Genomic DNA, 72,089 nt, shown 5'->3' with positions numbered 1-72,089 from the left:
CCCACCAGGGGGAGGTCATCACAGCAGACTCACACAGCAGGGACAGAGCGAGGTCTTACTTTTGGGGGATGCCATATAATTAGAACTTCAGCAAGACCTCTACTAGGTCTTATTTTCAGGGGGTGCCCTTGCATCACAATATTGTAGAAAATACCACTAATTTGTACAGTATTTGTTTAATGATATCGATCATGTGTGTAATATGGAATAGGGTAATAAAATTCAGTCGGTGCCTATATCACAGAAACTAGAGCTGATAGGGGAAAATGGATGGCATATTTGAAATCAGCACATGAAATATACCTTATATCAGCTATCAAACGCTCTGCACCAAAATACGTGTTGGTCAGTGTTATCTGTGCTAGGGCTAATACCCACGTACAGAATTACGGTGTGACACACGGCGGAAATCCATGGTGTTATCCCGCAGCTATTAGGTTCTATTGAACCTAATAGCTTTCTACATTTCAACGTTCACGGTGCGGAATTCCACAGCGTGAAAAAAATCACTGCATGCTCTAATTGTCGTGGGAAAACGCGCGTCCGCTTCCACTGTAGTCAATGGAAGCCGTCCATCACGCGATACTTCCGCTGTGAGCACAGTGGAAGTATTGCGTGATTACGCATCACCACCCACCGCTAGCCGCGTCATCGCCCACTGCCCGCGTGTCATGCGCTGTACTGCACATGCTCACCGGCTCGCCAGATGGGACTCGTGTGGCGGTTCCGGAGAGGTGAGTATGGGGTCTTTGGGGGGGCCATATCTGACTCCGCTGCGATATTCCGCTGGCGGAGTCCAACACGGCCGTGGGCATGAGACCTAAGGGCTTATTCACAGATGGAGAATCTCGCCTGAATTTTGTGTGTCGCGACACACAAAACTTGCATGAAAATAAACTCTATTCTTTTGATTGGACCTTGAAGTTTTTTCCTTTGCAGCATTGCTGCGCGTTCTGTCTTTGGGTGTTCCAGTGCAACGCCTCCCCCATTGTTTTCAATGGGACCTTTAAAGATATTGCATAGTACTCGCATACCGTGGGATGTGCATGGGAGTACAATGTGATGTTCCCCATTGAAATAAACTGAAGTTTTGCGAGGCGTTCTTAAATAAAATAAGCGCCTCGCATCAGTGTGAAAAACGCACGTTGGCAGGCGCGATATCGGGCTGTGTTTGGAATCGCAGTCACATGGTACTGTTAAGGACCGTTACACATGACCGGTCACATTAACCTTTCAAGCCTTGGGTTCCAAATTAGTTCATACCTGGATGCATCAGAGAGGCCAAAAACTATGATGTATAGTAATTAGCTCTCACAGATATGTCGAGATGAGCCGCGGCAAGTATATACTGCTTAAGGCGCGTACACACTGAAAAGTTTATTGACTGACTATAGTTCTAATACAGAAAATGAATACGTCATTAGTCACGGGGGTTAATCTCATTGGGTTAGAAAAAACATTGGAATCATGCACTGTTTAGTGAGAATATATTTATGTTCTCAAGCTTCAGCGTTATCTCGTCCTCCCTGGTCCTCCCTTTGTTATTCAGCTCGCTGTAGTACAGTCAGTTCCCTTGTCCAAGTTTTTCTGAAAGTGTGGGAGGACTTTTTCCTGATAAGAACTGTTGTCCAGACTTGGTTCTCATGAAAAAGAACAGAGAGAGACACATCATTACGCATTGCACCGAATCTCCTGCTGTAAAGTTATTTCTGCTTGAATAATTGTTTCACTACACACAAGCTTATTTACATCTTATAATGCTCCATTTTGTATCTAGCGACCATTTTGAGACAGATTCTTCCATTTTATGAGCCTGTACTTTCTCAATTCCCCCTAGAAACTGTCTCAAAATAAACGATACTTTATAACTTCTACTGGGCGGGGTAAGGTTTGCTTTCCCTATCTCTAGCTTATGATCTATGCCCTACCTATCATTGTTGGTCAGCTGTCCAAGGGCTAATCCCTTCCCCGACAACTAATCCTAACTAACTAAACGCGAAGACCTGATGGACACAGAAGGGATCTACAACATACATACTACTCTATTCTAATGGCTGGGAGACTAGAGTGGTCACCCCTGTTTCTGCTGAGACAGATCCATAAGGGGACAAATCGCTCTGTTGTATTATAGGCATATAGCCATCGCCTGGGGTCTCTATATCTACGTATACGGGGGCGATAGGTACTATCTGATCTGTAAGCTTAGCACAAGAGCGTCTCATGCAGGGCACAATACAGACAGAAAGTAGCGGGAGTATGATAAGAGTAACCAGAATCCCTATTCCTATCTGCATTAAGAATTGTTTCCATTGTCCGGTCCATACAAACCACTCATCCCAGGAGTTAGTTATCCCAGAATTACGCTTCAGCTCTTCTGACAATGTGGCCAATTTCTTTATTGCGATAGTCACTTTACCTGTAGGGCCCTGTGTTATCTGGAATATATGTACAGCAAGTTTTCACCAATCATTTTACAAACACCACCTTTCTCGGCTAGCATCATATCCAGAGCCACTCGGTTCCGGAAAGCCATGGTGGCCGTGGGGCCCAACTGATCAGCAAGCCCCTAAAGTGCATCTCTTGTATAGCTCACAAACCTTTGTTAGTTGTAATATATATACAAACATTCTTATTGATGGTTACTATTCCAAACAGGGACTCAAATCCGGCTTTAACTTGATCCCTGGCTTTAAACTCATCTGGCACCCCCCCTTGGCAATCTGATTGCATCTATATATATATACACATGTGGATCAAACCTGCCACCTGGTTTCAGATTGTGACGCTCGTCTGTAGGACCTGAGAGAGAAACAGAGACCACAGAATGCGTTATTGACAATTCCTTGGAGAGACCTATGACAACATTAACAAGAGAATAATTTCCCAAACTTGGCTACTGTGGCATGTATCCTCCGGAGAAAAAGAAAAACTAATGGAAGATACTCAATTCAAGATTTACCCGTTTCCTTCATTGCCCATGGATCTACTTTCCCACTACTCCGTGGACGGTAGGGTGTGTGAAAAGCCTGGAATATACCCAAAGCAGACATGATTTGTTGCATTATTTCACCTGTGAAGTGTGTACCTTTGTTTGACTCAATCACTTCCGGTACCCTGTATCTGCGGATTACCTCATTCATGAGCTTCTGTACAGTTACCTGCTTATTTACTTTGGTAACAGGGTAGGTCTCCAACCTGAAAAGAAATCAACAACAAGCACATATTCATGCTTCCCAACAAGTGGGAGCTGAGTGTAGCCAATTTGCAATCTCTGAAATGGGTAGAGTGGTCTAGGCAAGTGTTATGTGGCAAATTTACTTCTGCCCTGTTGCTTACGGCAAAGATCATGCAAAATTGGACAAGTGATGATGCAGCAACTACAGGAAACCCAGGAGCCACTCGTCCTTGCTCAAGCGTTGACATCATTGCTGCTTTGAACAGGGTGCTGGATGAGGCAAGCATCGCCACCATGCTGAAGGAGGTGCTAGAAGGTCTGGAGTACCTGCATAAGAACGGCCAGATCCTCAGGGATGTTAAGGCTGGAAACATCCCCCTGGGTGAAGACGGCTCCGTGCAGATCGCAGATTTCGGCGTCAGTGCGTTTCTAGCCACAGGAGGCAACATTATCAGGAATAAAGTCAGAAAGACCCTTGTGGGCACGTCATACCGGACGGCACCGGAGGCGACGGAGCAGGCCAGAGGACACGACCTCAAGGCGGACTTCTGGACCCCCGGTAGGTGTGTCTTTCCGTGCATTCGCTGGGCCATCATGGGGCACAGGGACCGTGGTGGGCAAGTTCTGTTGACTGTTCGCCATTCACCGTCCCATTTCTGCTGCTCCCCTATTTAGTCCATTTGTCTTTTTCTTCATTGCTGGCTTGTAACTGTAAAGTCTTTAGCATATCAAAGTAATTCAAAGTCCAAGTTCATATCAAAGTAATCAAAGTCCAAGGTTTATATCAAAGTCCAAAATTATTGTTAAATTCTTCTTTTCTTCTTTTCTTCTTTTCTTCCACGGCTTAAGGGCCGCTGCCTTTGCTGTGTGATCTGTGATGGCGTTGCCACTTGTTTCTCTGCTGTAGGAATTGGTGTGAGCTTTCCACTTTGTCACCGCTGCACCATTCTTAATTGGCTGTCCTGCTGAGGTAACAAGCTGTCTGGCCTTCCATGTTAGGCCGTAGTCATGAGCTATGCCAAATGCATACCGGGAGTCAGTGTAAATGTTTGCCGTCTTACCTTCTACCACTCCACACGCCTCAGCGAGGGCCTGTAACTCCGCTTCCTGTCCTGGGACATGCGGAGACATTCTGCTTTTAGGACATCTTGTTGCGTGATCACTGCGTATCCAGCGTGGAGTCGTCAATCACCCTGGGTACCATCTATAAAAACAACTCAAAATATGCATTATTAACAAGGGCTTTCAGTTAACATAAAGAAGAGACAGTGTCTGCAATTGCATCTTCCTGGACATGTGCCAGGGGGTACTGACGGACCAAAGGGGCTAAGAGCTTGTTCCTCTGCGTACGTAAGAGTGAGGACGGGTAGAGGTGTCGCTTGGTCTGCTGCCATCCGACATAGGGTCGGGTGACTTTTCAGACCCGGGGTGTATACGAGCCTCACCAGACAGGTGAAGTTTGATACAACCTCCCAAGGGTCCCATCACGCAATTCTCAATATGCTTTCAGGACCTTCCAGCATAAGGAAGCGCGTGAGGTATCGTGACCCTTTAAACATTACCTCAAGCGGTTCAGTTTCCGCCAGCTGAATTGGCACTTCTGAACCCCTTGCACCGATTACCGCTAGACAATCAGGCTGGTATTCTATTTCAAATGGATCAGAACCTTATTGTAAAAAGGAAAAAGAAAAAAAAAAAATTAAAAATTTAAAAATAAAAATAGCTGACCTGCAACACCTAGATCACCTATATCTTCTCCCCCCCCCTTTGAACTAGGGTACTTAACTGGGAGAGTAACCGAGTTCAAGGTAGTAGCTGGATTTGACGGGCCAGAAATAAGTGCTTGGGTTGCACTTGCGTGTATACACTCCGGATATCATGGGGAGGGGGTTAGTTCAATACCAACTCCGAAGATTTGTTAACCATTGCCTGTACTGCTGCCACCGCACAAACACACGAGGGAGCTGCTTCAGAGGTGAGAGAGAAAAGAATAATTGAAAGACAGTCATCGAGTGGTTGCATAAGTAGGGAAACCGAGTGCATTCATGGTCGGCAGTATGAAACAAGGCCCAGAAAGGTGCGGGGTTTGGCAACGCATATAGGTACAGGTATGGCCGGGACAGCAGCCTTTTGTTCCTATGTCAGATGTCCAGTTCCTTGGCCTAAACAGTGACCCAGGAGAGTTTGTCTTTAGAGGCTTTACAGACATTTTCTGCAAGAAAAATTAACAGTGAAATTGTGGCCTGTTGGCAGGCTTCCAGATTATCAGCACACAGCACCTTCATGCGGTAGGTGGCTGACTGACCCTTCAGCGTCTTTTCTGGACTGGAAAAAGAGGGGTGTTTGTTGGAGCAGTTAGTTTACAAAACTCTTCTGAACCGGCACCGTAAGATATCAGTGCCAATAATAAAGACATGAATATTCTACAAACACCTATCCACATTGAAAATTTTACAGTCTGCATATGCAGAAAGGGGGGAGAAAAACTTGTATCCCCAGTCAATATCTGCATCACACATCTTACATTTATCATAGTCTGAACACGGGTCATTAACTCTCATCCATCCATGCGGTCAAGTCTGTCTCTCTCATTCAAATGTTAGTAAGAGTTCACACAGGACGTAACGCGTATGATGCAACTGTCCTCATCTTGCAAACAAATGCATTCAATCACTACCACCTCTCCTGTCTGTAATACCAGAGAAGTATACCAGATTCCACAGCACTAATATTCCCCATAAAAGGAACACACATTTAGCAATTATGCACACGTCCGACCAGTCACAGAACTGACATTTACACAAAGAACAGCAAAAACTGGATTTATTTTGGGTTCTATTCTAGTCAAGCAAACTTAATTAATTGTCCAGTGTTCTCCGCTCTAACTCTCAAGGCCTAAGACTAGATCGAAGAGAAAAACAAAGGGAAGGGGGGAGATTGGAGACCTGCTCCGGCCTAGCTGCGGCTTCTAATAGATCAAGCATTAACCCTCTATGTACTCCTATATATTTATATATCTATATATATTATCACATATTGACCCTCTCCTTCGTTCTGTAAGCTTTCCTACTGCCGTCTGCGATCCTAGCACCTATAGTGGCCTTTCTTCTCAGCAGTATCTGACTTATGAGGAATGGACAACACGTACAGCAATGACACAATGTTATGACATTAAAACATACAGGACAGACAGCACGGTGGTTAATTGCACATAATTGTCTGCAGACTCTGCATGAACTTGCTTCATGTCATAGGGGGACACAGACTAGAGGATTCCCTTTCTCCTCCATTTTTCCCCCTTGCAAAGTGGAAAAGATTTTTCCAGCAACAACTACATTCATGGGAAATTTTAAGCACAGACCTACTTGGGATGGGGGTGCTAAACACAGACTGCAGAACAGATAATCGGGAGAAGGCTGTTTGCAGGTGGGATGAGGGGACTTGAATGTTTCTATGCAAAATTCAGAAAAGGCACTCGTCATTGCAGTGCGCAGAATTGGTATGCCAGGTAAAAACATACATAGATGGGAGGTCAGAGGACAGCTCATTTCTGCTGCGGAGCTAAGATGACGTCTGAGCGGCAGCTGAAGGTATTGTTACAACAGATGCTAAAATGGCCGCTGGGCTGTGGCTGGCACTGAAATGGCCACCGAAGGCGTGGCCTAACTGGGCGATGGTGACGGGAGGGTCCAGGAATACTACATACTAGACACGTATCAAGATATATCGACTGGTATTGGCCCCAATAACAACACGGCCATCTAGGGGCAGGACAAAAGGGAGAAAAACATCGTCCATGACACGGCCGGGGCGGTGCCCTCAGATGGTGAAGAAAGGCTGCCTTTCTTTGTCTTCAACTCAAAGCATATGAATAATCGCCATCTTGAATCTGCAACTTTCTTACTTCAACTATACGTCACTTACTGAAACATCTTTCTCTGCAAACTTGAGCAAACGTCTATTAACTACAATTCCTTCATTATCAGCTGACACACTTTTCAAGCCTTCTCCGACAGCCCCCACCTTTGTAAAACGGCTGTCCGCTCTTTGTGCATATGAACTATTCCCTGCATTTAGACTCATAAATAACACATATGCTGGCACCTTCTGATGGCGCCACATGTTCTGCATTTTTCAACTCCTCTCTATATACTACCAACTGGACAGGATCCAAAAGACCATCATCTACAGTCTTCTTCTTAACAATTTAAACATCGTATATCACAACGGCCTAATTATAAGTATGTATAACTGCCTGAGACCCTGGTATGCCTGTAGCCTTATGCTCAATCATGTAATGTAAGAACTCTAACGTCTGACGCCCTTTCACATAACTTCTTAACTTTTTGCCTGTTCTACATGACACCAAGTGGACAGAATCAAACAGACCACTGTCAGGAACCTTAATTTAAACATGTTCCGAAACTAAACTCTGAGCCGTCTCTCAACCGGGATCTGCAGTCCCTGAGAAGTTCGTCTCTCAACCGGGATCTGCAGTCCCTGAGAAGTCCGTCTCTCAACCGGGATCTGCAGTCCCTGAGAAGTTCGTCTCTCAACCGGGATCTGCAGTCCCTGAGAAGTATGCTCAATAAACTAAACCTCGAAGCCGTCTCTCAACCGGGATCTGCAGTCCCTGAGAAGTCCGTCTCTCAACCGGGATCTGCAGTCCCTGAGAAGTATGCTCGATAATACAATTTATAACGTCCTAAAAAATTCTGTCCCCTGGTGTCATAGACCACCCAAGACCTGAGGTAAACTTCTTTACCGATGACAACTATGATGTCAAACATCAAACATCCGACTGACCTAGGAGTCTGTCAATCAACTGAGCCAAAACAGACCAACGGCAGGCATCATATGATAAATATGACACTTACCGGGCTGTGTGTGAGGTTGATCAGTCCTCTGGTTTGGCACAGCGGATATATGTTCTCCCAGTCCGATGTCGTCGTCCGATGAGTGACACAAGAGTCAATCAATCAGTAAATCCTGCCGACTACGCCAACTGTTAAGGACCGTTACACATGACCGGTCACATTAACCTTTCAAGCCTTGGGTTCCAAATTAGTTCATACCTGGATGCATCAGAGAGGCCAAAAACTATGATGTATAGTAATTAGCTCTCACAGATATGTCGAGATGAGCCGCGGCAAGTATATACAGCCCACTCTGCTTAAGGCGCGTACACACTGAAAAGTTTATTGACTGACTATAGTTCTAATACAGAAAATGAATACGTCATTAGTCACGGGGGTTAATCTCATTGGGTTAGAAAAAACATTGGAATCATGCACTGTTTAGTGAGAATATATTTATGTTCTCAAGCTTCAGCGTTATCTCGTCCTCCCTGGTCCTCCCTTTGTTATTCAGCTCGCTGTAGTACAGTCAGTTCCCTTGTCCAAGTTTTTCTGAAAGTGTGGGAGGACTTTTTCCTGATAAGAACTGTTGTCCAGACTTGGTTCTCATGAAAAAGAACAGAGAGAGACACATCATTACGCATTGCACCGAATCTCCTGCTGTAAAGTTATTTCTGCTTGAATAATTGTTTCACTACACACAAGCTTATTTACATCTTATAATGCTCCATTTTGTATCTAGCGACCATTTTGAGACAGATTCTTCCATTTTATGAGCCTGTACTTTCTCAGTACTAAGCCGGAGCCCTTGATTCTACATGGGTAGTTTCATAATTAGATCATCAAGCAATTGTATTTACATACGACTATATGTGCATCTAATGATCAAAATGTTTACCACTTCTGAAGATCTGTGCTCACAGTATCCACCAGAAGTAGTCATGTACGAGGATTTACGCATTTGATGCAAATAGTAGAATTGTACAGATTGTTGAGTCATATAAAGACGCTGTATGACGGAACAGAAGGTTATTTTGATTGGAGTTGTCCTTTTAGTTGAGTCGATAAGCCCAGAGCCCCAATAATCCTAGTAGACGCTGATAGTCAGTGGTGTATAAAAGGCTCATCTGTAGAACAGACACTATCTTAGCCCTGACTTCTAGATCTTGTACGTCATTCTGAAGTCCCTCTTTGTATGTAATATATTTGTCCAGCAGACCTGTAATCCAGGACTCCATTGTTGTAGGACATGACGCGGGTATCACGGAGTGAGCCTCTGTGACCTATCCCCCCACTTCCCTGTAACCCACCAAACAATACGCTACTACTTCTAGTTTGGATAATTTTGGCCACAGCGGCCATTTATTTAACTTTAAATTTAACAATGGGTAAAAACACAAGAATAGACAACCCACCAAAAGGGGGAAGTCCCCGGAGCCTACAACCCCCTCTGTCGCCTCACTACAGGGAAAAGGATCTTCGGTACTGCCTCCCGCCGCTCTCCCACTATCCGACTCGGGAGGCCGAAGATCCCTCCCGCTACCGCCCTCCCGTCGCGAGACCGCCGACTCGGGAGGCAACACACACACGGTTGCCCCTAGTCGCCCACCTCCCGACTCAGAGACCCGCTAGCCATTCCTAGGCCAGCCCACTGGCCTCCGCAGGGACTCCGGCCTGACAGAGCTGGGAGGCGACAGACCGACCACACACTATAAACCAACAATGGGGCGGGAAGGGGGGACAGGCAGCCATCGGCCCTCCGCTCTCCCCCCCTTCTCGCCCCGCATCCGAACTGGCTCCGAGAACTCCACCCCCCTCCAACTGCCACAGCCAGCATGGCATGACCACCTCATGCCTGCGCAGCCCCCCACAGAACCAGTGCGCGTTCTATCCCCTCCTGTATGCCCTCTAACCAAAGATCTGTCCCAATCTCGTTGAGATGGACCCCGTCGCCTCTCCAAGAATTTCCCACCCCTTTCTCAAGATCAATATGCCGCACGGCGACTCCTCCATTCCGCACCACGAAACGAGACACCTCACGATTCACCTTGATCCTTGCTTTATCTATCCCTTGCACCGAATGCACATTCCGCCAAACCTTACGAGGGACCATCTCGGACCAGACCAAGATCAAGCCCCGGTATAACTGCAACAACCGAAGCATATCATACCGTATGTCTCTGCCTAGCTCCCTGAAAGGTCTACGCCCCAAGTCGTTGCCCCCGACGTGCAATACTAGAATGTCGGGCGTCCTGTCTAGGGAGACTAGGCGCTGTACATCCTGCAAAACCCGCGACCAGGCCATGCCCCGCACTCCTATCCAGCGAAGTACCGCCGCATCCTTACTCAGTCTAAGTTGCCTCCCATTAGGCCTGACCTTAGACCTCTCCCCTCCCCAAAAAACATACGAGTGGCCCATTATCCACACGAGCATGAGCATGAGGAGCCAACAGCGGGCACCAGCCAGGACCCCGGGCCATCAGACTCCGGATTTCACATCAGTCGCTTCACCCGCCTACAGACATTGGGTAAAGGAGGCTTCGGAGAGGTAAGTTTTGTAACTTCCCATTTTCTGGTAAAGGCGCAGTGACCCTAAATATATTGTATTTCTATTTACTGTGTAACTGAATGCAAACTAGTGTCTTCTGTTATCAGCCATTTCATCCACATCAGAGGCTTAGGATACATTCACATGTAGCATCAAAATCCTGTATATAAGAATGGATGTCTATAGGTTGTCTTTAGGGGTGGTATGGCAGTATTACTCAGACAGTGTATGTAGTAGCATGTATTCACCTGGGCAGCATTTTGGTGGGGGGTTGGTCTGTTTAATATCATTTTTGTAAGATCTATTTTTCCCACTTTCCTGTCCGTTCTCATTTGACTTTGAAAAAAAAAGTATTTTGAAAGTGGATCTCCCAAAATGTGATCTGAAATCAGCCGTACTGGTTTATAGAATGGCAATACTATATGGCTGAGGTATTATTTCATCAATATACAGTATGATGATATCTTTGGGTGTAATAATGGTAGGATTGGAAAAATGTGTTGTAAATATTATTTGAGCAATGGATAGTGCTGGTTATTATGCATGTATGATGGCATTAGTTACCATAATATGGCAATATCATATGGGACCATTGTGGACAGACAGACAGACAGGTAGGCAGACAGGTAGGCAGATAGATAGATAGATAGATAGATAGATAGATGATAGATAGATAGATAGATAGATAGATAGATAGATAGATAGATAGATAGATGATAGATAGATAGATAGATAGATAGATAGATAGATAGATAGATAGATAGATAGATATGAGATAGATAGATAGATGATAGATAGATAGATAGATAGATAGATAGATATTAGATAGATAGATAGATAGATAGATAGATAGATAGATATGACACTTACTCCTCACACTGAAGCACTGCTGCCATAGAACATTGTCAATATTGCTAAAATGTTTGCACCTGTATTGTAAGGTTCTACAACTGTTTGTTGGATTGAAGTGAACTTGCCGCTGATGCGGCAGCCAAGTAAGGCCTCATGCCCACGGCCGATTCGGATTCCAACTGAGAAATCTTGCAGCGTAATCAGACCTGGCGCCCCCCAGAGACCCCAAATCTCCTGCGCACGTTGTCCTGCGGTGCGGATTGTAAATCTGCAGCTTGTTACATTTTATTGCAGATTTTTAACACAAATTCTAGTTTTCACATGAGGGTTTGTGTGTTTCCTGCAAATGTGATGCAGATTTGCTGTGCATGGACCCGGCCGTAGGCAGCAGAATAGCCTAAAACCCCTACTGATAAATCCCCCATGTAATAAATGTATATGATTGTCCCCCCTGGCCGCTGTCAGTGATCATTTCCTACTTGTTTTCTTAAGGTGGTCCTGGCCTCATTCCCTGGCAGAAACACCTTCACAGCCATCAAGATTGTGGACAGAGGAAGCGGAGCAGATATGATATTGAGAGAGCGACGGATACTCCTGAAGGCCCAAGACTGCCCCTTCATATGCCATCTATATGCCGCACAGCAGTCTGCCAACAAAGCCTACTTCATCATGGAGTATCTGTCTGGAGGAAGCCTGAGGGCAATGATCAGGATGTGCGGCCGCCTGGACATCAGCAGTGTGAGGTGAGTAAATGACTAATCAGGAGACAGACAGACGGACGGACATGGGGGGGGGGGGGTACATAACTGGTCAGATGTACAAGAATGGAGGACATACAGGCTGCCATAAACAGCGCCTCCTCTCTTCTGGTGGTGACAGACACATTGATGATGACATGATGTTAGGGGACTGATTTCATGTCATTGATACTACACTCTTCTCTCTGTCAGATTCTACACAGCGGAGATTGTATGCGGCCTCCAGTTCCTGCACCAACGCAACATCGTCCACCGGTGAGCAGAATTTCCCACACTTCTCTGCTTCCTTGTAATAGTGTCCCAGCTTTCCCAGAGTCCTGAATTAGGCCCGGTTTGCTGTCCTACATCCCCAAGTCTTCTGTATCTGCACTGATTTGCATTTGTCTTTTCTCTTTTCATTGCAGAGACATAAAGCTGGACAACATCATGGTGGACAGAGATGGACACATCCGCCTGATCGACCTGGGGCTGGCCCAAGACGGAGTCACCTCGTCTAATAAGATTTGTGGAAGAACGGGCACAGTTAAATATATGGCCCCAGAAGTGCTTCTTGAAAAGGAGTATGACACAGCAGTGGACTGGTGGAGCCTGGGGATTGTTGTATCCAGGATGGCGGCAGGACAGTCCCCTTTCTACCATGGCTCCAAGAAGGAAAAGGTCATCGAATCCATCACCACAGAGCAGCCAAAATTTCCATCTTGGCTTGATGCCAACTTAAAACATCTTCTGGAGAGACTGCTGCGCAAGAATCCTGAGAAGAGGCTGGGTGTCTACAAGAATATCCGAGGTTACCCTTTCTTTACCACCATAGATTGGGAGGAACTGGAATTGAAAAGATCACGGCCGCCATTCAAGCCATTCAGGAGAGTTTTGGAGAATAAAAACCTGCAGTGGCCGGAGGATGGGACACCCCTTCACCCCATGGACGGATTCGATTTCACTTCACCAAGCTGGACCCGGTAGGATTTTCCTCCACTAGGGATGATGTTCTTCAGTCTGGCCTCTGTGTTCACCATCATTGTTCCTCTGGTGTCAGACAGGAGGTCATATAGTAATCCTGCTTCAGGTCACCATGTCAGGTCCGCAGTCTTCTGCCTATTTGGCTTCATTATTGTTGCTCCTGTAATTACTGTCTCTGCTTCTTCTTAGGATGACGAGAAGAATCCGATAGTGAAGGAAGCCACAAGCATCTGGTAAGTACCCTCTATATACACCTACACATACATATATACACCTATATACACCTATACACACAGGACACCTACCATTATATCCATACATTGTAACAAATCTTCACATGCCTTAAAAAGTTTATTTTAAAAACATTTTCTCTCTTATGTCTTGCAGGCTCAACCCGCGCCGACTGTCTCCTGAACCTCGGCTTGCCTAAAACATCCTCTCCATCAACTCTGCTGCATATTTCCACCACGCTTCCCTCAACCCTGACATCATCTGCTGTAATAATTGGCTGACATCAGGCATCATCCTCTGTTGAAGACCCTCTTCGCCCCCAGGAGCGGCCTGTGCTTGATTGGCAGCTGGCGAGTTCAGGAAAAATAGCCCGAGTGACTATTATCCCTGAACTCCTGGTTACCAGTAAGACCTCGGCACAGGCCAGGTAAGTAGCACACACATCATACATTAAGATAGACACAAGTGTAGACACTAACACATACATAGACACAAGTACACACACTGATAGGTGTAGATTTCGGCTTTGATTCTGGGACTTGTTCCGACCGCCATATTTGGGGTCAGGAAGGAATTTTTCCAACCTGAGGACAATTGGCTCGTACCTCAAGGAGGTTTTTGCCTTCCTCTGGATCAGCTCACAGCCTTAAATAGGGTTAGGTTTTATTTATAGAGAAGTAGCCACATAAATAATACAATATAAATACATATATAGAAACCTTTAGCTTTGTAGGGTTTCTAGCTGACATCACATACACCAGGGAGGTGAGCTGCTGGCGTTTGATCCTGAGATTTATTCTGGTCGCCATATTTGGGGTCAGGAAGGAATTTTCCCCCCTTAAAACAGGATAATTGGCTCTTTCCTCAAAGGGGTTTTCGCCTTCCTCTGGATCAACACAGTCTATAAACAGGTTTAGTTTGATACACTTTATATTTCACACATGCAGTAAATCGTAATAACTGATTATATATCCAGATTTATGAGCAGCAAACAATATGCTTTATAAAGTCAGATAGATTTAATCTCGGCTTTGATCCTGGGACTTGCTCTGATTGCCATAATTGGCATCAGGAAGGTATTTTTCCCCCCTTGGGTACGTTGACAGGTAGCGGAAATACTGTGAAATACTGCAGCGCACATCCTTTACGCGGCCACCGCTACTGAGCCCGTGGCCACCGCTGCTGCTGGTCAGGTGATGCACCCACTTCTACCATCACCTGACCAGCGGCAGCGGTGCTCAGTAGTGGTTTCCGGGTGAGGAATCTTTCCGCTATGTGTGAACAGACCTTTGGCTCGTACCTCGAGGGGTTTTTGCATTTCTCTAGATCAACTCAGCCTCAAAATTCCCCAACCTAAAATTCACCATTGCCTATAACTAAAAATAAAATGTTCTTTCTCCCCTTATATCTTTGTGTCCGTGTCTTTATTTCCACTGGTTGTCTCTGTAGTTTTCGCATTAATGGGTCACACACAATATGCCGTATTTTTGCAAACTGAAGGTCCCCACAGAAGTCTATGGGAGGGGCGCAAATGCTCACAAAATACGTGCAGAGTTGCAGGAGCTGAGCAGCTTGATATATTGTTTTATGAGGATGCAGTGCATGACAGTACATACAGGGGGAGCTGTGTATGACAGTACATACAGGGGGAGCAGTGTATGACAGTACATACAGGGGGCGCTGTGTACGACAGTACATACAGGGGGAGCTGTGTATGACAGTACATACAGGGGGAGCTGTGTATGACTGTACATACAGGGGGAGCAGTGTATGACAGTACATACAGGGGGAGCTGTGTATGACTGTACATACAGGAGGTGCTGTGTATGACAGTACATACAGGGGGAGCTGTGTATGACAGTACATACAGGGGGCGCTGTGTATGACAGTACATACAGGGGGAGCTATGTATGACTGTATATACAGGGGGAGCTGTGTATGACAGTATATATAGGGGGAGCTGTGTATGGCAGTACATACAGGGGGAGCTGTGTATGACTGTACATACAGGGGGAGCAGTGTATGACTGTACATACAGGGGGAGCAGTGTATGACAGTACATACAGGGGGAGCTGTGGATGACAGTACATACAGGGGGAGCTGTGTATGACAGTAGATACCGGGGGAGCTGTGTATGACAGTACATACAGGGGGAGCAGTGTATGACAGTACATACAGGGGGAGCTGTGTATGACAGTACATACAGGGGGAGCTGTGTATGACAGTACATACAGGGGGAGCTGTGTATGACAGTACATACAGGGGGAGCTGTGTATGACAGTACATACAGGGGGAGCTGTGTATGACAGTACATACAGGGGGAGCTGTGTATGACAGTACATACAGGGGGAGCTGTGTATGAGAGTACATGCAGGGGGAGCTGTGTATGACAGTACATACAGGGGGCGCTGTGTACGACAGTACATACAGGGGGAGCTGTGTATGACAGTACATACAGGGGGAGCTGTGTATGACTGTACATACAGGGGGAGCAGTGTATGACAGTACATACAGGGGGAGCTGTGTATGACTGTACATACAGGAGGTGCTGTGTATGACAGTACATACAGGGGGAGCTGTGTATGACAGTACATACAGGGGGCGCTGTGTATGACAGTACATACAGGGGGAGCTATGTATGACTGTATATACAGGGGGAGCTGTGTATGACAGTATATATAGGGGGAGCTGTGTATGGCAGTACATACAGGGGGAGCTGTGTATGACTGTACATACAGGGGGAGCAGTGTATGACTGTACATACAGGGGGAGCAGTGTATGACAGTACATACAGGGGGAGCTGTGGATGACAGTACATACAGGGGGAGCTGTGTATGACAGTAGATACCGGGGGAGCTGTGTATGACAGTACATACAGGGGGAGCAGTGTATGACAGTACATACAGGGGGAGCTGTGTATGACAGTACATACAGGGGGAGCTGTGTATGACAGTACATACAGGGGGAGCTGTGTATGACAGTACATACAGGGGGAGCTGTGTATGAGAGTACATGCAGGGGGAGCTGTGTATGACAGTATATACAGGGGGAGCTGTGTATGACAGTATATACAGGGGGAGCTGTGTATGACAGTATATACAGGGGGAGCTGTGTATGAGAGTACATGCAGGGGGAGCTGTGTATGACAGTATATACAGGGGGAGCTGTGTATGACAGTACATACAGGGGGAGCTGTGTATGACAGTACAGGGGGGAGCTGTCAATCACTGATAGCTCCGCCCATCGGACTGTTCAGCTTAGAAAATGCATAGGTATATATAAATAAAATACAAGTTCTACTGAATCTTTCCCCATAAAACTATATACAATCCGCTCAGCTCCTTCTGCTCTATAACATGATGTCTGCAGTTTGGACCACATGTTCAAGATGACAGATTTCCTTTAAAGGGATTATGTCAAGTTCTAAAGATATTCCCTATCAATACGATAGGAAATAAGTGATTGATGTGGGCCCAACCGGTGGGACCCCCGCTAATCACGAGAACAGGGGCCCCTTATCACCTATATGAAAGGTGGGGGTCATCAAGCCTGTGCGCTGCTGCTTTATTCATTTCTATGGAACTAGTGCAGATAGCCATACATTGTAAAATCATGTGAGCTCCCATATTCTTATATCACTTTGCTTTATTTTGAGGAAATTGCCCTTAAAATATTATTGTCTTCTTGCATTATTCCCAAAGTACAATGAAACACAAAGTGCAAAAACATTGTACAATTCCAGAAGCCAAACCAAGGAAACCATTAGTGTTATCTGACCGTATAGTTACCTCTAGTCTGCATACATTCACCGGGCTGCAGAATATGCTGGCGCTCTGGAAGTAATAGGAAATACACTAAATAAATGAGAATATCCTCAAATGCCAGACCAGATGGAGTGTGTTAGTAGGCATAATAGTCGGTGCCTGTTCTGTGCACTTTCACCCACCTGCTATATTGTATCCTTAAAGGGGTTGTCTCGCGCCGAAACGTTTTTTTTTTTTCCATAGGCCCCCCGTTCGGCGCAGGACAACCCTAAAGGATGTGTTAAAAAAAAAAAAATTATTTACCCGAATCCCCGCACTGCGACGTCTTCCTTCTTCCTTCACCAAGATGGCCGCCGGGATCTTCACCCACGGTGCACCGCGGGTCTTTTCCCATGGTGCACCGTGGGCTCTGTGCGGTCCATTGCCGTTTCCAGCCTCCTGATTGGCTGGAATCGGCACACGTGATGGGGCGGAGCTACGAGGACCAGCTCTCCGGCACGAGCGGCCCCATTCACCAGGAGGAAGACCGCACAGCGCAAGCGCGTCTAAAAAAGCAAGAAGACATCAGAATTAGACGGATCCATGGCGACGGGGACGCTAGCAACGGAGCAGGTAAGTGAATAACTTCTGTATGGCTCATATTTAATGCACGATGTACATTACAAAGTGCATTAATATGGCCATATAGAAGTGTATAACCCCACTTGCTGCCGCGAGACAATCCCTTTAATCTTAGATTAAAAAGTTGCAATTTCCAGAGACCCCAAAGAGTGCAGCTGTTTCCTTCTAATTTCTTGCTATTTCATATTGGACTATTGTTGCTGCAGAATACCCCCGGGTTTGCATGTATGTCCTGTTCCACCTGGACTATTGATGTTGTTGTAGTGCCGACAATTCTATCTTTTGCTAAGAATGTCCATATACACATCACATTAAAATGTCTCTGAGTCAGAAGGGTATAAGAGAACAACAGCCAACTGATGAACATCTGACAATACAATTGTACTATGGTATGGAGAACCAATGACCGAGTGTAATCGGACAACTATTTCAATAAGACATTGATTTAAAATTAGGTTGTCCACATCTTAAGGGCTCCTTCCCACGGACGGATTTCCGCCGCGTAGAACGCGGCGAAAATCCGCCACGTTGCCCGCAGCTATTAGGTTCTATTGAACCTAATAGCTCAATGCTCACGGTGCGGAATTCCATTGCGGAATTCCGCACCGTGAAATCACGCGTCCTCACCCGCGGCATGCTCTATTTGCCGCGGGTGTACGTGCGGACGGCTTCCATTGCAGTCAATGGAAGCCGTCCGTCACGCTATTTTCCGCTATAGCACAGTGAAAGATAGCGTGAAACCGCTTCCCTGCCCACGGCCAGCCGCGTCATGCGATGCTGTGGGCATGTCATATGACGCGGCCGGCGCGTCACGTGCTCTATTGCGCATGCGCGCCGAAGCGTCATGCGGAACGGAAGACACCGGATCCGCATGTAAGTATTGGGGTCTATGGGGGGCGCCGTGACGGCCTTGTGCAGCCAGTCTAACTATTAATGACCTTTGTTGAAGGTCAGAGGAAACAGTGCTTGTGTTACCAACCTAGGCCGCTGCAATATGTACAGAGTACAGTGTTCTTGCTCCATATACACAGTCAGCGGCCGACAAACAGCTGATCAGTAGGGGTCTTGAGTGGTGGATACCTGCTGATCAACTATTGATGACTTGTACTGAGGATAGGTAATCAGTAGTGAATAGATAGACAACCCCTCTAAAGGGTTATTCCAATCTTCGGCACAGGATATGCCATAAATCTCTGATAGGTGAGGGTCCCAGAGTTGAGAACAGCACCTATTAGGAGAGTAGATGGGTTCACACTGTACATACTTGGCTGTTGGTGGACTGGAGGTAAATCTTGAAATAAGTAGTGACCTAGTGTTCTGCAAATCATGTCCTATGAGGAACGGTTAAAAGATCTGGTTAAAGATGTTTAGCTTGCAAAGAAGAAAGCTGAGAGGAGACTTAATAGCGGTCTACAAATATCTGAAGGGCTGTCACAGTGCAGAGGTATCAGCCCTATTCTCATCTGTACAAGGAAAGACTAGAAGCAATGGGATGAAACTGAAAGGGAGGAGACACAAATTAGATATTAGACAGTGAGGGTGATCAATGAATGGAACAGGTTACCATGGGAGGTGGTGAGTTCTCCTTCAATGGAAGCCTTAAAAACAGAGGCCGAACAGACATTTGTCTGGGATGATTTAGTGAATCCTGCATTGAGCAGGGGGTTGGACCCGATGACCCTGGAGCATGGGCATAACTATAGGAGATACAGTTGCACCCGGGCCCAGGAGCCTTAAGGGGCCCATAAGGCTACTTTTCTCTATATACGGAGCCCAGTACTATGAATAAAGCATTTTATTGGGGGCCCTGTTACAGTTTTTGCATGGGGGCCCTGAAGCTTCAAGTTACACATCTGCCCTGTAGATGCCTTCCAACTCTACCTTTCTATGATTCAGGACCCTCAGGATCATCAGGATATCATTATACAAAATGCAATCCCCCAACCTACTCCTAGGCAGAGTCTGCTGTGGTTGGGGGTAGCCTCCCTTCAACCCATTATGGCACAAAAGTTTAGGGTAAGAGCTGTCAACCACCCAGCTGTCAATATATGCTCCTGTGGAGGATTTGTGATATGGTGGCATCCTCTAGATCCTCTAGATGCTAGCAAGAGATTGCTTCTGGTTTTGAAACTCTGCAACCATTAAATGGATTTTCCAAGTCTACAAAATTAATGACCTATTTTATACGCGATCAGTGGGGGTCCCATGCTCAGGACCCTGGTGGACCAGCTGTTCACTGGGCCAGCTGTCAGCCTGTCTTGCAGGCACAGCTCCTATTGAAGTGAATGGAAATTGTAGATAGGTCAACAATTGTCAAGGCCTGGAAAACTCATTCAACGTGGATGTTTACCACCAAATGTAAATGAAACCAATAAAGAGAATCTGCCACCATGTTTATGCTGCCATCTTTGAGGATAGTCACGCTTATTAGCAACCTAGATTCCTGTAAAGTTCTTGGGGGTTTTCTCTGATCTTCTTCAGTTATCTGCATAGTGAAATGCACCCTGTAATGGGTGACACCAAGCAGGGAGGAATCCTTATTGGGGATAAATTAGGCTTAGTTCACCCTGGATAAGTATCACAGGGCACGCCTAGGACACTTGGTACACGTTGCGAATCGCTCACTTCTCATTCAGTACTCGCGGTCTATGCGATACCCTGAGCGGGGAGCGCATAAACCCGAAGGCGAGAAGTCAGCGAGCCGCAATGTGATATTATTCTCCCAAAAAAAGCATCACTGATCATTGACAAATCGCAGCGATTTTTTTCCCCGTTGCAATATCGCGATTGCCCATGTGGAAATAGCCAAAAGGAAAGCCTCATCCTTGTGAACATCAACTTTGGGCCGGTGAACAGCCTGTCAATAGGGGTACCAGGAAGCAGCCCCCACCCCTCCTCTGTCAATCTACTATTGAGGGCCTATCCTAAGGGACCGTGTAGATGAAACCATTTTTATTTGAATGAGTGAACAAGGTCAGAGTTCGTTCGTTCAGCCTGCTTATACAGACAGATATATCGTTCGCTTGTTTAAACGAGCCGTCATTCATTCACTGTACAGCGGATGGAAGCGACTGAACGATCGGCATTTAAACCGAACAGTTGGTGAACGAGCCAACAGTGACTTCTATGCTTGCATAAAATGAACGGTGAATGAAAAGTCCTTCACAGTTTAGACAGAAATTTATAAAAAGAAATCTTTTTATGAGATAATTTTTTTAAAACACATATAAAACACAAATAGGGCCCTACACATAGACCTCCACATTTTGTAGAGGTGTACAAGTCTCAAAAGAGAGACTTACTACCACTTGCTGCCTATAGTGTTTGCCTTTTCCTGATATACAAAGGAGGGTACTAGTAGGTTGTATCAAAGATAAAGCAATGTGGTAGGCAAGTAGGTCTAAGAAAGAGTTCTACACTCAGAACTCAGGATATCATTCGCTTGCTATACATCCTTCCCCGTTGTCAGTCTGTTAGTGGATCGCTGTTCGTCAGTCCTACTAGCACTTGAGTATATTAGTAGATAATGCTGACAAACGTCCCACGTGAATTCATGAATGGGTGTGAGTGGGACCTACCTCTGATTGGCTCAGGCTGAGACAATCAGGGGCAAGTCTGAGTCACACCCCCTTCACACCCACTGCAGGCCGGCCGCGCGGATCTCCGGCTGCTGGGAGCAGGTGAGTATATATATATTTTTTATTTTAACACTTTTCTGGATGAATTGCAGGGAAGGGCTTATGTATTTTAGCCCTTCCCGACAATTCATCCAGCGCTGTCCGGCAGCCCATTGCTTTCAATGGAACCGGCTGTATTGCCGGCTCCATTGAATTCAATGGGCAAACATCGTTCTTCTCTGCCACAGCTGTTACAGCTATGGAAGAGGAGAATGATTTGTCTTCTATATGTTCTCAATGGGGTCGGTGCTGCTGCCGCTGGCCCCATTGAGCGCATATAGAGAAGAGAACAGGAATCGCAGATCGCAGATAGGTGCGATCTGCGATTTCTGTTCTATAATTTATCAGACGAGCGCATAAAAAGCGCTCATGTGTCCGATACCATTGCAAAGCAATGGTTTCAAAAAATCGCCGGACGCATGCGCAAATCGCGCGGAAAAACGCCCGAGTGACTAAGGCCTTACACTGTATTTACCCGGGCCAGTGCGATATAGGTCAGAGAAAATTGCAGCTGTAAACCTGCGTTTTTCAGGTTTCTGGGAAATGTACCCAATCCTCTGCCACGGCTGTCACAGAGTGGGAGAAACTCGCTTTTCTCCCCCATTGCTTCCGCCGGCCCAATTGAAAACAATGGACGCTGCGATGCGAGATCACGCAGCTGATTTGTTTCCCGCATCGCATCGCTCATGTGTATGACTCCATTCAGAAGAATGTGGTTCAGATTTGTACGTCTCAAAACGCACAAATGTTGCGTGATTGTATCACCCATTGTATCACCCATGGTGCCCATAGTTCAGGTCGGAGGAGTATCTACTAATATACTCAAGTGCTAGTAGGACTGACGAACAGCGATCCACTAACAGACTGACAACGGGGAAGGATGTATAGCAAGCGAATGATATCCTGAGTTCTGAGTGTAGAACTCTTTCTTAGACCTACTTGCCTACCACATTGCTTTATCTTTGATACAACCTACTAGTACCCTCCTTTGTATATCAGGAAAAGGCAAACACTATAGGCAGCAAGTGGTAGTAAGTCTCTCTTTTGAGACTTGTACACCTCTACAAAATTTGGAGGTCTATGTGTAGTGCCCTATTTGTGTTTTATATGTGTTTTAAAAAAATTATCTCATAAAAAGATTCGTTTTTATACATTTCTGTCTAAACTGTGAAGGACTTTTCATTCACCGTTCATTTTATGCAAGCATAGAAGTCACTGTTGGCTCGTTCACCAACTGTTCGGTTTAAATGCCGATCGTTCAGTCGCTTCCATCCGCTGTACAGTGAATGAATGACGGCTCGTTTAAACAAGCGAACGATATATCTGTCTGTATAAGCAGGCTGAACGAACGAACTCTGACCTTGTTCACTCATTCAAATAAAAATGGTTTCATCTACACGGTCCCTTAGGATAGGCCCTCAATAGTAGATTGACAGAGGAGGGGTGGGGGCTGCTTCCTGGTACCCCTATTGGCAGGCTGTTCACCGGCCCAAAGTTGATGTTCACAAGGATGAGGCTTTCCTTTTGGCTATTTCCACATGGGCAATCGCGATATTGCAGCGGGGAAAAAAATCGCTGCGATTTGTCAATGATCAGTGATGCTTTTTTTGGGAGAATAATATCACATTGCGGCTCGCTGACTTCTCGCCTTCGGGTTTATGCGCTCCCCGCTCAGGGTATCGCATAGACCGTGAGTACTGAATGAGAAGTGAGCGATTCGCAACGTGTACCAAGTGTCCTAGGCGTGCCCTGTGATACTTATCCAGGGTGAACTAAGCCTAATTTATCCCCAATAAGGATTCCTCCCTGCTTGGTGTCACCCATTACAGGGTGCATTTCACTATGCAGATAACTGAAGAAGATCAGAGAAAACCCCCAAGAACTTTACAGGAATCTAGGTTGCTAATAAGCGTGACTATCCTCAAAGATGGCAGCATAAACATGGTGGCAGATTCTCTTTATTGGTTTCATTTACATTTGGTGGTAAACATCCACGTTGAATGAGTTTTCCAGGCCTTGACAATTGTTGACCTATCTACAATTTCCATTCACTTCAATAGGAGCTGTGCCTGCAAGACAGGCTGACAGCTGGCCCAGTGAACAGCTGGTCCACCAGGGTCCTGAGCATGGGACCCCCACTGATCGCGTATAAAATAGGTCATTAATTTTGTAGACTTGGAAAATCCATTTAATGGTTGCAGAGTTTCAAAACCAGAAGCGATCTCTTGCTAGCATCTAGAGGATCTAGAGGATGCCACCATATCACAAATCCTCCACAGGAGCATATATTGACAGCTGGGTGGTTGACAGCTCTTACCCTAAACTTTTGTGCCATAATGGGTTGAAGGGAGGCTACCCCCAACCACAGCAGACTCTGCCTAGGAGTAGGTTGGGGGATTGCATTTTGTATAATGATATCCTGATGATCCTGAGGGTCCTGAATCATAGAAAGGTAGAGTTGGAAGGCATCTACAGGGCAGATGTGTAACTTGAAGCTTCAGGGCCCCCATGCAAAAACTGTAACAGGGCCCCCAATAAAATGCTTTATTCATAGTACTGGGCTCCGTATATAGAGAAAAGTAGCCTTATGGGCCCCTTAAGGCTCCTGGGCCCGGGTGCAACTGTATCTCCTATAGTTATGCCCATGCTCCAGGGTCATCGGGTCCAACCCCCTGCTCAATGCAGGATTCACTAAATCATCCCAGACAAATGTCTGTTCGGCCTCTGTTTTTAAGGCTTCCATTGAAGGAGAACTCACCACCTCCCATGGTAACCTGTTCCATTCATTGATCACCCTCACTGTCTAATATCTAATTTGTGTCTCCTCCCTTTCAGTTTCATCCCATTGCTTCTAGTCTTTCCTTGTACAGATGAGAATAGGGCTGATACCTCTGCACTGTGACAGCCCTTCAGATATTTGTAGACCGCTATTAAGTCTCCTCTCAGCTTTCTTCTTTGCAATCTAAACATCTTTAACCAGATCCTTTAACCGTTCCTCATAGGACATGATTTGCAGAACACTAGGTCACTACTTATTTCAAGATTTACCTCCAGTCCACCAACAGCCAAGTATGTACAGTGTGAACCCATCTACTCTCCTAATAGGTGCTGTTCTCAACTCTGGGACCCTCACCTATCAGAGATTTATGGCATATCCTGTGCCTAAGATTGGAATAACCCTTTAGAGGGGTTGTCTATCTATTCACTACTGATTACCTATCCTCAGTACAAGTCATCAATAGTTGATCAGCAGGTATCCACCACTCAAGACCCCTACTTATCAGCTGTTTGTCGGCCGCTGACTGTGTATATGGAGCAAGAACACTGTACTCTGTACATATTGCAGCGGCCTAGGTTGGTAACACAAGCACTGTTTCCTCTGACCTTCAACAAAGGTCATTAATAGTTAGACTGGCTGCACAAGGCCGTCACGGCGCCCCCCATAGACCCCAATACTTACATGCGGATCCGGTGTCTTCCGTTCCGCATGACGCTTCGGCGCGCATGCGCAATAGAGCACGTGACGCGCCGGCCGCGTCATATGACATGCCCACAGCATCACATGACGCGGCTGGCCGTGGGCAGGGAAGCGGTTTCACGCTATCTTTCACTGTGCTATAGCGGAAAATAGCGTGACGGACGGCTTCCATTGACTGCAATGGAAGCCGTCCGCACGTACACCCGCGGCAAATAGAGCATGCCGCGGGTGAGGACGCGTGATTTCACAGTGCGGAATTCCGCAATGGAATTCCACACCGTGAGCATTGAGCTATTAGGTTCAATAGAACCTAATAGCTGCGGGCAACGTGGCGGATTTTCGCCGCGTTCTACGCGGCGGAAATCCGTCCGTGGGAAGGAGCCCTTAAGATGTGGACAACCTAATTTTAAATCAATGTCTTATTGAAATAGTTGTCCGATTACACTCGGTCATTGGTTCTCCATACCATAGTACAATTGTATTGTCAGATGTTCATCAGTTGGCTGTTGTTCTCTTCTACCCTTCTGACTCAGAGACATTTTAATGTGATGTGTATATGGACATTCTTAGCAAAAGATAGAATTGTCGGCACTACAACAACATCAATAGTCCAGGTGGAACAGGACATACATGCAAACCCGGGGGTATTCTGCAGCAACAATAGTCCAATATGAAATAGCAAGAAATTAGAAGGAAACAGCTGCACTCTTTGGGGTCTCTGGAAATTACAAGTTTTTAATCTAAGATTAAAGGGGTTGTCTCGCGGCAGCAAGTGGGGTTATACACTTCTGTATGGCCATATTAATGCACTTTGTAATGTACATCGTGCATTAAATATGAGCCATACAGAAGTTATTCACTTACCTGCTCCGTTGCTAGCGTCCCCGTCGCCATGGATCCGTCTAATTCTGATGTCTTCTTGCTTTTTTAGACGCGCTTGCGCTGTGCGGTCTTCCTCCTGGTGAATGGGGCCGCTCGTGCCGGAGAGCTGGTCCTCGTAGCTCCGCCCCATCACGTGTGCCGATTCCAGCCAATCAGGAGGCTGGAAACGGCAATGGACCGCACAGAGCCCACGGTGCACCATGGGAAAAGACCCGCGGTGCACCGTGGGTGAAGATCCCGGCGGCCATCTTGGTGAAGGAAGAAGGAAGACGTCGCAGAGCGGGGATTCGGGTAAATATTTTTTTTTTTTTTAACACATCCTTTAGGGTTGTCCTGCGCCGAACGGGGGGCCTATGGAAAAAAAAAACGTTTCGGCGCGAGACAACCCCTTTAAGGATACAATATAGCAGGTGGGTGAAAGTGCACAGAACAGGCACCGACTATTATGCCTACTAACACACTCCATCTGGTCTGGCATTTGAGGATATTCTCATTTATTTAGTGTATTTCCTATTACTTCCAGAGCGCCAGCATATTCTGCAGCCTGGTGAATGTATGCAGACTAGAGGTAACTATACGGTCAGATAACACTAATGGATTCCTTGGTTTGGCTTCTGGAATTGTACAATGTTTTTGCACTTTGTGTTTCATTGTACTTTGGGAATAATGCAAGAAGACAATAATATTTTAAGGGCAATTTCCTCAAAATAAAGCAAAGTGATATAAGAATATGGGAGTTCACATGATTTTACAATGTATGGCTATCTGCACTAGTTCCATAGAAATGAATAAAGCAGCAGCGCACAGGCTTGATGACCCCCACCTTTCATATAGGTGATAAGGGGCCCCTGTTCTCGTGATTAGCGGGGGTCCCACCGGTTGGGCCCACATCAATCACTTATTTCCTATCGTATTGATAGGGAATATCTTTAGAACTTGACATAATCCCTTTAAAGGAAATCTGTCATCTTGAACATGTGGTCCAAACTGCAGACATCATGTTATAGAGCAGAAGGAGCTGAGCGGATTGTATATAGTTTTATGGGGAAAGATTCAGTAGAACTTGTATTTTATTTATATATACCTATGCATTTTCTAAGCTGAACAGTCCGATGGGTGGAGCTATCAGTGATTGACAGCTCCCCCCTGTACTGTCATACACAGCTCCCCCTGTATGTACTGTCATACACAGCTCCCCCTGTATATACTGTCATACACAGCTCCCCCTGCATGTACTCTCATACACTGCTCCCCCTGTATGTACAGTCATACACTGCTCCCCCTGTATGTACTGTCATACACAGCTCCCCCTGTATGTACTGTCATACACAGCTCCCCCTTATGTACTGTCATACACAGCTCCCCCTGTATGTACTGTCATACACAGCTCCCCCGGTATGTAATGTCATACACAGCTCCCCCTGTATGTACTGTCATCCACAGCTCCCCCTGTATGTACTGTCATACACAGCTCCCCCTGTATGTACTGTCATACACAGTGCCCCTGTATGTACTGTCATACACAGCTCCCCCTGTATGTACAGTCATACACAGCTCCCCCTGTATGTACTGCCATACACAGCTCCCCCTATATATACTGTCATACACAGCTCCCCCTGTATGTACAGTCATACATAGCTCCCCCTGTATGTACTGTCATACACAGCGCCCCCTGTATGTACTGTCATACACAGCTCCCCCTGTATGTACTGTCATACACAGCACCTCCTGTATGTACTGTCATACACTGCTCCCCCTGTATGTATAGTCATACACAGCTCCCCCTGTATGTACTGTCATACACAGCTCCCCCTGTATGTACTGTCGTACACAGCGCCCCCTGTATGTACTGTCATACACTGCTCCCCCTGTATGTACTGTCATACACAGCTCCCCCTGTATGTACAGTCATGCACTGCATCCTCATAAAACAATATATCAAGTTGCTCAGCTCCTGCAACTCTGCACGTATTTTGTGAGCATTTGCGCCCCTCCCATAGACTTCTGTGGGGACCTTCAGTTTGCAAAAATACGGCATATTGTGTGTGACCCATTAATGCGAAAACTACAGAGACAACCAGTGGAAATAAAGACACGGACACAAAGATATAAGGGGAGAAAGAACATTTTATTTTTAGTTATAGGCAATGGTGAATTTTAGGTTGGGGAATTTTGAGGCTGAGTTGATCTAGAGAAATGCAAAAACCCCTCGAGGTACGAGTCAAAGGTCTGTTCACACATAGCGGAAAGATTCCTCACCCGGAAACCGCTACTGAGCACCGCTGCCGCTGGTCAGGTGATGGTAGAAGTGGGTACATCACCTGACCAGCAGCAGCGGTGGCCACGGGCTCAGTAGCGGTGGCCGCGTAAAGGATGTGCGCTGCAGTATTTCACAGTATTTCCGCTACCTGTCAACGTACCCAAGGGGGGAAAAATACCTTCCTGATGCCAATTATGGCAATCAGAGCAAGTCCCAGGATCAAAGCCGAGATTAAATCTATCTGACTTTATAAAGCATATTGTTTGCTGCTCATAAATCTGGATATATAATCAGTTATTACGATTTACTGCATGTGTGAAATATAAAGTGTATCAAACTAAACCTGTTTATAGACTGTGTTGATCCAGAGGAAGGCGAAAACCCCTTTGAGGAAAGAGCCAATTATCCTGTTTTAAGGGGGGAAAATTCCTTCCTGACCCCAAATATGGCGACCAGAATAAATCTCAGGATCAAACGCCAGCAGCTCACCTCCCTGGTGTATGTGATGTCAGCTAGAAACCCTACAAAGCTAAAGGTTTATATATATGTATTCATATTGTATTATTTATGTGACTACTTCTCTATAAATAAAACCTAACCCTATTTAAGGCTGTGAGCTGATCCAGAGGAAGGCAAAAACCTCCTTGAGGTACGAGCCAATTGTCCTCAGGTTGGAAAAATTCCTTCCTGACCCCAAATATGGCGGTCGGAACAAGTCCCAGAATCAAAGCCGAAATCTACACCTATCAGTGTGTGTACTTGTGTCTATGTATGTGTTAGTGTCTACACTTGTGTCTATCTTAATGTATGATGTGTGTGCTACTTACCTGGCCTGTGCCGAGGTCTTACTGGTAACCAGGAGTTCAGGGATAATAGTCACTCGGGCTATTTTTCCTGAACTCGCCAGCTGCCAATCAAGCACAGGCCGCTCCTGGGGGCGAAGAGGGTCTTCAACAGAGGATGATGCCTGATGTCAGCCAATTATTACAGCAGATGATGTCAGGGTTGAGGGAAGCGTGGTGGAAATATGCAGCAGAGTTGATGGAGAGGATGTTTTAGGCAAGCTGAGGTCTTCTACAGCAGCAGAGTCGTGGGTTCAGGAGACAGTCGGCACGGGTTGAGCCTGCAAGACATAAGAGAGAAAATGTTTTTAAAATAAACTTTTTAAGACATGTGAAGATTTGTTACAATGTATGGATATAATGGTAGGTGTCCTGTGTGTATAAGTGTATATAGGTGTACAGATATGTATGTGTAGGTGTATATAGAGGGTACTTACCAGATGCTTGTGGCTTCCTTCACTATCGGATTCTTCTCGTCATCCTAAGAAGAAGCAGAGACAGTAATTACAGGAGCAACAATAATGAAGCCAAAGAGGGAGAAGACTGCGGACCTGACATGGTGACCTGAAGCAGGATTACTATATGACCTCCTGTCTGACACCAGAGGAACAATGATGGTGAACACAGAGGCCAGACTGAAGAACATCATCCCTAGTGGAGGAAAATCCTACCGGGTCCAGCTTGGTGAAGTGAAATCGAATCCGTCCATGGGGTGAAGGGGTGTCTAATCCTCCGGCCACTGCAGGTTTTTATTCTCCAAAACTCTCCTGAATGGCTTGAATGGCGGCCGTGATCTTTTCAATTCCAGTTCCTCCCAATCTATGGTGGTAAAGGAAGGGTGACCTCGGATATTCTTGTAGACACCCAGCCTCTTCTCAGGATTCTTGCGCAGCAGTCTCTCCAGAAGATGTTTTAAGTTGGCATCAAGCCAAGATGGAAATTTTGGCTGCTCTGTGGTGATGGATTCGATGACCTTTTCCTTCTTGGAGCCATGGTAGAAAGGGGACTGTCCTGCCGCCATCCTGGATACAACAATCCCCAGGCTCCACCAGTCCACTGCTGTGTCATACTCCTTTTCAAGAAGCACTTCTGGGGCCATATATTTAACTGTGCCCGTTCTTCCACAAATCTTATTAGACGAGGTGACTCCGTCTTGGGCCAGCCCCAGGTCGATCAGGCGGATGTGTCCATCTCTGTCCACCATGATGTTGTCCAGCTTTATGTCTCTGCAATGAAAAGAGAAAAGACAAATGCAAATCAGTGCAGATACAGAAGACTTGGGGATGTAGGACAGCAAACCGGGCCTAATTCAGGACTCTGGGAAAGCTGGGACACTATTACAAGGAAGCAGAGAAGTGTGGGAAATTCTGCTCACCGGTGGACGATGTTGCGTTGGTGCAGGAACTGGAGGCCGCATACAATCTCCGCTGTGTAGAATCTGACAGAGAGAAGAGTGTAGTATCAATGACATGAAATCAGTCCCCTAACATCATGTCATCATCAATGTGTCTGTCACCACCAGAAGAGAGGAGGCGCTGTTTATGGCAGCCTGTATGTCCTCCATTCTTGTACATCTGACCAGTTATGTACCCCCCCCCCCCATGTCCGTCCGTCTGTCTGTCTCCTGATTAGTCATTTACTCACCTCACACTGCTGATGTCCAGGCGGCCGCACATCCTGATCATTGCCCTCAGGCTTCCTCCAGACAGATACTCCATGATGAAGTAGGCTTTGTTGGCAGATTGCTGTGCGGCATATAGATGGCATATGAAGGGGCAGTCTTGGGCCTTCAGGAGTATCCGTCGCTCTCTCAATATCATATCTGCTCCGCTTCCTCTGTCCACAATCTTGATGGCTGTGAAGGTGTTTCTGCCAGGGAATGAGGCCAGGACCACCTTAAGAAAACAAGTAGGAAATGATCACTGACAGCGGCCAGGGGGGACAATCATATACATTTATTACATGGGGGATTTATCAGTAGGGGTTTTAGGCTATTCTGCTGCCTACGGCCGGGTCCATGCACAGCAAATCTGCATCACATTTGCAGGAAACACACAAACCCTCATGTGAAAACTAGAATTTGTGTTAAAAATCTGCAATAAAATGTAACAAGCTGCAGATTTACAATCCGCACCGCAGGACAACGTGCGCAGGAGATTTGGGGTCTCTGGGGGGCGCCAGGTCTGATTACGCTGCAAGATTTCTCAGTTGGAATCCGAATCGGCCGTGGGCATGAGGCCTTACTTGGCTGCCGCATCAGCGGCAAGTTCACTTCAATCCAACAAACAGTTGTAGAACCTTACAATACAGGTGCAAACATTTTAGCAATATTGACAATGTTCTATGGCAGCAGTGCTTCAGTGTGAGTAAGTGTCATATCTATCTCATATCTATCTACCTATCTACCTATCTATCTATCTATCTATCTATCTATCTATCTATCTATCTATCTATCTGCCTACCTGTCTGCCTACCTGTCTGTCTGTCTGTCCACAATGGTCCCATATGATATTGCCATATTATGGTAACTAATGCCATCATACATGCATAATATCCAGCACTATCCATTGCTCAAATAATATTTACAACACATTTTTCCAATCCTACCATTATTACACCCAAAGATATCATCATACTGTATATTGATGAAATAATACCTCAGCCATATAGTATTGCCATTCTATAAACCAGTACGGCTGATTTCAGATCACATTTTGGGAGATCCACTTTCAAAATACTTTTTTTTTCAAAGTCAAATGAGAACGGACAGGAAAGTGGGAAAAATAGATCTTACAAAAATGATATTAAACAGACCAACCCCCCACCAAAATGCTGCCCAGGTGAATACATGCTACTACATACACTGTCTGAGTAATACTGCCATACCACCCCTAAAGACAACCTATAGACATCCATTCTTATATACAGGATTTTGATGCTACATGTGAATGTATCCTAAGCCTCTGATGTGGATGAAATGGCTGATAACAGAAGACACTAGTTTGCATTCAGTTACACAGTAAATAGAAATACAATATATTTAGGGTCACTGCGCCTTTACCAGAAAATGGGAAGTTACAAAACTTACCTCTCCGAAGCCTCCTTTACCCAATGTCTGTAGGCGGGTGAAGCGACTGATGTGAAATCCGGAGTCTGATGGCCCGGGGTCCTGGCTGGTGCCCGCTGTTGGCTCCTCATGCTCATGCTCGTGTGGATAATGGGCCACTCGTATGTTTTTTGGGGAGGGGAGAGGTCTAAGGTCAGGCCTAATGGGAGGCAACTTAGACTGAGTAAGGATGCGGCGGTACTTCGCTGGATAGGAGTGCGGGGCATGGCCTGGTCGCGGGTTTTGCAGGATGTACAGCGCCTAGTCTCCCTAGACAGGACGCCCGACATTCTAGTATTGCACGTCGGGGGCAACGACTTGGGGCGTAGACCTTTCAGGGAGCTAGGCAGAGACATACGGTATGATATGCTTCGGTTGTTGCAGTTATACCGGGGCTTGATCTTGGTCTGGTCCGAGATGGTCCCTCGTAAGGTTTGGCGGAATGTGCATTCGGTGCAAGGGATAGATAAAGCAAGGATCAAGGTGAATCGTGAGGTGTCTCGTTTCGTGGTGCGGAATGGAGGAGTCGCCGTGCGGCATATTGATCTTGAGAAAGGGGTGGGAAATTCTTGGAGAGGCGACGGGGTCCATCTCAACGAGATTGGGACAGATCTTTGGTTAGAGGGCATACAGGAGGGGATAGAACGCGCACTGGTTCTGTGGGGGGCTGCGCAGGCATGAGGTGGTCATGCCATGCTGGCTGTGGCAGTTGGAGGGGGGGTGGAGTTCTCGGAGCCAGTTCGGATGCGGGGCGAGAAGGGGGGGAGAGCGGAGGGCCGATGGCTGCCTGTCCCCCCTTCCCCCCTTCCCGCCCCATTGTTGGTTTATAGTGTGTGGTCGGTCTGTCGCCTCCCAGCTCTGTCAGGCCGGAGTCCCTGCGGAGGCCAGTGGGCTGGCCTAGGAATGGCTAGCGGGTCTCTGAGTCGGGAGGTGGGCGACTAGGGGCTGACTTTTCAGTCAGCGCAGGCGCATACTCTTAGAGAACAGTATGTGCGCACACTGACTTTAGAATCAGAGACCACATGTTGACTTCCAGGGGGGGCAGCTCAGGAACACGGAGCTGGGGAGGTAAGCAGAACACATCCTGGACTCTTCCGGACCCATCCTATGTGCACCAAAACTTCATAGTGCTTATAGGGGACGGCTGGTTGCTTTTAAAGCGGTTGTCCAATAACCGGACGGTATCTCTCTAAGGCCTTAGTCAGACGGGCGTTTTTTCACGCGATTTGCGGATCGCATGACCGGTGCCCGAAAATCTGCTCCTAGCCGCGTTTCATTAGAAACGGGCCGGAGCTGTACAGCGCATTGCATTCAATGGAGCCGGCAATACAGCGGCTCCATTGAAAGCAATGCGCTGAGCCAATCAGGGGGCAGGTCTGACTCACACCCCCTTCACACCCGCTGCAGGCCGGCCGCGCGGAACTCCGGCTGCCGGGAGCAGGTGAGTATGTATATTTTTTTTATTTTAACACTTTTCTGGATGAATTGCAGGGAAGGGCTTATATATTTAAGCCCTTCCCGACAATTCATCCCGCGCACGCCGGCAGCCCATTGCTTTGAATGGAGCCGGCTGTATTGCTGGTTCCATTGAATTCAATGGGCAAACATCGTTCTTCTCTGCCACAGCTGTTACAGCTGTGGCAGAGGAGAATGATTTGTCTTCTATATGTTCTCAGTGGGGTCGGCGCTGCTGCCGCCGGCCCCATTGAGCGCATGTAGAGAATAGAACAGGAATCGCAGATCGCAGATTGTAGGTAGGTGCGATCTGCGATTTCTGTTCTATAATTTATCGGACGAGCGCATAAAAAGCGCTCATGTGTCCGATACCATTGCAAAGCAATGGTTTTAAAAATCGCTGGACGCATGCGCAAATCGCACAAAGAAACGCCCGTCTGACTAAGGCCTAAAGCTGTGTTCACACACGGCGTTTTTTGTTATGGTTTTCAACTGCAATTAAAAACTGCATTAAAGAAATCGCAACAAAAAACGCCATGTGTGAACACAGCCTAATAGGGCTGTCTACTAAATTAATAAATTGCTATACTTACCACTCTGATAGGATCCAGCGCTGCAGTTCCGCTGCGATCCTGGTGTTTATTGTGATCGCGGCTGTCGCAGGAAGTCAGTTGATTGCAGCCAATCAGAGGCTGCAGTGTCACGTTCCTGAACTCCGGCCATCATGGAGCACCAATGCCAGGAAAACAAACAGTGACGATGTGGCCTATATTCGGCTGCAGTGGTCACCTGACTTCTTGTGACGGCCGCTGTCACAACAACAGTCGGGACCGCAGCGCTGGATCCCGGTTATGGTGGAGGGGTCCGTATAGCTCTTTATTATTTTAGTACAGCTGGTCTGATTACTGGGATCACCCTACTTTCTCAGAAACACTACCACACATGGCCCTGGCAAAGCACCGCGCTTTTCCGCGCTTTTACTTTGTTTTCAGAGGGAGCACTCCGGTCTCCAACAGTGGCTTTAGCACACCATATCATTGATGAAGTGCGCTAAATGCAGAAGATAGAACAGAAAGCGCTAAAAAATTGCGGCGCTTTCCATCGCAAGGGTGCGAGCATCACAGCATTCAAAAAGTTGCAGTAATCGCAAAAATATGTCTCCATGAGAGCGGCCTAAGGCTAATTTTACACTGGCGAGTGTGATATCGGGCCATGAAACACAGCCTGATATCGCACTCGCCAATATGCGAATTCACTACAGATGTGAGGCAATTTCATATCAAAAGCGTCTCACATCACTCCAGGGAAGTAATTTCAAAAGAGAAACCTGGCATCGCACGGCATGCACCCAGCACATGGTACGATGATGCCGCCGGCTCCACTGAAATCTATGGGAGATGTGATGCGAGGGCACGCACAAAGAAAGGCTGCAGGGGCCATATATACCTGTATAAAGGTACAGGTGGTATAAGTTATTCATCTCCTGTATATTGTCCAGCATGATAATGCTCGGCCGCACACACAAGGGGGTCACAGCAGCCCCCACAACATTGTCACACTTCTGTAGCTGCTCGGTCACTGGATTAATATATGGGACCGTCTGGAACGCCAACTTTGACAGTCAGCGAGTTTAGATGATCTAGACAGAGGCTCAGTAATCGCAAATGTGGAGCGATATGCCGCAGGGTATCATACAGAACCTGTATATCTCCATGCCTGCCTATATCACACCGTGTATCCAAGCCAGAGGCGTACAACAGGGTACTAGAGCATCCATGCCTACCCATATAACATCTTGTATACAAGCTAGAGATGGTACAACAGGGTGCTAGAGCCTCCATGCCCACCCATATCACACCTTTTATCCACGCTAGAGGCAGTACAACAGGGTACTAGAGCCTCCAGGTCTGCCTGTATCACATCTTACATCCAAGCTAGTGGCAATACAACAGGGTACTAGAGCCTCCATGCCCGCCCGTATCACATCTTGTATCCAAGCTAGAGGTGTTACAACAGTGTACTAGAGCCTACATGTACACCTATATCACATCTTGTATCCAAGCTAGAGGTGGTACAACAGGGTACTAGAGCCTCTATGCCCACTCGTATCACATCTTGTATCCAAGCTAGAGGCGGTACAACAGGATACTAGAGCCTCCATGCCACTTGTATCACATCTTGTATCCAAGCTACAGGTGGTATTAGATCCTCCATGCCCATCCGTAACACAGAGTTTATCCAAGCCAGAGGCTTAGCAACGAATCACAGCGCAGAGACAGCTTAGACAGCTTTTATAACAGTGTGGTGCCATGATCCGCTCTGGATTTACACACACAGAGTCCTGCAGACACTGATTACCCCTGGTCATGTGATCCCTGACTCCTCCCACACAGGTACCATCATCACAGGACCTAGTATCTGCTGGCCAGTGCTGCAGGCATCTTAGCCTTTTATTCTCTATCTAAGTACTATGGAGCAATTCCAGCAACCTCATTGGTTCTGATTCACAATTCCAGCAACCAGATTGGTTGTTTGGGCTGTCTGATTCAGCCTGGATGGTATGTTTGTTATCCCTGACAAAACTCCTTAGAATATAACTTTTATTATAAGAATACTAAAAACTAGAAAATTGTGGCTTTTGCACAAACAACATAAACAATGGTCTACTAAGGGACAGAAGTGGGGGCCATTTAGGTAGATGAAAGTGTGAGGGTAAGACCAGAAAAGTAATAATGGAAGGTCTAATAACCCATAGAGTGTGCGAGAATCCGGCCAGATACAGGGCTCTACAATAGAAATAGGCCCAGTTTAAGAAGGTATGGGTTCTGGGTGGTTACTCAGCACAGTCATGCGGTTCACTGGAAACGGTTCTAGTATGGCTCGACGCGTTTCTGTCATTGACACGACTCTTCAGGAGCCTAATTTAAAAATGAACTGTAAAAGTATGACAAAATGGACAACTTAGTAGATATCCTACTAGACCTAAGCACCACAATCCTAGAAATGGTCTAGGAATTGTAAAATGTAGGGATAATCCCTTGTTATGCTAGGTAGGGCGGTTCTCAAATGGTTAATCTCCGCATTAAGAATTACGTATGTCACCATTTGTGTTTACATAAACCCATTAATATAAATAGGTGACAAAGGGCTAATTGCCATAGAGACCCTCTTCCTATACTCAAAATTCAGTAATAATGCAGAAAACTACTAAGATGCGAGTATAGAAAGGACCAATATTCCGATGAATGCTAGTAGATACTAGCTAAATAAAGAAAATGTATAGGTAAGAGAACCCAAAATAATAAAGTCCAAAGCCTAGCAGCATCTCCAGCCTTGAAGGTAGGCTGGAGGTATATGGGCATGGTGAGACTAATGCTGTCTTATAAAGCTAAGTCTAGTCACGCCTCCTAGGGGGTAGGTGCCCCTTCATCCAATCAGACAGTCCGTCACCGCCCCTGTTCCCAATCAAGTAGAGTAACTTATACAAAGTGTGGGAAATCCTTTTGCTCAAGAAAGAAAAGAAGCCGTCACCCGTGCATGAGTAGATTGTGACACCCAACCCGGTACCCGATCGCCGCTGGCCTACCTACATGTGCGGCGAAAGCGAGGCCCCGTGTCGCTGTGTACAGCCGGGTTCACGTGTGTGCGATCACGTGACGCGTGGCAAAATAGTTGCCGCCCACGTAATCTCTGGTTCCTCCCACTAGGTCACGTGATCCGAATAGACACGGCCCCATGACAAGCTGTGGCAACCGGCAGCCGCATTGCATGGAGTGGGATCGACCACCGGTCCCTCTCCATACATAACCTGAACCCGCAGGACGTAACTGTACGACATCTAGTGTTAGGGGTTAAAGGGGTCGTCCCACAAAATGGAAATTATTCCACAGGATAGCGGATTACTACGTGATTTGTGAGGGTCCACAGATCATGAGAATGGGCGTCCCAAATAGGGTGTTGATGGAGCGTGTGCATTGCCTTGCCACTTGTTTCATGTGCAAGAGCTCGACTATCTCGTGGCAGTCCCATTGACATGTATTAATCAGCAGCACCTACTTTTAGCCCCTTCTTCATTCCGGGACCTTTGAGCCCCCCTGTCCCTGTGATCATTGGGGGTCTCGGTGATTGGATTCTCACAGATCAGAGGGCTATTTGATAGGTGAGAGTGCGCTAACCATCTGATTAGTGAGGGTCTGACTCCTGGGACTCCCCACAAGAACGGGGGTCACTGAGGTCCCTGCATGCAGCAGCACTGAGAACGGCTCCACCGCTTCATTCATGAACAGGATAGAACTTCATTTAAAGGCTCAGGATTCGGCCATTTATTTCTAACCCCTTAACGCTGCATAAGGTTTCATCATGAGAGGTCGTGGTCTGTATGGAGCGGGATCATGGGGTGACCCCCCTCTATACAATGCGGGGGTAAGCTGTCTTTCATGCTGATCGCAACTGTTAACCCTTTAAATGCCACCATCAGTGCTGATAGCGACATTTAAATGCCTCCATCAGAGTTCAGTGATCCCAAACGACCCTCCCGTGATGAGACCGTACGAGGGGGGAGCTTCAGTTGTGATGGCAGCCGGCAGCCTTCTGAAGGCTGCCATTGCAGGTGGCCTATGAAGCCATGCCTGTGGCTTAGGGCCGCTTTCACACTGGCGACAAAATCGTACGATTTTCTCGCAATGTGACAGTGCTACAAATCACATGTATGTGAAGCCCATGCTTTCCTGTGGGTTCCTTCACATTAGCGATGTTTTGTAGGCTGCAACATTGCGAGAAAAGAAAATCGCGGCAAGCGGAATTTTGCCATGATTAGCGATGTTTTGTAGCCCATGTTTCCCAATGGAGCCTTCATGTTGCATTATACCGCAAAAAATTGCGGTTTTCATGCCGTGCGATGCAACTTTTACAGTAGGAGGTCTTATTGTTTGTCTCTAAAATAAGCCCTGGATGCATTAAATAAAACAATAAGCACAATACATTACCTAACAGGCGCTGTCCGCTCCGCCGCACGTCTTCTCCAGCAGTCCCGCGGCACTTGCTTGTTTTCCTCAGCCAGTGTTTTCTGGTCATGGGGTTCAAAAATCCTGCTTCCAAGAAGCACAAGCTCTGATTGATTCTCGAGCGCTGCAGTTCAGCCAATCACTGTAGCGATCAATGAACCAATCACAGCCAAGCAAGTGCCGCAGAACTGCCAGAGAAGTGGAGCGGACAGTGCCTGTTAGGTAATGTATTGTTTCATTTTTTTATGCAGCCAGGGCTTATTTTCAGGGTAAGGCTTATATTTCAAGCCCCCCCCCCCCCGAAGATCAAAGCAGAAGAGCGCTACAAAGTCAAATGACTTTGTAGCGCCACAAAATCGCAACATCGTCATGAGAAAACGTAACAATATCGCACAGAACACAGCTGCGACATCGCTGCAATTTTCTCACAATGATATCGCTGTTGCCCGTGTGAAGGAGGCCTAATCGACTGCCTGTCAGATAGCAGTGTAACGTGATACTTAAGAAGCGATCAAACAATTGAAAGTTCAAGTCCCTCATGGGGACTAAAAAAACTATGTAAAAATGTGTTAAGAAAACTTTATTAAATATAAAAGTAACAAAAAAACACCTTTTCCACGCTTAGGAAAATTAAAAATAAGTTTTATTCAGAAGTCAAGGAGACATCTAAGGGTGCATTCAGACGATTGTACATCGCTGGGTTTTCACGCCTCGCCGATATACGGCGTCCCTCTCTGCAGGGGGAGGAAGCTGGAAGAGCCGGGAGCAGTGCACTGAGCTCCCGCCTCCTCTCAACCCCCTCTCCGCCCCTCGCCACTATTTGCAATTGGAGGAGGTGGGACTAGGTGGAGCTAAGTTTCCAGGCGTAGCTCCGCCTCGTGCCAATGCAAATAGTGGCGAGGGGCGGAGAGGGGGTGGAGAGGAGGCGGGAGCTTAGTGCACTGCTCCCGGCTCTTCCAGTTTGCTCCCCCTGCAGAGAGGGACGCCGTCAGGGGCGTAACTATAGAGGATGCAGGGGATGCGGTCGCCCATATGGGGGGCCCATAAGGCCTCTCTTCTCCATATAGGAAGTTCGGTACTATGAATAAAGCATTATAGTTGGGGCCCCGTTCCAGGTTTTGCATTGGGGCCCAGGAGCTTCAAGTTACGCCTCTGGACGCCGTATATCGGCTGGGCGTGAAGCCCCAGCCGATATACGATCGTCTGAATGCGCCCTAAAGGTGTGTATCAGTAAATGGTATAAATGGTGGTGGTCTGGAAGAATCCACTAAATGTAGATGTTCTTTACAGGAGAGTGAATGAAAACTCTGTCCTGCACTCCTGTAGCGGGAGAGATGAGATGGTCTTCTGTAGTTTCCATGTAGACGGAGAAAACAATGTTGTTTAGTATTACAGAGAGCTTTGAGTCTCTTGCTAAAGCAGCAAGCCTAATGCCGCCCGTACACCTTCACCTGCTGGACGAACAGTGAGCTTAATGCCGCCCATACACCACCTGCTGCACAAACAGCGAGTCTAATGCCGCCCATACACCTTCACCTGCTGCACGAACAGCGAGCATAATGCCGCCCCATACACCTTCACCTGCTGGACGAACAGCGAGCCTCATGCCCCCATATACCTTCACCTGCTGGACGAACAGTGAGCTTAATGCCGCCCATACACCTTCACCTGCTGGATGAACAGCGAGCCTAATGCTGCCCGTACACCTTCACCTGCTGGATGAACAGTGAGCCGAATGCCACCCATACACCTTCACCTGCTGGCCGAACAGTGAGCTTAATGCCACCCATACACCTTCACCTGCAGAACGAACAGCGAACCTAATGGCGCCCGTACACCTTCACCTGCTGGACGAACAGCAAGCCTAATGGCGCCCATACACCTTCACCCGCTGGACGAACAGCAAGCCTAATGGCGCCCATACACCTTCACCCGCTGGACGAACAGCAAGCCTAATGGCGCCCATACACCTTCACCTGCTGGACGAACAGTGAGCCTAATGGCGCCCATACACCTTCACCTGCTGGACGAACAGTGAGCCTAATGGCGCCCATCCATCTTCCCCCGCTGGACGAACAGTGAGCCTAATGGCGCTCGTACACCTTCACCTGCTGGACGAACAGCTAACCTAATGCCCGCATAGACCTTCACCTGCTTTAGCAAAATGTGTATTGGTGTTTGCAGGAATGAATGGGTTAATGTCTGCAAATGAGCTGTCTCGGTCTGGAAATGTATCATTTTGTGTTGTGAGCTTGTTATCTGAGCATGCTTTATTTTAATGTTTGCAGTAAGTGAGTGCAAGTTAGGGCTCATGCCCACGAGCGATGTGGAATACGCCCACGGATTTACCCCGCGGGAGTACCGCAATTCAAAACAAAAATTCACATGGATTTTCACGGTCTCCAGTCCTTGATATTAATGAAGCCCTCTCACAGCGTAAATCCGTGGTAAAATAGAGCATGCCGCAATTTTTTACCCGCTCGTGGAAATCTGAGGTGGAAATCCACATTGGCAGGCAGAAAGCTATTAGTTTCAATAGAACCTTGCCACTCCAGAATTCACGCGCGGATTTCCGCCACAGGAAACGCAGTTCAAATCCATCCGTGGACATTCACCCTTAGTCTAAGAGGTGCTGCAAGAGTCCCTTCACTTCCCTTGTACAAAGCGCTGCGGGAGCTGTTGTGCTGCTTTACTGAAGGGAGAAGAGACGAGAGTGTTGCTTGTTTTTAGGTCACAGGCCGCTGTTTAAATTATTGGAACATTTCCTTTCTGACTTGCACAGCTCCCGTTCAGTCACCTACATGGGGGGCTTTAAGGTAAAAATGGAGCTTGATGTTAAAATGCCATTTTGTTTTAGTGATGGACTGAAACATACCTGCGCTGGTCTACAAGAGGTACGTACTTGGCCACTTTCCATCAGAGGGGCATTGCTCTTTGGGGTGGGGAATAATTCAAGCAGATCCAGAGGTTCAGCCATCAAGGAGGAGAACAACTCAGTGACTTTCCTCCATGTGAAAGGTATGTATGCATGTTTTGGATTAGTTTAATTTGTAGCTCGCTAGTTAATGACCACAAACAGATCTTGAAGGCCATGAGGAAGTGATACAGAATGAACTCTATAGCAAATAAAAGCTATAGAGCTTTTATTTGCTGATATTGTAATACACCTGTTAGTTCACCAGGGGGCAGTAGTGGGCTCCTGTGCTGCCTCAGTATCAGTGGGCAGCTCTCAGCAGTCCCTGTGACGCTCATGTATGTTGTCCTGTTATCCACAGTTTTGCTTTAGACTTATTGCAGCCACAATATAAGGGTTTTAGGTAAAGTGGGAGTTTTTCGCAGCGCTCTTATGACATGACAATACATGACATTGCATCGCTGGCTTAAAGGGGTATTCTAAACATAGTCATGTATGATATATCGAGAGAATAGGGGGCCTCCAATCCACCTGGCGAGGTGGCTGCACATGTTCCTGGTTCTCTGCATTCACTTTTGAATGAGTTAAGTAGACAGTGAAGCATATTTGCCCGGCTAACCCCCACGGAAATGAAATGGTTGGGGGTCCATTGTTGTCCACAAGTCGCCCCCCCCCCCCCCCCGGCATCTATAAGACATTTGTTATTTCCTTATATATACAAGAAACGTCCATGTTTGGAATACCCCTTTAAATGATTGTGTCCTCTATGCGCAGGTAGATATAGCGGTCATTGTTTCTTTATAGTGTTTACAAGCAACCATTTCCCATCTTTGTTTTGTTGTAGGTGTCTTGTTACATTTAGCCCTCTTATGGACATGAAGGACGACCCTCCGGCCATTATTATCTGGGACACATTGACTGTGAGAGCTCGGCACATCGGCCAATTCTCAAGTATGTGAAACTATCCTGTATTTTTGGTCCAGTAGTCTTCACTGTAAACGTATCCCGTGTGACTGAGCATCATGAACTTACTTTGTGGAGTCACGTGGCAAGTTCTTCACTAGAATGACGCCGGACACGCTCAGTATTCATGGAACTCCTGGAAGTATTTCACTGAAATCTGAAGTTTTGGGGGTGAGATGTGGGAAATTGCTTGTTTATATATTGCCATATAATTGCAGTTTAGGACATTTAACAGTTGTGGAGAAAATGTGTAACTGCCGAGTCCTGAGTTATGGAGTTGCTATTTGAGGTTTTGGCTACAGTTTATTAGCTGTGTATACGCTGGCCACTTTATTAAAGACACCGGCCCTTTAACAATTGAGCTGTCCTGTAAGGAAATTATCCTCGTGACCCCGAAGTGCAGCAGAAAATCACCTGACAAGTTTTCCGTGCATCAGTTTCAGGGTGCATTTCCACGAACGTATATCGGCTCGGTTTTTACGCTGAGCCGATATACGTTGTCTTCGTGTGCAGGGGGGGAGGATAGAAGAGCCAGGAGCAGGAACTGAGCTTCCACCCCCTCTCTGCCTCCTCTCCGCCCCTCTGCACTATTTGCAATGGGGAGAGGCGGGGCGGGGGCGGGGCTAATTCTCAGAACTAAAAGGGGCACACTCTAGAAAAGTGGTGGCAACCCTATGGTTATGGTGCCAGAGGCGGCACGCAGAGCCCTCTGTACAGGCACAAACCACTGAGAGCTGCTCACCACAGTAGTGATTACGGCTGGAGTGTCTTAGCTTCCCGGCTGATAACCACATAGCGGTGCTGCTGGCAGCACTGATCCTCCTCCTCTGAGTACTCTCCTCCTTAGTTCTGCAGGAAAGGATAGGGAGGAAACATTCCAGGCTCACACAGTGACGGCAGTGTGCACCCATGATCAGCACCAAGAAGATGAGGAGCAGCGCTGACTCTATAAGTGTATGGGGTGGGGGGATATTACTACTAGGGTTGCTGAAGGGGTCACTATTTCTACTGGAGCCACGTGGGAGCATACCACTGTCAGCGCTCCCCGGCTTCTGGTTACCAGCGACTAGCTCAGGTGCAGTGCTGCTAGTCAGGTGAGGCCACTACAGGATGCAGAGAACCAGATGCCGGGAAGCGTTGACAGCGGGAAGCCCTTGGAGGAAGTGATGGGGAGCAACACATAGACACATAAACTGAATGGGCAAGGAAATCGCATCCACAAAGCATATACATACGGACGAAGATCCTGAAGAGGTCGTAGAAACATCAGCCTCTGTGTTAAGTAGTAAGGTTTTTTTCGAGACGCGCCATCTCCACTCTTTTGTTGGCGTGAGATCTCCTTTTTAAATTGATCCCTACAACTCCTCTACTTCCTTTTCAGCTCTTCCACTGCAAGAAAAAAAAATTTGAAAGTCAGTTACCTTGTTTTTCTTTATACCTTAAAAAATTCTGACAGTGGCATTTTAATCCCCTGATGTTTGGGTATCCGTATGGTTTCCCCCGCAATGAGATAGCCTTCTGAAAGGTCCCAGGGCTGTCATAGTAATACCTGGGTAGCTAGATAGACTACCTGCTAGATAGCAGTATGATGCAATGCTATAGCATTATATCATACTGTAAGGGTGATCAAAGCATCGCATGTTGTGCTCCCACCCCTCCCCCCCAGGGACTAAAAGATAATGTAAAACAAATAAAACAGGTCATCAAAGTTCCAAAAAAAACCTCTTTCGCCATATTTACAATAAAAAATCTAAGTGATAAAGCAATACATTATTTACCCCGCACGGTGAACGTCATCTTAAAAAAAATGTAAAGAACGCCATTAATGCGCTTTTTTTTAGACAACCTGTCATCAAGAAAAAATGTATTAAAAAGTGATCAAAAAGTTGTATGTATTCAGAAAGGGTTCAAATGGAAACGACAGGATGTCCCACACTAAATGAGCTATGTTGACGGAAAAATAAAAAGGTTATTTTGCACAGAAAATAATTGACAAAAATGAAATATATTTAACCTCTTCCCTCCCCATGACGTAAGGGTACGTCATGGCAGGGTGGTACTTCCCGCAAAATGACGTACCCTTACGTCATAGGGATAGCGCAAGATCATGACAGATCTCGCGCTATCCGGCTGCGGAAGCCGGCTGTCACTAATTGTCGGCAATCGGAGATACGCCCCCACTGTTAACCTCTTCCCTGCTGTGATCAAAGTAGATCGCGTCAGGGAAACGGTTCATAGAGGGAGCGTGCTCCCTTTGTGACTTCAGACGGCTCTCGCGATGTTATCGCGGAGAGCCCGGCTCGTTGCCATGGCAACAGGACACCAGATACCGGCGTCCTGTATTACCTGTGCCTGTAATCGCTGTAATAAGCGATAAGGCATTGCAGGAGAGGAGTCCTGCAATGCCTTATCGTAGCAAACCATGGGACTACAGTGTAAGTCCCCTAGAGGGACAAAAATAGTGTAAAAAAAGATCAAAATAATGTAAAAAGAATAAAAATGAAAAAAAAAAACTATTTTTATGCTTTTTCTCATATTAGCATTTAAAAAAAAAAAACATATTTAGTATCATTGTGTCCGTACAGGCAAATCATGAGAATGAGCGTCCCAAATAGGGTATTGATGGAGCGTGTGCATTGCCTTGCCACTTGTTTCATGTGCAAGAGCTCGACTATCTCCTGGCAGCCTCATTGACATGTATTAATCAGCAGCACCTACTTTTAGCCCCTTCTTCATTCCGGGGCCTTCGAGCCCCCCTGTTCCTGTGATCATTGAGGGTCTCGGTGATTGGATTCTCACTGATCAGAGGGCTATTTTGATAGGTGAGAGTGCGCTAACCATCTGATTAGTGAGGGTCTGACTCCTGGGACTCCCCACAGGAACGGGGGTCCCTGAGGCACCATCAGTGCTGATAGCGACATTTAAATGCCCCCATCAGAGTTCAGTGATCCCAAACGACCCTCCCGTTATGGGACCGTACGAGGGGGGAGCTTCAGTTGCGATGGCAGCCGGCAGCCTTCTGAAGGCTGCCATTGCAGGTGGCCTATGAAGCCATGCCTGTGGCTTAGGGCCGCTTTCACACTGGCGACAAAATTGTGCGATTTTCTCACGATGTGACAGTGCTACAAATCACATGTATGTGAAGCCCATGCTTTCCTATGGGTTCCTTCACATTAGCAATGTTTTGTAGGCTGCAACATTGCGAGAAAAGAAAATCGCGGCAAGCCGAATTTTGCCACGATTAGCGATGTTTTGTAGCCCATGTTTCCCAATGGAGCCTTCATGTTGCATTATACCGCACAAAATCGCGGTTTTCATGCCGTGCGATGCAACTTTTACAGTAGGAGGTCCTATTGTTTGTCTCTAAAATAAGCCCTGGATGCATTAAATAAAACAATAAGCACAATACATTACCTAACAGGCGCTGTCCGCTCCGCCGCACGTCTTCTCCAGCAGTCCCGCGGCACTTGCTTGTTTTCCTATGCAAGAAATGTGAATCTTTCCATTATAGTTGCTCTCCACTTCTGGTTTTGGCTTACAAATTACTGATGTAAGATACGCCCTTGTGAAGGAGCCCTAGGGCTTACTTACATGGGCGTTTTTCTCATGTGAGCTTTGTGCATTGTGAGATACACAAAACATGTGGGAATACAGCATTTATTTGGGTCTATTTACATGTGTGAAGGAGACCTAACAGTGATGCCCCAAGATAGTAAAACTGCAGCAGGTCCTATTTTTCTGATTCTGCACAAAACATTTTCCTATAGGCGAGTTACAAATCACATTATTTTTTTAGGCTCCCTCTTCAGGATTGTCGGATTAGTTTTGATGAAGGAGCATTAAACAACCTCGAAAGCTCCCATATATAATACTTCTTCTGGTTGGCCAATAAAGGTATCACCTCTGTAAAACTTTTGTCTTTTTTTATACAAAAGTATTTAGCATTTCAGAAATCGTGTAAGAAAATATAATCAGGGAAACGTCTTTGAGAGGATCATCCAAACTTACGTAGAAAAATGGTCTTCTAGGAAGTGGTCTTTTCAAAGATCATCAGTATGCATAATCTATGCTGTAACTGAATATCTGTCATGAGAAATCTGGTCTGTATGAGGGGTGGTCTTCTCAAGGAGATGGGCTTTTGTTCGGATGGTTCACTTACAACATAAATTAAATATAATACTGTTATAGATTCTGACCTCATGCTGTGTGCTTAGATATGAAAAATGTAATCTATACTGGCTAAGAGGTGGAATAAGAATTACAATGATATCTCACAGGCCTACCAAGTTGCAGCAAATTTGCAAGCCCATGTGTGCCATTCTGATAAATTCTCTGCAGCTTGTACTATTTTCACAAATTAGTATATCCATGCACTCTATGACACTTTTAGTACGTTTCCCCCTTTGCTCTATTCTATATTTTAATTGTGCCTAGTCCTTTGTGTAGTCAATTTTTATGGGGGTTATCAATTATGCTAATGGCTGCTAACTTCTTATTCTTTTAGTGCAGGAATGGGGATCTGGTGTACATGGTCAAGATGAAGGATCTGGAGTGATTGGTCAAGATGAAGGATCTGCACAAGCTGAGGGATCTGGCGTGTTTGGTAAAGATGAAGGATCTGCACACGATGAAGGATCCGGTGTGTTTGGTCAAGCTGAGGGATCTGGCGTGTTTGGTCAAGATAAAGGATCTGCACACGATGAAGGATCTGGTGTGTTTGGTCAAGCTGAGGGATCTGGCGTGTTTGGTCAAGATGAAGGATCTGCACACAATGAAGGATCTGGTGTGTTCGGTCAAGATGGAGGATCCGGTGTGTTCGGTCAAGATGGAGGATCTGGTGTGTTCGGTCAAGATGGAGGATCTGGTGTGTTCGGTCAAGATGGAGCATCCGGTGTGTTCGGTCAAGATGGAGGATCTGGTGTGTTCGGTCAAGATGGAGGATCTGGTGTGTTCAGTCAAGATGGAGGATCTGGTGTGATCGGACATGATGAAGGATCTAGTTATTAAAATAAGGATCTGGTATGGATTTTGTCACTGCAAAGAAAATATTTTAATCTAAAGAAAATGAATACTGAAGCGATCAGGAGATCGGACTATCAGCATGAAGGAGAGGACCCATCTTTTCTGTTGGTTTGATTTTTGCTTTTCTGTTTGTTTGTGTAACTTATTTTACGTAAAGAAAAAAGACAATCAGAGTGACCGGCTGATCGCGCACCCGGCCTCCTGCCCAGAGATCTATGAGAATTACCGTATCTTGTATTTTATTGCGTAAATAAAATTTTATTCTCGCTAACTTCTTAATTTCGTATGAATTTTATTCACATTACACTGGGGAAAACAATAAAACAAATCATAAAGTGGAGTGCAACATATCTGGGCCTGAAATATGAAGGAGGCCACACCCAGCACCGCGCCAATGTTTGTACCGTACATTTGTGTTTATATACTATTTACTATATAAAATTGGTTAAAATATCATAAACCCTACACTTATGGCCCTTGTACACTGGATGAATATCGCTCAGATTCGTTCAAATTTCCCCTTTCCCGCGGAAATTTGAATGATAGTCATCCCGTGTAAATGCATGCAATGACCGAACAAGAATTGTTCAGTTATTTTAGTTTCTGCATGCAGGAAACTGAATGACACACCATTCAGTGTAAGCAGCAGTCATTCACTTTTGAACTACTGTCTGCTTACAGTGAATGGAGGCGGAGTGGGGAGAATACTCCATGGCCCAGTCCGCCTCCATGCCGGCAGCACAGGAGTGGCAATCATTGGGACAAGCTGCTGGGCATCGTTTGCCCGACAGCTCGTTCTGTGTAAATGAGGCATAAACATGCACCCCCAAAAAGCACCTGGAAAAACATATTTTCATATTTAGAGCCTAAACATATGAGCATGCTACGCAATACAATTTTTTGCGCAGTGAACGAGTATGTTTAGCGCTTGTGCCTACACAAATATGAAGCGCAGTTGTGCAGTCACTGATCGTTCACACGGGCGGAGGAATCTGACCACCCTCATTTAACCCCTTAATGCTGCAGGATGTAAAGTTACGTTCTGCAGCTTTGGGGTATGTATAAGCAGTGATCACAGGAAGATCGCACTTCATACAGCTGACACCCACCTGCAACAGCTCTGATAAGCTGCGCTGCTCATCGAAGCTATTAACCGATGTTCCGGGGGCCCATACGGACCCCCACGATGAGATCGCGAGTTGCCGTGCGGGTGTAATAGCTTTGCATCTACTCTGTGTAGGAGTATACACCATATACGCCATATACAGGAGGTTGTGTGAGTGGCTATCTCTTTGGTATCCTCCACAGGTGTAATTGGCTCCCTCGTTTGCCTGCATGCTGAGGTTGGTGCACATATTTGCCCTCCTGTGTCAGTAAGTATATGGCCATTTCTAGTGATTGTGTGCACAGAAAATGCAGTATTATAGCATGGCCCATCAGATGAATGGCTGTCCTGTAATAGTGAGGAACACAATGGCCACCAGAATGGGAGCTCCTCTTACAGAGCATCTGCCCATTCTGGTTCATAGAGTGGACTTCCATGTTAGAGAACACTATGACAGGGATATGCTGTAATAAGGCATATGAACAGAGGTTTCACTCATGCCACAACCCCTTTAGTGTAATTAATGGAGAGTTTATATACTTGATGAGTCAGGTTCCCCAGTACTAAAACAAACCTCCCCAAACAAACCCTTCAAAATAAATAAAGACCTAATACTAGGTTTTGGATTAAAGGGGTTGTCCCGCGCAAGCAAGCGGTGTTAAGCACTTCTGTATGGCCATATTAATGCACTTTGTAATATACATCGTGCATTAAATATTGGCCATACAGAAGTTATACACTTACCCCCTCCGGTGTTGGCGTCCCCGTCTCCATGGCGCCGACCGAAGCCTTCTTCTCCCTCGATTAAACGCGCTTGCGCAGTCTTCTCTTCTGTTCTGTTGAATGGGGCATGCGCAGAAGACCTGTGCGGCGCGAGCACGCCGGAGCGGCCCCATTCAACAGAACAGAAGAGAAGACTGCGCAAGCGCGTTTAATCGAGGGAGAAGAAGGCTTCGGTCGGCGCCATGGAGACGGGGACGCCAACACCGGAGGGGGTAAGTGTATAACTTCTGTATGGCCAATATTTAATGCACGATGTATATTACAAAGTGCATTTATATGGCCATACAGAAGTGCTTAACACCGCTTGCTTGCGCGGGACAACCCCTTTAAATTATCCATAGCAACTATTTTATTAATAAATAACCACAATTAACATTTTAATAGCAATAAATTAAGAAGGGTTAAGAGTTTTGGGGGCTACAAAAGTCTGGCGCCCCAAGCATATTAACAAAATCTAATATTTACCCCCAGCCGACACCTGCTTTTAGCTTGGGGTACCACAAGCCACCAAGATGGCTGCCTTAATTAAATTGACTATTTAGGACTCAACCCTGTGCAAGTCCCAGATGAGCCAGATCAAGCACAAGAGCTCCATGAATTAAAGGGGCCATACACCTGATGACATCCCCTTTCATCAATTTACAACCAACTCCAAGGTTGTACGCCCCAGTGAGCAAGCCTTTGACCACTCAAGCTTGAGAAGCACCCCACAACAACAAAGCCCGCTCAATTCCTCCTTGAATTGCTAACGCCCAAATATCAATACCAACTGCGCTTAAATGCACCCCATAATTCAGCCAGTAGTTCCCATGCCCCGACTCCAAATCTAAATGCCGCACACTAATGCCCCCATTCCAAACAAGGAACGCTGAAATGGCCCTATTTAATGTTGCTTTGGACCAAACCGTGATCAGTCCAGGGTGCTGGGACCAGAGGCGCAAGAGATCATAGCGAATGTCTTATCTGCTCATGGATTGACTGGCTACCCAAATCATTACCCCCAATATATAGGACTAACAGGTCCAGGACCCTGTCAAGCCAGGTAGAACGATCCATCCCCTGCAATACCCGGTTTCAGACCAGACTGGTTCCCACAGTAGGGACCCGGCTTGGTATTACAGGCAGAAAATGGGAACTTTAATGAGAGCAATTATGTGATTTATGCCAGTTTTCTGGTGCAGAAAAGTTACTACTTTTTGCACAAGGCTTGCTTTTGCAAAAATTGTGGCTTCAGACCCAGCCTCGACACTTTTACCAAAAGTGATTGGGGCTTGCCAGAAAGAGCATGGCCACCCCAGACCAGATGTATAGTCATACCAGAAGTGCATGCCAGCTCCTAGATGGCGTAGATTTCCGTGTCTGTACACAGAGCTGCCAAGATGTGCCTAGTACATGAAGCCTCTTCATATATTAGTGGCTTTGTGCCCTGAGGGAAATTGTACCAAGACCAATGTTAAAAATGCCAGGCTTAGTAAGTTTTCCCCTTGGTCTGCAGTACCAAGCTGAGTCAAAGGGATAAAAACAGCACTGTGTGCTCTCCACAGAAATTAGCTCTGTGCACAAGTGCATCGGCCAGCCAACAGCTGATCATTGGGGGTCCCAGGAGGCAGACCCCTGTATTTTATCAATAGTTTACAACTAGACTGCCCCTTTAAAGTTTTAACAAAGTTTGGTGCCTCATAAGCAGTTGAGGGGTATTCTGATAAAACTTATTGTGCATCCCCTCCCCACCCTAATATAAAGACGACATCAGGGTGTAATTAAAGGAGTATTCCGGAGACTGGGCAAAGTCTTCAAAGTTTCCCCTAACGCTTCCACTTATTACCATTATTTCAAACATCCATCTACATCATCAAACTCTTCTTTGCCGACCTGCGCCACCACTGCTTCCCGCCCAGCTTCAGATTTCCACATGGTTATTTAAAGTGGCTACCGTAGAGTGCAAACACTACATCTCCCACAATGCCCCACTGCTAGTTACTGATGAGTGGGCATTCACAGCTGTACAGACTGTCATCATTCCAGAATGTGAAGGCACCGAGCATGCCTCACCAGTACAGGTCACAACCACTGAATGCCAATGGAGAACTAAGTGGGTGGGGGTTAAAGCCACGTCTCTAAAGCTTTGTAAGACAAGTTATAACATTATATTGGGAAATTACATGTCATCGCCTCATATAACGCTCACTGAGTCCTTGGAATACCCCTTTAGGAGTTGCACCAGAGGAGGGGGGGGGGGGGGGGGAGTTGTGCCAGATCTATTCCAATGTGGGCATCATGAGAGACATCAGATTAATTATCAGGTGTCTAAGGAACTATTCTTATGCAACATAAATGGGTCCACTGGTTGTATAAAAATAACGATTAAAGGGGTTTTGCTCAGCACCAAGATATTGGTCAGTGGGGTCTAACACGCCAATTGAAGGGGCCACAACATTCACCCAAGCACTGAGGCCTCTTTACAGGCCTGTGATGTCACATTTATTGGGCCAGGAAGGGTATTGTCTCTCCTTAGGGAGCGCACATAGTAGGTGTGAGGAGACTTGTAAGACCATGCAAGCTCCTCTGGGAAATATGCAAATGTGAAGATGGAACAATACCTGTACAGCACCACCTATTGGAAAGTAGCATTCCTGCAAGTCAATGTCAGACCTTATAACAGGCCTTAAAACTAGACTTGTTTAATGATCCAACCTTAACTTGCAGGAATGCTACCTTCCATTAGGGGGCGCTATAGAGGCATTGTTCAGTTTTCCCATTGTCACATTGTAATCATTAATGGAAGCTTCTGTAACTTCCTACTAGACTATGAAAGTTGTGAAGATATAACACAGCGTGTTCACCGCCTGACAGCAGCTCCTGACACTTCTCACAGCTGAGGGTTTGCTACAGTTCTATCCAGTCTACACCCATACTCATCTATCAGTGGCACAATCTTTCCTCACTTCTACAATGCAGGTAAGGATGCAGGTATCAGACTTGGATCCAGCACTGCATCCCAAACTGGATGTAACATTCTTCCAGCTAAGTGTTTGCCCAGTAATATGAATGTTTCCATTCACTAACAGCAAGCAGAGGTCTTAAATAAGAGAAAGTTGCAGGGATTTTCATATGCGTTCTAGTTGACTAGGGGATCCCTTTGATGTGTATGTCTAATGGTCTTTAGTTATTACACTAGTCCATGTATGTATGAAGCATGTGTGTCAGTACGAAGACCACTTACCACCAGCATGGGGATGTGCTGCACCGGTGTGTGTCCGGTCTCAGCAGCTCCACATTCAGAGACTCCGGCTTGTCAAATGCTGATAAATGAGTGTAGGATGAGGCTGTTCCGGCCGTAGGGGTGGACCGGGCTTCAAGTGGCCGCTTACAGTAGGGGCACTCAAACCACCTCTATTATAATCTGCTCTAATGCCCCCGTGCCGCCCAGCAGTGCTTTCATAGCAAACTTCCTGTAATGCCACAGCTCCGCTCAGTCATGTTAAGGTGACCAGATTTTCCCAGGTTCATAGCGGGACAGAGAGGTGTGGTTAGGGGCGGGACTTATCACGACGTATGATTTTTACCTTCGTTCTTATAAAAAAATATAGAGCCGTTCAAAAAAAATACGGGGAGCAAATTCTGCAGTATTTCTGCATCCAAAAGAACTGTCAAAATCTGTACCATTTGTGTGGACTTTGACCGGAAATCAGCTGCAGCTGGTTTCATACCATGTGTCGTTCCCCCTCCCCTCCTCCGTAGGCTTCCTGCTGTTAGCGCTCCCCTGCTCTCAGTTCCCAGTGGCCTGTAGTGACCTCACCTGACCAGCATCACCGGACCAGCAGCGTTGCACCTGACCAGGCCGCTGGGAATCGGAAGCCGGGGAGCGCTGACAGCAGGAAGATTACGGAGGAGGGGAGGTAAGAGGTAGCGCTGCTGCGTATCTCCAACTGATTTCTAGTCAAAATCTGCACCATTGGTACATATTTTGACAGTTCTTTTAGATGCAGAATTTGCTGTGGACATTCCGCAGCATTTCCCCCACATATAAATATACACTAAATCAGCTGGAGGTACACTACCACATGCAGAGTTGCCTCACTAGTAATAGTGTTCCCTGTACCCAGCAATAATAGTGACCACCACAGTGACCCCAGTAATATTAGCACTCCCCTATATCAGTCCCAGCAATAGTGACCCCACTAGTATTACTGCTCCCCTATACCAGCCCCAGCAATAATAGTGACCCCCACAGTGACCCTAATAGTATTATCGCTCCCCTATACCAGCCCCAGCAATAATAGTGACGACCACAGTGACCCCAGTAGTATTAGCGCTCCCCTATACCAGCCCTGACAATAATAGTGACCCCCACAGTGACCCCAGTAGTATTAACGTTCCAGTATACCAGCTCTGACAATAATAGTGACCCCAGTAGAATTAGCGCTCCCCTATACCAGTCCCAGCAATAGTGACCCCTGCAGTGACCCCACTAGTATTATCGCTCCCCTATACCAGCCCCAGCAATAATAGTGACCCCCACAGTGACCCCACTAGTATTATCGCTCCCCTATACCAGCCCCAGCAATAACAGTGACCCCATTAGTATTAGTTCTCCCCTAAACCAGCCCCAGCAATAGTGACCCCCACAGTGACCTAACTAGTATTAGCGCTTCCCTATTCCAGCCCCAGCAATAACAGTGACCCCACTAGTATTAGCGCTTCCCTATAGCAGCCCCAGCAATAGTGACCCCCACAGTGACCCCATTAGTATTATTGCTCCCCTATACCAGCCCTGGAAATAATAAAGACCCCCTCAGTGACCCCAGTAGTATTAGCGCTGCGGCTGGTATAGGGGATCGATAATACTACTGGGGTCATTGTGGGGGTCACTATTATTGCTGGGGCTGGTACAAGGGAGCAATAACAGTAGTGAGGTCACTGTAAATGATGAGAGTTGTGGTGTGATTAGGTGAACGGTCTAGTCACCTGAGGCTCTAAAAGAGGTTCCACCCTTGGCCTATAAAAAGGCTCTCAGAGGCTCCGTGTATGTGGTGACCACTTTTTTCGCCTGTGTAGATCTTGTTGTCCACTAGATATGCTTCTCTGACACAATCAAGGAGATTTTGCCCGCTTAACAGTGTGTGCATCTGTGTATATGTATGTACAGCTGATTAGAAGGGAGCAATGATATGTATTGGAGGTTTCTGGAAGCCACTTTCCAGGGTATTGTAGATGCGCTTCCTCTAATGCTTACTCCCATACTCCATACTTCTCCTTCTTTTTACCTCCCCCCAAAAAAACGAATAAGACATTTGATGCTGACTTACGACGATAAGTGAAACAACCATAGCAGTTACTTTATTACACAAATAACAAACTTGCCAAACATTTTCATATCATAAAGTTATTATGCAGACGAGATGAACTGACAGTAACCAAAGAGGCCAAGGATGGTAATCAACTGGCAGCACGTGATAAAGAGCCCCCATTTGTATAATGACAATTCGGGGGATGACTAGTCTGGCAGAGGTACTGCCTGACTCATTAGAGCCAGTTCTCCAGGACTGCCAAAGTGGAACCCCAACCATTGATAGATGTCTTATTAACGAGGGATGACCATAACTTCCACAGGCCCCTTAAATCGCCTTACAAATCGCAACCCGTGACCTCCTCCACGCAGTTACCATGACAAGTCTCACTCTCAGGGCGCCCACCCACTGGCGTTTGCGTTGTTAGTGCGTGAAAAACGCAGCGATTTCGCATCTACGCGTTTGCGTTTTTCGCTGCGTTTTTTTTACGCAAAACGCGGAGAATGTCTCATCCTAAAACGTTGCATAGCGTTTCTATACCAACACACCCTACAGCACCTGTGAAGAATGCCCGCCCTTCCACAGTCTTCAGTAATGTTGTCTGCAAAAACGCCACGCGGCGCGTGCGAATTGCGTTGCGTTGCATTTTTTCCGGGAGCATTGAAAACCATGGGAGAAGTTAGATTAAAAAAAGGAGCCAGAGTGTAAGGACAGCTGCGATGCGATTTTGCGGGGCGGGGCGATTTTTAAAACGCCAGTGGACATGAGCACACTTTATCTCTATGCCTGTGCAGGAAAAACGCAAAACGCAAAACGCAGGTAAAAAAACGCCAGTGGGTGGGCGCCCTCAACCCTCACCCACTGCTCAGAAAGCTCCGATGAACAAAATGGGTAGTCGGGAGGGCTGCTTGTTCTTCTAAACCCTGGCTGGAATGGCAGATGCCTCCTAGGATTTCTAAAGGTAGTCTTCCTGCCTCCCCACCCCCTGGTCCCAGTCCACTTATTGCCTTACACCACCCACTACACTCCCCACCTCCCCTTAGGCCTCTACCCCACTTCTCTTTTACTAAACTTTAACTCCATACTTTCTAACTCCAGCCCCACTACAAACCCCAGTCATGTCAGCCCTGCAATAATTTGCACCCGTTCTGGCCATAGCGACACAAAAAACACATGCACACTCAGCCGAACCAAATGTACATGTGTATAGGGGTATCTGGAGAAACAGGTGATGACTAGAGATGAGCGAGCACCAAAATGTTCGGGTGCTCGTAATGCTTCAGAGCTCGTTTCGAGTAATGAACCCCATTGAAGTCAATGGGCGACTCAAGCATTTGTGTATGGGACTGATGCTCTGCATAGCTGATGACTTGTCAAACACCAGAAAACATCAGAAAGTCATGGAAACACCACAGAAACGGATAGGGAAGGGCAGGGGCAGCATGCATGGCTGCATCTGAGGCTCCCAGGTCCCACTATTAAGCCAAAATGGGGGCAAGAGTCTGGCGTCACCCCCCTAACAATTTACTTCGGACAAACCCTCATTAGCAAGGCACACGTGCTGGCACATCTTAGCTAAGCACCATACTACCATACTACCTGCAACCAAGGACAATCACTGCTGTCTCTTCTCCTGGGTTACATGCTGGCATTGCTGTTCCCCCCTCCTTGCCGCATGACCCTGCGTCCACAGCGCACACAAAAGTTTCCCTGCGCAGCGTTCAGCTGCCCTCATGCCACACGCTTGCTTCATAGCCACACCACCCTCATGTCAATTTATAAGTGTGTACTGGATGAGAAGAAACCGGAGGCACACACTGCAGAGAGTTGGCTGGGACAGGCAGCGACCCTGTTTGAAAGTGTGGACGATAGCCCACAATGCTGTTGAGAATTGATGATAAATTGACGTATGTTCATGATTCCAATCCGGTGCCACCTCCGTCACAAAATTGTCAGGAGCCGCAAACGTGGGCATAAAGGGGACTCAGATGCCAGCACTTCTACACATCTCCACAATGCAGCAATACTCTGTGTGGGAAGCATGTGAGCAGGCCCAGGGTCAGGCTCAGTCCCAGCCTCTACCTTCTGTGACCCAAGGTGTCGCGAGTTACATAGCAATGGGAAATCCATGTGTCCCCACACAATTCATTCTGTGTAGGTGTCAGATAGCTCAACACCGCAATGGGAAGTCTTTGAGTTCCTTGGGCTCGCCTATGGCAGAGTTTCACCCTGCTAAGGACCTTAGCCCACATTTCTACCCTAGTCAGTCAGTGTATTTGTGCCAGACCGGTAAAACACTGCAATGGGAAGTCTTTGTGCACCCACAGCATAGGCGAGCCCAAGGAACTTAAAGATGGTATTACGCCTAAAGAAATCACAGCGCCCAAACATGGCAGAGTTTCACCCCACCAAGGACCTTGGCCCCCATTTCTACCCTAGTCAGTCAGTGTATTTGTGCCAGAGCAGTAAAACACTGCAATGGGAAGTCTTTGTGCACTCACAGCATAGACGAGCCCAAGGAACTCAAGCATCGTATTACGCATGAGGAAATCAGAGTTTCACCCGGCTAAGGGCCTCGGCCTCGGTCCACATTTCTGCCCTAGTCAGTCAGTGTGTTTGTGCCAGACAGGTAAAACAATGCAATGGGAAGTCTTTGTGCACCCACAGCATAGGCAAGCCCAAGGAACTCAAGCATAGTATTACACATAAGGAAATAAGAGTGCCCAAACATGGCAGAGTTTCACCCTGCTAAGGGCCTCGGCCTACTTTTCTGCCCTAGTCAGTCAGTGTATTTGTGTCAGACAGGTAAAACACATGCTATGGCAAGTCTTTGTGCACTCACAGCATAGGCGAGCCCAAGGAACTCAAGCATAGTATTACACATGAGGAAATCAGAGTGCCCAAACATGGCAGAGTTTCACCCTGCTAAGGCCTTGGCCTCAGCCCACATTTCTGCCCTAGTCAGTCAGTGTGTTTGTGCCAGACAGGTAAAACAACGCAATGGGAAGTCTTTATGCACCCACAGCATAAGCGAGCCCCTGGAACCCAAGGAAAGTATTACACATAAAGAAGTCACAGCGCCCAAACAAGGCAGTTTCACCATGCCAAGGACCTCCAACTCGGCTCAAACCCTCAGTAATCGTGGGCATAAAGCAGACTCGGAGGCTAGTGCAGCTGTGAACGTCTCATTAATGCAGTAATGCTCCTTTTGTTTGGCCCAAACCAGTGTCTCAGATAACTGTGGTAACACGAGAGAAAATACATATTGCCCAGTACTGATCCCCTGACCCCAAGCAGGAGGAGGAGGTGGCATAACAAGGCCAAGAAACCATGACCGAGGTAGGACCAGCAATAGTCTGTGTGCGAAGTATGTGAGTGGGCCCTGGGTCAGGCTCGGTCCCAGCCTCCACCTTGTGTGACCCAAGGTGCCGCGAGTTACATAGCAATGGGAAATCCATGTGTCCACACACTATTCATTCTGTGTAGGTGTCAGATAGCTCAACAACGCAAGGGGAAGTCTTTGAGTTCCTTGGGCTCGCCTATGCTGTCAGTGCACAAAGATGGTATTACACAGGAAGAAATCAGAGTGCCCAAACATGGCAGAGTTTCACCCCGCCAAAGACCTCGACCTCGGCCCACATTTCTGCCCTAGTCAGTCAGTGTATTTGTGCCAGATGGGTAAAACACAGCGATGGGAAGTCTTTGTGCACCCACAGTATAGGCAGACCCCTGTAACATTTCTGTAGCAAGAGTATAGGCCGACCCCAGTAACATTTCTGTAGTAAAAGTATAAGTGGACCCCAGTAACATTCCTGTACCAGAAGTATAGGCAGACCCCAGGAACATTTCTGTAGTAAAAGTATAGGCGGATCCCAGTAACATTCCTGTAGAAGTATAGGCTGACCCCAGTAACATTCCTGTAGCAGAAGTATAGGCTGACCCCTGTAACATTTCTGTAACAAGAGTGTAGGCGAACCCCTGAAACATTGGTGTACCAAAAGTATAGGCGGCCCCAAGTAACATTTCTGTAGCAAAAGTATAGGCGAACCCTGTAACATTTCTGTAGCAAAAGTATAGGCAGACCCCAGTAACATTTCTGTAGCAAAGGTATAGGCGGACCCCAGTAACATTCCTGTAGCAGAAGTATAGGCAGACCCCTGTAACATTCCTGTAACAGAATTATAGGCAGACCCCAGTAACATTTCTGTAGCAAGAGTATAGGCAGACCCCAGTAACATTTCTGTAGCAAGAGTATAGGCGAACCCCTGAAACATTGGTGTACCATGAGTGTAGGCGAAAGCCGGAAAAATTAGTTAGATAACAGTATAGGCGAGGGCCAGAAAAATTGGTGTACCAAGAGTACAAGTGCACCCCTGAAAAATTGCTTAAACACGAGGGCAGCTCACTGTTGCTTAATTTGTAACAGAGCCTGAAGGCAGCCCTGTGAAAAAAAATTGTTTTTTGTTAAAGTATCAATACTTTTGAAACTTTGAAAAATTGTAAAAAAATTAAAAACAGAGCCTTTTGGGCCGCAGGAAAATTGGCAGTTCAGTGTGATGACACGCTGTTTTAGGAGGAGGAGGAGTAATAATATCCGAAAGTAATTGACAAAGCTAATTCCCCCTTTTTTTCTGGTGATAGAGAATGCTTTTTTTCCTGTTGCAGCGAAAAGAATCATTAGGTTCCGCTGCTTTCCGCCGGTGGAGAAGAGAAGTCTGGGGAAATCCAGCCTTTGTTCATCTTTATGAGTGTAAGCATGTCGGCACTGGCAATTGGCAGGCGGGTATGCTTATCCGTGATGATTCCCCCAGCTGCACTAAACACCCACTCTGACAAGACGCTAGTGGCAGGGCAAGCCAGCACCTCCAGGGCATACAGCGCAAGTTCACGCACGTCTCCAGCTTTGACACCCAATAGTTGTATGGAGCAGAGGCATCACGGAGGATGGTGGTACGATCGGCTATGTACTCCCTCACCATCTTTTTACAGTGCTCCCTTCGACTCAGCCTTGACTGGGGAGTGGTGACACAGTATTGCTGGGGAGCCATAAAGCTGGCAAAGGCCTTAGAGAGTGTTCCCCTGCCTGCGCTGGACATGCTGCCTGATCCCAGCGCCTCCCCTGCTACTTGGCCCCCGGAACTGTGTCTTCTGCCACTAGCGCTGTCAGATGGAAACTTTAGCATCACTTTTTCCACCAGGGCCCTGTGGTATTGCATCACTCTTGTACCCCTTTCCTCTTCGGGAATGAGAGAGGAAAGCTTCTTCTTATACCTTGGGTCGAGAAGGGTGTACACCTAGTAATCCGTGTTGGCCAGAATGCGTCTAACGCGAGGGTTACGGGAAAGGCAGCCTAACATGAAGTCAGCCATGTGTGCCAGGGTCCCAATATGCAACACATCGCTGTCCTCACTAGGAAGATGACTTTCAGGATACTCCTCTTCCTCCTCCTCCTCTACAGCCCATACACGCTGAACAAATGAGAGGCAAGCAGCATGGGTACCCTCTGCAGTGTGCCCAGCTGTCTCTTCCCCCTCCTCCTCCTCCCCCTCCTCCAAAATGCGCTGAGATATAGACATGAGGGTGGTCTGGCTATCAAGCGACATAATGTCATCCCCCATCTCCTGTTCCAACCACAAAGCGTCGGCTTTTATGCTTTCCAGCGAACTTCTCAGCAGGCAAAGCAGCGGGATAGTAACGCTAATGATTGCCGCATCACCGCTCACCATCTGGGTACACTCCTCAAAGTTTCCGAGGACCTGGCAGATATCTGCCATCCATGCCCACTCCTTAGTAAAGAATTGTGGAGGCTGACTACCACGACGCCGCCCATGTTGCAGCTGGTATTCCATGCTCATACAGCCTGGCCAACATGTGCAGCGTAGAATTCCAGCGTGTGGGCACGTCACACAGCAGTCGGTGCTCTGGCAGCTGAAAACAATGTTGCAGGGTCATCAGGGTGGCAGCGTCCGTGGTGGACTTGCGGAAATGTGCGCAGACGCGGCGCGCCTTGCTGAGCAGGTCAGACAAGTTGGGTGGTTTTTCAGAAACCGCTGAACCACCAGATTGAAGATGTGGGCCAGGCATGGCACGTGTGTGAGGCTGCCAAGGTGCAGAGCCGCCACCAGGTTACGGCCATTGTCACACACGACCATGCCCGGTTGGAGGCTCAGCGGCGAAGGCCAGAGGTCGGTCTGCTCTGTCAGACCCTGCAACAGCTCGGGGACCATGTGCCTTTGTCACCTAAGCTGATTAGTTTCAGCACAGCTTGCTGACGCTTGCCCACCGCTGTGCTGCCGTGCCGCGCGCTACCGACTGCTGGCGACGTGCTCACACTTCTTAATTGAGAGGTAGAGGTAGCGGAGGAGGTGGAGGGGGAGGGTTTGGAGGAGGTGGCATGAAACGCAGCTGATACCAGCACCGAGGTAGGACACGCTATTCTGAGTGTGGGTAGGACGTGAGCGGTCCCAGGCTCTGACTCTGTCCCAGCCTCCACCAAATTCACCCAATGCGCCGTCAAGGAGATATAGTGGCCCTGCCCGCCAGTACTTGTCCATGTGTCCGTGGTTAAGTGGACCTTCCCAGTAACCTCGTTGATGAGGGCACAATTTATGTTGCGGGCAACGTGCTGGTGTAGGGCTGGGACGGCACAATAGTGGCGACGGAAAAATAGTGGCGACTGGGGACTGAGTAGCGTGGGACAGCCGCCGCCATCATGTTTTTGAAAGCCTCTGTTTCCACAAGCCTGTACGGCAGCATCTCTAGGCTGATTAATTTGGCAATGTGCACGTTTAAAGCTTGTGCGTGCGGGTGGGTGGCGGCGTATTTGCGCTTTCGCTCCAACGCTTGTGTTAGCGACAGCTGAACGCTGCGCCAAGAGACATTGCTGGATGGAGTGGAGGACCGTGGCGGTGAGGGTGTGGGTGCAGGCCGGGAGGCGCTTGTGCCTATGTCCTGGGAGGGGGATTGGATCTGTGTGTCAGGCTGGGGCACAGGGGAAGAGGCAGTGGTGTGACCCGGAGGTGGTGAATGGCCCTCGGCCCACCTTGAGGGGTGCTTGACCATCATATGCCTGCGTATGCTGGTGGTGGTGAGGCTGGTAGTGGTGGCTCCCCGGCTGATCTTGGTGCGACACAGGTGGCACACCACTGTTCGTCGGTCGTCTGCTCTCTCACTAAAAAACATCCACACCTTTAAACAACTAGCCCTCTGCACGGAGGCTTGCCCCGAGGGGGTGCTTTGGGAAACAGTTGGGGGATTCTTCGCTCTGGCCATGCCTCTACCCCTGGCCACTCCACTGCCTCTTCCAACCTGTCCTGCTGCTGCACTTGCCTCCCCCTCTGAAGCCCTGACTTCAGTTGGCTTAGCAAACCAGGTGGGGTCAGTCATCTCATCGGCTAGCTGCTCTTTCTCCCAATCCTCCGTGCACTCCTCCCTCGGACTTACTGCCCTTACTACCTCACTGGCAGATAACTGTGTCTCATCATCATCATCCCCCTCACCCACTGAAAGCTCTTGAGACAGTTGCCGGAAGTCCCCAGTCTGATCACCCGGACTCCGGGAACTTTCCAAAGGTTGGGCATCGGTCACGACAAACTCCTCAGGTGAGAGAGGAACCATTTTTTCCCACTCATGGCAGGGACCCGAGAACAGTTCCTGGGAGTCTGCCTGCTCAGAATATTTCATTTTCATGGACTGAGTAGGCTGGGAAGAATGAGGAGCAGCAGCCAGAGGATTCAGAGTTGCAGTCTCTAGGCCAGGAGTAGTGGACTGCATAGAAGACTGGGTGGTCGATACATTGCTGGACGCATATTCTGCCATCCACGACAGGACCTGCTCACACTGCTCTGTTTGCAATAAAGGTCTACCACGCGGACCCGTAAATTGTGATATGAAGCTGGGGAGCCCAGAAACTTGCCTCTCTCCTAATCCCGCAGCAGCCGGCTGTGATTCACCTGGACCAGGAACTCGGCCTGTGCCAACATCCTCACTTGGACGTCCGCGTCCATGTCCTCGACCCTTACCCCTACTGCTCATCATGGCGGATTAAGAATAGAGCAGGGTCCAAATAAATTACCCCACTGTACAGCACTGACAACTGTGGCTTAATTCACCGCACACAGAGACTTGTAGATAGCGGAGCCTCTATGCTGTGACTTGGAAAACTTAACCCGCTGTCTTGCGCTGATACCTAGGGGTAATTTACTACTCGCAGAGACTTGTAGATAATAGAGGCTATGTGGAGTGGGATAAGACTCTAAAGCCAGTGGATAGTGCTGGTAACTGCGGCTATCTCAACACCACCAAGGAAAGGGTATTGTGAGATGCTCTGCACAGCGGCAGAGCTGAAATACTTTGCAGTGGCCCAGGAAATATTACAGTACTGTTTAGCGGTGAGACCTGTGTCTAATGCACTGCAGACACAAAACCGTATAAATGAAGTCGCTTGCAGTAGGCTAGGAAATATTTGAGTGCAGTTTCACGGTGAGACCTGGTTGTACGGCCTAGATGCGTAATACAAAAATTGATGCACTACAACTCCCAGCAAGCCACAACTATAATGCACACGGTCAGATGTAGCCCTAAGAAGGACCGTTGGGGTTCTTATAGACAGGATCCTACTCTAACACTTTCCCTATATAAGCAGCTCCTTCCCTAAACTCTGCATAATACACTGCACACTGAGAACACTATAGCTGAAATGGCCTGCACAGCCCGAGATGGAAAAAAAAAATTGGTGCACTACTGCTCCCAGCCAGCCACAACAGTAATGCACACGATTTGGAGTACCGTGTTTCCCCGAAAATAAGGCACCCCCTGAAAATAAGGCACCCCCTGAAATTTGCAGAAGTCCCAAATATAAGACACCCCCCAATAGTAAGGCATGGTAAAGTGTGCAGGCAAGTCAAGAGGCCTGTCCCCTGCTGCCATCCCCGTTGTCTCCTACCTCCAGATGTATAGGTAGATCTGCAGACAGTCTGCTGTTATCCTGTCCCTGCTATGCTGTACGAGTGTGCTGTTGTGAGCTCCCCTTGCTGGCTGGAAAAGTCCATACTGTACGTTCTATTCCTGCTGTACATGTCTGCTGTGATGAGCTCCCCCTGGTGGCCGGAAGCTGCAATACTATCTCAGCTTACAAGTGGTAAATGAACTTCTGTCTGCAGACAGGTACGTTACTTTACAGCCCTTATTTTTTATGGCTCTGTGTGTGAGTCAGGCAACCTGTGTGTGATTCTTAAGGCTGGGTTCCCACAGAGCGTATTTCCAGCGGAAATCTCGCAGTTTGGCCACAGCGATAAACAGCAAGATTTCCGCCGGGAAAGCGCTGCTTCAAAACCCACAGCACTCAGCCGCTTGTTTTTAAGCGACCTGGCTGCACGCTTTTCCGTTTCTGTGGCCGGTGAATCTGCACCACAACACCGGCTTCTCCCAGCTTTGCCGTGACAGATTTGCTGTCCCATGTGGACGAGATTTCTAAGAAATTTCGTCCACAAAGCTGGTCATTTGAGGGATTAGCAGCCACAGACGGATTTGCCGCGGCGAAATAAGACACCCCCTGAAAATAAGACGTAGCGCATATTTTAGAGCAAAAATTAATATAAGACGCGTCTTATTTTCGGGGAAACAGGGTAGCCCTAAGAAGCACCGTTGGGGCTCTTGATGACAGGATCCTACTCTAACACTGTCCCTATATCAGCAGCAGCACTATCCCTAACCTCTGCCAGCGTGTGTCTCAGGCGAGCCGCGGGCGGGACCGCTTTAAGTACTCGGCGGTCACTTGATCTCGCCAGCCACTCACTACTGTGGGGGGGGGGGGGGAGAGGACTGACACGTCACAGCAGGAAGTGGTAATGCCTTCCCCATATGTCTATTGGCTAGAAAATGGCGCTAAATATGCGGGAAAGGAAATGCAATTGACTCGAGTACCGCGTGGTGTTCGTCTTGAGTAATGAGCATCTTGAGTACCCTAATACTCGAACGAGCATCAAGCTTGGACGAGTGTGCTCGCTCATCTCTAGTGATGACAACTATCTTGTGAGTGAGTATGGGCAGACTCCCTGGTTAAAGAGCTGATGGGTGTTCCCTCTGTCATCTGCCAAAAAGGCCATTGGCTGTGTCTGCTATTGTAGCTCATGCCCATTCACTTTATGCACGTTGTTAAACCACAGTGTGCTATATGTGTAGTGTTCTATCATATTCTAACTAATCGCACTGCGGGCACCTTTTTTTTTGCCTCACACTGCCAATCGTACCGCAGGCACCTTTTTGCCACACACAACCAATTGCACTGCAGGAATCTATTTTTCTCTAATTCTTGCCACACACGGCCAATCGCACCGCGGGCACATTTTTTATTTGCCACACACAGCCAATCGCACTGCGGGCACCTTTTTTTTTTTTGCCACACACAGACAATCATACTTTGTTTTCTTCACACACAGTCAATCGCAATGTGGGCACCTTTTTTTGCTTTTTGCCACACACGGCCAATCGCACCGCGGGCACATTTTTTTTGCCACACACAGCCAATCGCACTGCGGGCACCTTTTTTTGTTTTTTTGCCACACGCAGCCAATCGCACTGCGGGCATCTCATTTTTTTTTTCGCCACACACAGCCAGTCGCACTGCGGGCACCTTTTTTTGTTTTTTTGCAAACACAGGCAATCACACTTTGCTTTCTCCACACACAGTCAATCGCAATGTGGGCATCTTTTTTTTGTTTTTTGCCACACACAGCCAATCGCACTGCAGGCATTTCTTTTTTTTTTCGCCACACACAGCCAGTCGCACTGCAGGCACTTTTTTTTGTTTTTTTGCCACACACAGCAAATCGCACTGCAGGCATCTTTTTTTTTTTCTCGCCACACACAGCCAGTCGCACTGCGGGCACCTTTTTTTGTTTTGCCACACACAGTCAATCATACTTTGTTTTCCTCACACACAGACAATCGCAATGTGGGCACCTTTTTTTGCTTTTTGCCACACACAGCCAATCGCACTGCGGGCACCTTTTTTTGTTTTTTGCCACACACGGCCAATCGCACCGCGGGCACATTTTTTTTGCCACACACAGCCAATCGCACTGCGGGCATCTTTTTTTGTTTTTTTTTGCCACACACAGACAATCACACTTTGCTTTCTCAACACACAGTCAATCGCAATGTGGGCATTTCTTTTTTTTTTCGCCACACACAGCCAATCGCACTGCGGGCACCTTTTTTTCTTTTTTTTGCCACACACAGCCAATCGCACTGCGGGCACCTTTTTTTGGTTTTTTTGCCACACACAACCAATCGCACTGCGGGCATCTTTTTTTTGCCACACACAGCCAGTCGCACTGCGGGCACCATTTTTTGTTTTTTTGCCACACACAGCCAATCGCACTGCGGGCACCTTTTTTTTTGCCTCACACTGCCAATCGTATCGCAGGCACCTTTTTGCCACACACAACCAATTGCACTGCAGGAATCTATTTTTCTCTAATTCTTGCCACACACGGCCAATCGCACCGCGGGCACATTTTTTATTTGCCACACATGGCCAATCGCACTGCGGGCACCTTTTTTTTTTTGCCACACACAGACAATCATACTTTGTTTTCTTCACACACAGTCAATCGCAATGTGGGCACCTTTTTTTGCTTTTTGCCACACACGGCCAATCGCACCGCGGGCACATTTTTTTTGCCACACACAGCCAATCGCACTGCGGGCACCTTTTTTTGTTTTTTTGCCACACACAGCCAATCGCACTGCGGGCATCTCATTTTTTTTTTCGCCACACACAGCCAGTCGCACTGCGGGCACTTTTTTTTTGTTTTTTTGCAAACACAGGCAATCACACTTTGCTTTCTCCACACACAGTCAATCGCAATGTGGGCATCTTTTTTTTGTTTTTTGCCACACACAGCCAATCGCACTGCGGGCACCTTTTTTTGTTTTTTTTGCCACACACAGCCAGTCGCACTGCGGGCACCTTTTTTTGTTTTTTTTGACACACACAGCCAATCGCACTGCGGGCACCTTTTTTTGTTTTTTTGCCACAAGCAGCCAATCGCACTGCAGGTATCATTTTTTTTTTTTTTTGCCTCACACACAGCCAATCGTACCGCAGGTACCTTTTTGCCACACACAACCAATTGCACTGCAGCAATCTATTTTTTTCTAATTCTTGCCACACACGGCCAATCGCACCGCGGGCACATTTTTTATTAGCCACACACAGCCAATCGCACTGCGGGCACCTTTTTTTGTTTTTTGCCACACACAGCCAATTGGACTGCGGGCATCTCTTTTTTTTCTCCACACACAGCCAGTCGCACTGCGGGCACCTTTTTTTGTTTTTTTGCAAACACAGGCAATCACACTTTGCTTTCTCCACACACAGTCAATCGCACTGCGGGCACCTTTTTTTGTTTTTTTGCCACACACAGACAATCACACTTTGCTTTCTCCACACACAGTCAATCGCAATGTGGGCATCTTTTTTTTGTTTTTTGCCACACACAGCCAATCGCACAGCAGGAATTTTTTTTTCACCAAACACAGCCAGTCGCACTGCGAGCACCTTTTTTTGTTTTTTTGCCACACACAGCAAATCGCACTGCAGGCATCTTTTTTTTTTTCTCGCCACACACAGCCAGTCGCACTGCGGGCACCTTTTTTTGTTTTGCCACACACAGTCAATCATACTTTGTTTTCTTCACACACAGACAATCGCAATGTGGGCACCTTTTTTTGCTTTTTGCCACACACAGCCAATCGCACTGCGGGCACCTTTTTTTGTTTTTTGCCACACACGGCCAATCGCACCGCGGGCACATTTTTTTTGCCACACACAGCCAATCGCACTGCGGGCATCTTTTTTTGTTTTTTTTTGCCACACACAGACAATCACACTTTGCTTTCTCAACACACAGTCAATCGCAATGTGGGCATTTCTTTTTTTTTTCGCCGCACACAGCCAATCGCACTGCGGGCACCTTTTTTTCTTTTTTTTGCCACACACAGCCAATCGCACTGCGGGCACCTTTTTTTGGTTTTTTTGCCACACACAACCAATCGCACTGCGGGCATCTTTTTTTTGCCACACACAGCCAGTCGCACTGCGGGCACCATTTTTTGTTTTTTTGCCACACACAGCCAATCGCACTGCGGGCACCTTTTTTTTTGCCTCACACTGCCAATCGTACCGCAGGCACCTTTTTGCCACACACAACCAATTGCACTGCAGGAATCTATTTTTCTCTAATTCTTGCCACACACGGCCAATCGCACCGCGGGCACATTTTTTATTTGCCACACATGGCCAATCGCACGGCGGGCACCTTTTTTTTTTTGCCACACACAGACAATCATACTTTGTTTTCTTCACACACAGTCAATCGCAATGTGGGCACCTTTTTTTGCTTTTTGCCACACACGGCTAATCGCACCGCGGGCACATTTTTTTTGCCACACACAGCCAATCGCACTGCGGGCACCTTTTTTTGTTTTTTTGCCACACACAGCCAATCGCACTGCGGGCACCTTTTTTTTTGCCTCACACTGCCAATCGTACCGCAGGCACCTTTTTGCCACACACAACCAATTGCACTGCAGGAATCTATTTTTCTCTAATTCTTGCCACACACGGCCAATCGCACCGCGGGCACATTTTTTATTTGCCACACATGGCCAATCGCACTGCGGGCACCTTTTTTTGTTTTTTTGCAAACACAGGTAATCACACTTTGCTTTCTCCACACACAGTCAATCGCAATGTGGGCATCTTTTTTTTGTTTTTTGCCACACACAGCCAATCGCACTGCAGGCATTTCTTTTTTTTTTCGCCACACACAGCCAGTCGCACTGCAGGCACCGTTTTTTGTTTTTTTGCCACACACAGCCAGTCGCACTGCGGGCACCTTTTTTTGTTTTTTTGCCACACACAGCCAATCGCACTGCGGGCACCTTTTTTTTGCCTCACACTGCCAATCGTACCGCAGGCACCTTTTTGCCACACACGGCCAATCGCACCGCGGGCACATTTTGTTTTTGCCACACACACCCAATCGCACTGCGGGTATCTCTTTATTTTTTTGCCACACACAGACAATCACACTTTGTTTTCTCCACACACAGTTAATCGCAATGTGGGCATCTTTTTTTTGTTTTTTTGCCACACACAGCCAATCGCACTGCAGGCATATTTTTTTTCCCGCCACACACAGCCAGTTGCACTGCGGGCACCTTTTTTTGTTTTTTTGCCACACACAGCCAATCGCACTGCGGGCATCTCTCTTTTTTTTGCCACGCACAGCCAGTTGCACTGCGGGCACCTTTTTTGTTTTTTTGCCACACACAGCCAATCGCACTGCGGGCCCCATTTTTTTTGCCTCACACTGCCAATCGTACCGCAGGCACCTTTTTGCCACACACAACCAATTGCACTGCAGGAATCTATTTTTTTCTAATTCTTGCCACACACGGCCAATCGCACCACAGGCACTTTTTTTTTTTTTTTGCACACACAGACAATCATACTTTGTATTCTTCACACACAGTCAATCGCAATGTGGGCACCTTTTTTTGTTTTTTGCCACACACAGCCAATCGCACTGCAGGAACATTTTTTTTTACCACACACAGCCAATCGCACTGCGGGCACCTTTTTTTGTTTTTTTTTTGCCACACACAGCCAATCGCACTGCGGGCATCTTTTTTTTGCCACACACAGCCAGTCGCACTGCGGGCACCTTTTTTTGTTTTTTTGCCACACACAGCCAATCGCACTGCGGGCACCTTTTTTTTTGCCTCACACTGCCAATCGTACCGCAGGCACCTTTTTGCCACTCACAACCAATTGCACTGCAGGAATCTATTTTTCTCTAATTCTTGCCACACACGGCCAATCGCACCGCGGGCACATTTTTTATTTGCCACACATGGCCAATCGCACTGCGGGCACCTTTTTTTTTTTTTTGCCACACACAGACAATCATACTTTGTTTTCTTCACACACAGTCAATCGCAATGTGGGCACCTTTTTTTGCTTTTTGCCACACACGGCCAATCGCACCGCGGGCACATTTTTTTTGCCACACACAGCCAATCGCACTGCGGGCACCTTTTTTTGTTTTTTTTGCCACACACTGCCAATCGCACTGCGGGCATCTCATTTTTTTTTTTCGCCACACACAGCCAGTCGCACTGCGGGCACTTTTTTTTTGTTTTTTTGCAAACACAGGCAATCACACTTTGCTTTCTCCACACACAGTCAATCGCAATGTGGGCATCTTTTTTTTGTTTTTTGCCACACACAGCCAATCGCACTGCAGGCATTTCTTTTTTTTTTCGCCACACACAGCCAGTCGCACTGCAGGCACCTTTTTTTGTTTTTTTGCCACACACAGCCAGTCGCACTGCGGGCACCTTTTTTTGTTTTTTTGCCACACACAGCCAATCGCACTGCGGGCACCTTTTTTTTTGCCTCACACTGCCAATCGTACCGCAGGCACCTTTTTGCCACACACAACCAATTGCACTGCAGGAATCTATTTTTCTCTAATTCTTGCCACACACGGCCAATCGCACCGCGGGCACATTTTTTATTTGCCACACACAGCCAATCGCACTGCGGGCACCTTTTTTTTTTTTGCCACACACAGACAATCATACTTTGTTTTCTTCACACACAGTCAATCGCAATGTGGGCACCTTTTTTTGCTTTTTGCCACACACGGCCAATCGCACCGCGGGCACATTTTTTTTGCCACACACAGCCAATCGCACTGCGGGCACCTTTTTTTGTTTTTTTGCCACACGCAGCCAATCGCACTGCGGGCATCTCATTTTTTTTTTCGCCACACACAGCCAGTCGCACTGCGGGCACCTTTTTTTGTTTTTTTGCAAACACAGGCAATCACACTTTGCTTTCTCCACACACAGTCAATCGCAATGTGGGCATCTTTTTTTTGTTTTTTGCCACACACAGCCAATCGCACTGCAGGCATTTCTTTTTTTTTTCGCCACACACAGCCAGTCGCACTGCAGGCACCTTTTTTTGTTTTTTTGCCACACACAGCAAATCGCACTGCAGGCATCTTTTTTTTTTTCTCGCCACACACAGCCAGTCGCACTGCGGGCACCTTTTTTTGTTTTGCCACACACAGTCAATCATACTTTGTTTTCCTCACACACAGACAATCGCAATGTGGGCACCTTTTTTTGCTTTTTGCCACACACAGCCAATCGCACTGCGGGCACCTTTTTTTGTTTTTTGCCACACACGGCCAATCGCACCGCGGGCACATTTTTTTTGCCACACACAGCCAATCGCACTGCGGGCATCTTTTTTTGTTTTTTTTTGCCACACACAGACAATCACACTTTGCTTTCTCAACACACAGTCAATCGCAATGTGGGCATTTCTTTTTTTTTTCGCCACACACAGCCAATCGCACTGCGGGCACCTTTTTTTCTTTTTTTTGCCACACACAGCCAATCGCACTGCGGGCACCTTTTTTTGGTTTTTTTGCCACACACAACCAATCGCACTGCGGGCATCTTTTTTTTGCCACACACAGCCAGTCGCACTGCGGGCACCTTTTTTTGTTTTTTTGCCACACACAGCCAATCGCACTGCGGGCACCTTTATTTTGCCTCACACTGCCAATCGTACCGCAGGCACCTTTTTGCCACACACAACCAATTGCACTGCAGGAATCTATTTTTCTCTAATTCTTGCCACACACAGCCAATCGCACTGCGGGCACCGTTTTTTGTTTTTTTGCCACACACTGCCAATCGCACTGCGGGCATCTCATTTTTTTTTTCGCCACACACAGCCAGTCGCACTGCGGGCACCTTTTTTTGTTTTTTTGCAAACACAGGTAATCACACTTTGCTTTCTCCACACACAGTCAACCGCAATGTGGGCATCTTTTTTTTGTTTTTTGCCACACACAGCCAATCGCACTGCAGGCATTTCTTTTTTTTTTCGCCACACACAGCCAGTCGCACTGCAGGCACCTTTTTTTGTTTTTTTGCCACACACAGCCAGTCGCACTGCGGGCACCTTTTTTTGTTTTTTTGCCACACACAGCCAATCGCACTGCGGGCACCTTTTTTTTTTGCCTCACACTGCCAATCGTACCGCAGGCACCTTTTTGCCACACACAACCAATTGCACTGCAGGAATCTATTTTTCTCTAATTCTTGCCACACACGGCCAATCGCACCGCGGGCACATTTTTTATTTGCCACACACAGCCAATCGCACTGCGGGCACCTTTTTTTTTTTTGCCACACACAGACAATCATACTTTGTTTTCTTCACACACAGTCAATCGCAATGTGGGCACCTTTTTTTGCTTTTTGCCACACACGGCTAATCGCACCGCGGGCACATTTTTTTTGCCACACACAGCCAATCGCACTGCGGGCATCTCATTTTTTTTTTCCGCCACACACAGCCAGTCGCACTGCGGGCACCTTTTTTTGTTTTTTCGCAAACACAGGCAATCACACTTTGCTTTCTCCACACACAGTCAATCGCAATGTGG

The 72,089-nt window shown here is 47.1% G+C and overlaps 1 protein-coding gene across 2 annotated transcripts; it reads right to left on the bottom strand.

Moving 5' to 3' along the window:
* Positions 1 to 28,644: 28,644 nt before the first annotated feature.
* Positions 28,645 to 43,715, bottom strand: LOC136582866 (protein kinase C theta type-like). 2 transcript variants are annotated; one of them, XR_010787237.1, is made up of 6 exons: positions 43,581 to 43,715; positions 30,549 to 30,799; positions 30,280 to 30,342; positions 29,576 to 30,130; positions 29,342 to 29,385; positions 28,645 to 29,185 (listed from the first exon to the last, which is right to left on the bottom strand). XR_010787237.1 is itself a non-coding variant. In XM_066584143.1 (4 exons), the coding sequence occupies exons 2-4, from the start codon at positions 30,722 to 30,724 to the stop codon at positions 29,629 to 29,631; spliced, it is 741 nt and encodes a 246-aa protein (XP_066440240.1). In that variant the 5' UTR covers positions 30,725 to 30,799; positions 43,581 to 43,715; the 3' UTR covers positions 29,527 to 29,628. The 2 variants fall into 2 exon arrangements, 1 of the variants encoding a protein (XP_066440240.1); XM_066584143.1 differs by lacking the exons at positions 28,645 to 29,185; positions 29,342 to 29,385 and having other exon boundaries at positions 29,527 to 30,130.
* Between the last annotated feature and the right edge of the window lie 28,374 nt (positions 43,716 to 72,089).

This window comes from Eleutherodactylus coqui, chromosome 11 (assembly GCF_035609145.1).
Source record: "Eleutherodactylus coqui strain aEleCoq1 chromosome 11, aEleCoq1.hap1, whole genome shotgun sequence".
NCBI classification, from domain to species: Eukaryota; Metazoa; Chordata; class Amphibia; order Anura; family Eleutherodactylidae; genus Eleutherodactylus; species Eleutherodactylus coqui.
The sequence above is the reverse complement of the archived record's forward strand: the minus strand, read 5'-3'. Positions and strand labels throughout refer to the sequence as shown.

What these genes read in the sequence shown, in the direction of transcription:
- LOC136582866 (XM_066584143.1), bottom strand. Translation starts at nt 30,724, where the DNA reads ATGATATTGAGAGAGCGACGGATACTCCTGAAGGCCCAAGACTGCCCC. An exon ending in CTGGACATCAGCAGTGTGAG is followed by an intron (nt 30,343 to 30,548) that starts GTGAGTAAATGA and finishes TCTCTCTGTCAG; the next exon opens with ATTCTACACAGCGGAGATTG. An exon ending in CAACGCAACATCGTCCACCG is followed by an intron (nt 30,131 to 30,279) that starts GTGAGCAGAATT and finishes TTTTCATTGCAG; the next exon opens with AGACATAAAGCTGGACAACA.